The 72,089-nt window shown below is 35.5% G+C and overlaps 1 protein-coding gene across 1 annotated transcript; it reads right to left on the bottom strand.

The window, feature by feature from the left end:
• Positions 1 to 16,807: 16,807 nt before the first annotated feature.
• Positions 16,808 to 69,258, bottom strand: LOC145686094 (BTB/POZ domain-containing protein 7). The gene is made up of 9 exons (XM_081759034.1): positions 68,972 to 69,258; positions 58,898 to 59,086; positions 54,459 to 55,725; positions 45,992 to 46,067; positions 42,755 to 43,062; positions 41,818 to 41,989; positions 38,517 to 38,695; positions 34,890 to 35,075; positions 16,808 to 20,204 (listed from the first exon to the last, which is right to left on the bottom strand). The coding sequence occupies exons 2-9, from the start codon at positions 59,050 to 59,052 to the stop codon at positions 19,887 to 19,889; spliced, it is 2,661 nt and encodes an 886-aa protein (XP_081615160.1). The 5' UTR covers positions 59,053 to 59,086; positions 68,972 to 69,258; the 3' UTR covers positions 16,808 to 19,886.
• Between the last annotated feature and the right edge of the window lie 2,831 nt (positions 69,259 to 72,089).

Raw genomic sequence — 72,089 nt, 5'->3', positions numbered from 1 at the left:
TCACAACTCGCAACATACTACCAAAAGCGGATTTACTATTGTTTCCGGTTTCAATACTGATTTTTATATAGCAAAACTGAGAGAGATATTGAAAAGCGGTTTTTTGCAATTGATTCAACTTTCCAAGAATACGTTCCGCCTTCTCCATAAACCCTCTATTCAAATTAACGATTTCCCATTTAAACATTTATTGCCATAGAACAAAAATGGTAATCAGTGGCGTATTTAAGGGGGCTTAAGCCTCCAATTTTTATTTACTAGATTAAAGTAAATGAAATATCTTGCAGAATTTTCACATTTCCAGGAATAAAGTTGTAAAGCCCCGAAACAAAATCGTAAATACGCCGCTGATGGTAATATATATAGCGACAAACTGTTTTCTGCAATAGATTCAGAGCGTCAAGAGAACATACCATAACAACCCGAAACACTTTACCAAAATCGGAAATTAACAATTTACTACTATTTACAGTTTCAATCTGATTTCCATAGAACACAAACAGTATAGAGGTGCAGTATTTTGCAATCGATTCATTTTCTAAAGAGTAGGTTCTATCTCCTTCCTAAACCTTTTATTGAACGGATTGGTTAAAATTAACCATTTACGGTTTCAGTAATAGCGATAACGGTTTTCTACAATCGATTCAAGGTCTTAACGAGGACATACCATCACAACCTGCAACGCTCTATCGAAACTGGAAATGGTTGAAATTTACTAGTACTATCGGTTTCAACACTAATTTCGATAGAACAAAAATAGTAAAAGATATCGAGATACAGTTTTTGGCAATCAATTCAGCTCCCCAAGAGTGGTTCTATCTTTTCCCTTAATCATCTATTCAATCCGGAATTGGTTCAGATTAATGATTTCCGGTTTCAACCGTTATCGCCATAAAACAAAACAGTATGCATCACAAGTAATGGCTTTTTTTTATATGAATTTAGCGTTCGAGGTTCTATTTTTGATTTTCATCTATTGCAACCAGTAATTATAGGGTATTACTTGAAGTTTGAGTATTAAATTCCCATAGTAGGTTCACGCTATGAAACGAAACACACTTCTTATTAATTAAGAGCTTGCATGTCGAATTTTATACTTCCAATTTATGCGAATCTCCACATCGGGTATTTGCTTGAACATAATCAGAAATTTAAATATTATAGAAATTGCCACCGTCTCTTCTTTAGAAACGTAATTTTCGAAAACGTTGAAAAATTAATTTTTAATTAAGTGTGTATACTTAATTTCACACTTCCAACTTAAACGACCTCTTACGAGGGAAATTATCTAAATAAAGAAAGATAAATTTGAGTATTATAGAAATTGTTCCCCCTTTACACCTTCAGAAGCAGAATTTTCGAAAACGCCGAAACATAGTCCCTTACCTTAATTAAGAATTTATATATCAAACTTCACACCTCCAATTTAAATGAATCCTCACATTTGGCATTTTCTGAATAAATATTCAAAAAAAAATTAATATTAAAGGCACTGTCTATATTTTCCCCTTAGGAGCGGAATTTTCGGAAACAGAGACGTATTTCCTTATTTTTAATTAAGAACTTACGCACGGAATTTCACATCTCCAACCTAGGCGATTTCTTACCTTGGGCGTTTTCTGAATAAAATTTGATATGAAATGAATTTTTAAGTTTAACGTCCCTAGTTTGTAGGTTAAAGATGGCGGATGAAGGAATTGAATGATTGTGAAATTATTATTATTATTTGTGGTCTTCCAATCGGGATCGAACCTGGGACGACATACACCGAAGGAACACGCACTAGCCACTAGACCAGCGGGGAGGGCTTTTTCTGATAAAGAAGTTAGATGTTATAGAAGTGTTTCCCGTTTAAAAGTATATTCTTGAATACACTGAGATGTTCGGTAATGATTTTTTAAATACAGAATTTCAGCTCGATAGAATCAGGAATACGCCCGATATGTTGAGCGATTGAAACGTCCGACTGATGAGTTACGGTGTCTACTAATACTGGAAATACTTGAATTATACTGGAATTTAATTTTGATACTGGAAATATACTGGAATTTTGATTCACATACTGGAAAAAATATGAAATATCAGGGCTCATAGCGAGTCACTTTTTTTAAACTAAAAGTTACTTTTTTCAAGTTAGTCACTAAAAGTTACTTTTTTTCAAATTTGTCACTAAAAGTTACTTTTTGGGGAAGTAATGTCTTTTTCGTGTGATTTATGTTTTGCATTGGCAGTTTTCTAAGAAAAATATAAAAATAAATGGAAAAAGGCAGAAACTTGTTACTCATTATTCTTCTGAAAGCTTCAGTACTTGCTGACATATGTGAAATAGTCAGCTTTATTCTCACGTCAGCTTTTATTCTTTCTAAAGCACAGCACAGTGGATGGTTGGTGGATGCTTAAGCTCTCAAGGTGGGGTTTAGAACCCTTCTTTCTTCTATCATAGTAGTCTTTTAGTTTTCTCTCGTAATAGTTAATGCTCCGCCAACGTTGTGTGTGTGTGGTTCATCATGTTCGTCTTGTGTTATGCTTCTTGTATGGTCTTTTTAAGAGTAGGTGATAAATTTGAATATTTCTCGGCTTTGAGAACTCTCAATGCTAAGTTAAATATAATGTCTGGAATGAAGAAATTCGGAAATAGGCCAGAACTGGTTCCACTTACCCAGAAGCTTCTTGCATGTGCTAAATCTGCTTACCGTAACTACAAAGCATACTTAGAAAACCTAAGAAGGAAGCTCAAAAAGAAGTAAAGAAGAAAAGATGAAACAAAACAGAGAGGTGATGGAGAAATTCACAAAGGAAAAAAGGGGCATGATGAGAGTTTGGTCACTGTTTGGTGTTCTTTTAGTCACTTTTCAACTATTTACAAGAGACCAGACTGCTATGAGCCCTAAAATATACAAATATTATCATTCTTTATAATCTACCCTGGATATTTGAATTCCGAAAGTCCAGGGTAATAACAACAATCTTGCATTATAACTAGAATAGAATAATATACAATTATTTATACAAGTTGTAATATAAATTAATAATACATTTATATAATACAAATAATGTTCTTGACTTACTGTATCAGACCTCCGAGCAGGGTGTCTACTGGACTTGAAAGTCATGAGGTGGAGTTGTCGGTCAAGAGATCATGAAAGTAGTGAAATTGAGTTTCATGTCATGAAAAAAGTGATTTTATAGAACAATATTTATGTGATACAGTACAGTTACTGAATAATAAATTGTAATTTTGCCCAATGATCCGGCGTTAAGACCCTGCTCTCTCTCTTGGGGTTGCAGATAGTCACTGACTTCCTTGTTTCTACTAATACTGTTTTCAGTTTCCGGTTTTTTTTTTTTTTTTTTCTTTCTTTCTTTCTTCAATACCTCACGTATAATAACAATGGATGCATTGTATTATATACAATGCTTCAAGTACAGTATACAGGGCTGCAAATAGTCAGTGAAGTCAGTAAAAGTATGCCCAATAATGGGAAACTGAGGGCTAGTTTTAATACTTGGTATGGATGTGACACACATTGCTTGTGTTAAAGAATTCAGCGCTTTCATGAGCAGCTACATACACCTAACAGTAACACTCTTCTTTAATTTATTTTATTTTAAATTGTTTTTTGTTGCAGGTCGCATTACCTATTGATTTTTGAAGAAGTATTTTGTAAAGTCTATGAAGTGTTTGTTGAAAGGTTTTTTGTCGTACACAATGCAGTACAAATTTTTGTGTACGTACTTCTTTGTTTTTATATTGTATATCAAGAAGGAGGCAAAGGAATTGGCCTAAGCAGCTGTGATTTTCTCTGTGCTTTGATGATTGCACAGTATTACCTATTTATCTCGTTTCTTTGTCATTTAAAGATCGAATTTCAATTTTCACAGCTGCTTAGTGGGGAGAAAGTGGCCAATTTTAAAAGCAGTTAATTATTTGATTTGTTATTGTAGCCTATCCTCTTCATATTTTAAATGAGGATTGATGTCAGTACTGTCAGGTATTTAGTCAGCATTTCCACATTTTTAGTCAGTAAATTTTACCCTACAGCAAGTTTGCAGCCCTGAATATATTATGTATATAATATACTGCATCCATTGTTATTTATTTATTTACTTACATTAGTGTTGCACGTATCTGTTCAGTGCTAAGATAAGTGTAATGGGTATTACTCTTTGTGAATGGCAAGTTTTTATATTAGCAACATGGGATGTCTTCAGTTCGATCTCATGCCGAAAGCAAAATGCATATTAAAAGAGTAAATTCTTCAAGTTTGACCAAAAAACACCTGCTAAGGAAGCAACTACAGACTCTGTTCCTGTGAATGCTACTCCATCAACTACAACTCTGTTTCGGTGAAAACTGAACTTCGTGAAGTGCAAACTTCAGTTGTTAATAACGAACTTACTTGTGTTATTGATAACAGAATCACAACATTCAATATTTGTGTTATGCCTAGAAATACTCAACAATTTTATCATCAGGGATGAAGTTATTACTGCAGAAATATTGTGGGCTATTAATCAAGTTAAAACCCTTCTTCTGCTAGAAGTTTGGCATTTGTAGTGATCTTTTTAAAGTGATGTTTCTCGGCAAAATTGCGAAGCAGTTCAACATGCACAAGGATACCTAGTTACACATGGACTGTGCTCATACTTTCAAAAAGAAAATGAAATGAAATGAAATCTTTAAGTTTTACGTCCCACGGTTATGCCGGTTAGGCTAAAGGAGACGGTGATGATGAGAGATGAGTGAAATGGTGGAATGAAGAAAGTGGGAGGAAACGGGAGAACCCCGAGAAAACCTACGAGCACGGTGTTTGTCCACCACAAAGTTCACTTGGCGGGGGCTGGGATCGAACCCGGGACCCCAAGCACCAGAGGTGAACGCTCTACCACTGAGCCACCGCGCCCCCCACTTTCAAAAAGAATTTACAAACGTGGTTAAAGAGTGTCCTATCATATGTATTTCTTTTAATGAAAGTTTGAATTCGCTCAGAAGGATCAAATAGATATAGTTTTAGATTTTGGGACGAACAAGATATCTTATGTCCGCATTTTTAGGTCATGCTACGGCTGAGGACCTTCTGATGGCATTTTTAAAAACTTGAGAGACACTGGTTTGGATACGAAAAAGATGCTGCAAATATTAATGGACGGGTCGAATGTAAATCTGAAGTTTTTGAACGACCTAAAGAAGTAGTATGATTCACCTTCAGATCCGAAGCTGTTGGACTTTGGTAGTGCTTCTTGCATGCTATTCACGGTGCATATAAAACGGCAAATAACAACTTCAAATGGTACATTCACAGATTTTTGCGCTCTCTATATTACTACTTGCAGAACTACCCATGTAGACGTGTAGATTACAAACGCATAACAGAGTCACATCTCTTTCCTATAAAGTTTTGCTCTATCAAATAGGTCGAAAGCCCAAAGTTATTGAAAGAGCTATGGAAATACTGTCACATATTAAGAAGTATGTTGATGCTTTTGAGAAAAAAAAAAAAAAAAAAACTTAATGCATTAGAAAACATTGTAATTGTAAAACCTTTTGTAAGAAATGACCTGCTCCCAGCACAGTTGATATTTATGCGTTCTGTTTCTCTTGAACTAGAACAGTATCTCTCCAAATATCAGAGTAATGATCCTCTTTTGCCTTTTATGTTCACTGATCTGAGTTCACTATGCTTCGACACCTATTGGCAAGAATTGGCAATAAGGTTTTGGAATCGGCAACTTACTAGCGAGAAGCTTCCTTCAATTGATTTGAAGAAGACAGAAAACTGAAGACCTTCCGTGCTGTTGACATTGGATTTGCAGCCTAAGCAGCTTTAAAAGGTGAGGTAATAAAAGATGGGAAAGTTCTTCAGCTCTACGGAGACTACAGAAAATTCCTTGTTGATATATGCATGACGATTTTTGTCAAAAGCCCTCTTGCTTTCAAGTTTGTTAGAGGTGCCAGCTGCTTCACTCCTGCAATTATGACCAATTCGTCTAGTAAGACATACAGAGTGACTGCTGCATTAGAAGTTCTTGTTGAGACAAATCAATTATCTACCATGGAAGCTCGCACTGCAAAACGAGACTACTTAGATCTCTTACCAAAGGAAGAAGTAACGAAGTATCTCAACAACTTTGATCCCAAAACTGATCGATTGGACCATTCTAAGAACCGCCTATTTTCAACACAATGTTTCCAGAGAACTGATCTACTTTACACAAAAAAGTACTGGTTTTGTTTCACGCCAACGCTGCTATTGAAAGAGGTTTTTCCATAAACAAAGAATGCCTAGTAGAGAATCTTCATGAATATAGCTTGATTGTACAGCGTATGGCGTATGATGCAGTTTCTACAGTTGGTGGGGTATTAGCTATTAATGTTCCGAAGATGATGATCCATGCGTCCAAAAATGCATCAACATTGAGTAATGATAGATAAAATTCAAAAGAAAGTTAGCAGCAGAAGAAATAAAACAATTAGAATTGAAGAAACGATGTATTATGCAGAGTGCTAAGGAAGAAACAGAAGAACTGGAGAATGAGGTGAAGTGAAAAACCTGAAAAAGATACTGTCTTATATGCGTGTACCTTTTGAGTGTAAGATATAATCATTGTGAATTAATAATTCACAAATTTGTTATAAAATGTATATTGTAAACTATATAGCATAATACATAAAATTTTGCGTTACATATTTTATAAAGCATATAAAATACTGTATACGGGCTAATGTATTAAAGTTTTGTCTGTGTTGCATATAAAGTGGTTGATTTCATGTATGTATATGTCTGCCTTATGACTTATTACTTACAATAAACCTGGTGCAGAATCTACTGAAGAACTATTTACTTGCACAGTGTGTGTTATGATACTCTTTCTTTGGCTGTGTTTATTGGATGTAAGTGTTCACGAAGTGATCTATGTAGCCGAAAATGCATTGTCACTTAGGTGTGATATTAGATAGCACTATTCAAATATATTTTGTGTGTATTATATCATTGTGAATTAAAAATAAACAGTTTTATATATATATATATATATATATATATATATATATATATATATATATATATATATATATATATATGTGTGTGTGTGTGTGTGTAAAACTGGTAATTTGTCAACCATACTTTTTTTGTAATTGTTTTAATAGTCGTAGAAACATGACTGAGATCGCAAATTTTTCCAAAGCAAGAGTTGTATACATTTTGTAATTAGACATTTAAAGCAATGGGTGGAGTGGGGAACTGTGAGGGGAGTTGAGAGCCCCTTTAAAAAATGTTAAAAAAATATGTATTTTTTTTAAAAAAAAATTAAGGCTACCTAAGACTAATTAAAAATAAAATATTCTTTTCTTGGGAAAACAATTACAAACCTGAAATTATCAAGAGTGTGATTATTCCTAAAGGACTTTAAAAAAATCATTGTATTAGGTACTGGAATTTTGCTGATAGTTATACTGAATATACTGGAATTTTGGAAATGCAACTCAGTAGACACTTTGTGAGTGTAACTTTCAAAGAATATTAATAGTAATAAATAAAACTCGGCTCCAGGCACACATTTTTTGATTCCTCAACCAATGATTAGATTCCATAATGAAAGAAGTCTGCGATGTGAACTTCTTCCTTGAGATCATTTCATAGAGTTGAGCAGACGATCCATGTGATGGTTTCACCTTGATGAGGAAAAACAAGATATACGAGAACTGCTGGAAAAGTTTTTGCAAATTCCTGTAACGAATTGGCGCTACTGTTCCGATATTATAAAAATCAGAATAGACCTTCCCATGTTTAAATTATCTTTGATTGTTAGTTTAAGCCTATTCGTTTATTTTTCTCACAAACTGCTGTTCGGAATTCGTCAGCAGCTACTTTAGGCGACACAAATCCCTCACCACGCATATTACTTTTGATGTGTGAAAACAAAAAGAAGTTATTAGGTGTTAAATCAAATAAGTACGGACAATGAGTCATTAATTAACTCGACATTTTTACTAAAAAATCAACAATTTGGTGCACTAAGTGGGCACTGATGTTGTGGTGATGAATACTGTTGGGACGATTTAGGTTTGTTTTACCCACTTCATTGATAACCTTTGCCAAACAGATTGTCGATCACTGAGCATTTATAGTCCTCCAATTTTCTAAAACTATGGTTACTAGATGTCTGGTGTGACCGAAGAAAAAGCAATCATTTGCTTGGCAGCACTCCCCGGAACGAACAGCTCTTGTTGGTTTCGGCTCACTTTGAAACATCCACTCATACAGTAGATTGTTGTTCAGCTTCGGGTATTTATGAGTAGATCTTAAGTTTCGTCCCCTATAACGATCTAGTACACAACTTGACTTACCTCGGTTGAACTTTTTGAGCATTAGTTCACACCAATTGACACAAACCTGTTTTTGAGCTTCGGTCAAGTTTTGTGGGATTCAGCAGCTTGAAAGTTTCCGTGCATTCAGGTGACCATGGAACATCGTATGTATTATTTTCATGTCAATGTGCATGGATGTCTGAATCTAATAGTATGTCACATGTCGATCTTTCTCAATCATTTTATGCACAGCATAAACATTACTGGCAACAACAGATGTCGATGGACGACCTTCATGAAATTTACCATTGAGAAATTTCATGCAACTGCAACCACGCTGGAATTCGGAAAACCAATTGTATACGGTCCTATGGAATGATGCTTCATCCTCAAAAGCCAAATGAATTTGCTTGATGCATTGTTCTACTGGTGAGCTACATACGAAATCATTTTTAAAAAATCATCGCCCGAAAGTGTTCACGAGAAATTTTCATTTTTCATACAGTTACTGCTTCAAACTTCTGTGCAAAATAAAAGAACAGGCTTCAACAATCAAAGATACAGGGAGGTGCACAAAATGTCATACCATTTGTTTTGTTCATTACACGCGTATTTATCATCAAAATATTACAAAATTAATTGTGTGAGAATGGAAATTGAGTTCAATGTAGTATGTATTCAATGTGATCACCAGTTTGTTTCACACCTTCTTACAAGCGAACTTTTATATTTGTCACAACCTTCCTGCACAAGTCTTCCCAAATTGGACGGCACAACTCCATGATGAGAGCCCTGACTTGAGCTGCACTTGCAGGCTTCCTTGCGAAGACAGTTCTCTAGTAGAAAGAACAAGAACAAATCACATGGATTGATGTCAGGGCTATGAGGTGCCACTATCTCTCACCCTGGTGACGCTCAGGAAACCGATGTGACATTACCCGCCCATCAAACATGTTATACGGGTACTCAAGAACAACATTTGCGGGCTCCGTCTTGCATGAACCATTGAGTTTGTAATGGGAGACCTGTTGTCAAGAGTTCTGAAAAAAAAAAAAAAAAAAACTGTTTTCCAACATGTCCTTATATCGATCTTTGTTTACCATCTCATCAAAGAAAAATGCTCCGATAATTCCATGGGATGAAATTGCTGCCATACACTGACCTCCTCTATAATTTTCCCCTTTCGTGCAGAATGTGAGGATGTTCACTTGCCTAGAAATGAAGATTTTGCTTATTCACTACACCATTTAAATGAAAATACGCCTCGTCTGTAAACCACGTGTTGTGAAGAACGTGGTTGCACTAATCATGAAGCGATCTGATGTCTTCCTTGCTTGTCCTCTGCTGTTAATTTAGGGACAACTGTTATCTTGTAAGGGAGCATGTGAAGATCAGAACGCAGAAGTACGAAAGTGTGCATAGTTACGCAAAGTACGCATTTTGTACAAAAGTGTGCACGCAAACGTCTATGTGTCGCTACAAAACTCCGTGTTTCTGCAAAAATACAGTACAACTTTCACCTTCTGTATAACACTTAATCTGCTCTTATGCGCCATCTTGAAAACTGCTGTTTGGCGCCAAGTAAATATTCGATACTAACTTCTCGGGACATCTACCGGATTTTCCATAAACCAAAGTATACGAATACGAGTTTTAAATATTCTATCTATAATATTACATGTGTAATGAACAAAACAAATGGTACGACATTTTGTGCGCCACCCTGTAATTTAAACATAGAAAGGTTTATTCTTCCGAATCTTATAAGAGCGTAATACTAGTGCCACTATAAGTAGTGATTTGCAGAAACTTTTCCAGCAGCAACACTTTCTGCGGTAGAGGGATGATTTTGGAAACAGTCCTGGATCGTCCTGATTGTTTACGATTGTCGTAGCGGAGTTATTCTTAATCTGAAATGACAATCTGATGCAGGAAGCCTTCAGTGTTATTACGTACAAAGAATGTATGCACACCTCCATATGGCGATCTTTGTTGGTCAGTGTCAACTTCATGCCGCTTATAAGTCCAACTTGTTTACCTTACTAATTGCACAAAACAACTGAAAGATAGTAGTATAGTGTATGTCTAACTCGCTTGCAATTCCACGAATATTTTGCCGAGGATTCACTTCCATGATGTTCGTAAGGTGCTCATACGAATATCTTGTTGATCGGTCACCGTGCGACTCATTTTTCAGTGTGTCACTGACACGAAATTTCACAAATCAACGTATATGGAGTGTTAATTCACCACTTCTGGTCCAAATGAACATATTTGTCTAAACTGGTTAAAAAAAAATCACTCGCAATTTTTTTTTTTTCTTTCTTGAAACGACACATGTCAAGTTTTGGCCGAAAATTCAGTTAATACCATTACTATGTTTGCTATACGTAGACAAATAGTTTGTGAGGTAAGTGCACATGATGTCAAGCCTTTCCTTATCTTGTTATATTGGTATTAAAATTTTCGTTTTTAGGTGAAAGTACACATGTTGACATGTGCACTTTCTCCTTGAAACGTTGCACTGACGGGAAATTGCGCTGTAGACTGCCCACTGTTAAGTTTTAGCAAACATGTCCGAAGTAGTGTGTATGACTGCAGGTATGCAGGAAAACGTGGCAGAACCCCGTCCTTTATCTAAGCGAGAAAAGATTAAAAAGGCGAGATGAAAGGTGAAGCGTATACCAATTACAAAGGGAAACTTGTACCGCAAATAATATTAGGGAGAGACTGTCAGTGTCGCAGCCATTGCTTTCAACGTGTGAGTGCAAGTGACAGGGAAGATGCTCTTCGTCAGTTTCGCAATTTTTGCACTAAAGACGACCACGAAAGCAAGTCAAGACTAGGCGCCCTCATCATGGTGAAAATGAAAAACCGAAGGACAATACGTTTGTGTACAGTGTAAAGACAAGTAGCGGCAGAACCACTGTATATAAGAAAGCATTTATCAGCATTTTAGGTTTGTCTGCAGGTAGGCTACGTCGTATTTGTCACCTTGTCGCAGTGAACAAGCCCGCTATTGATAAGAGAGGGAAATCTACTCCTTCAAATGCAAAGCCAGATAAAATAATAGAAGCCATTATGTATCACATAAGTAGTTTCCCTACAAAGCAAGGTCATTACACCAACCAAAATGTGCAGTATTTAAGTGCAAAGCTTACTTTAAAATTAATGCATAAGTTGTTCCTTGAAAAACATACTAATATAAAGGTTTCATACAGTTTATATCGTACTGTCTTTAAGGAGAGATTTAAACTGCGTTTTGGTCGTCCTCAAGTGGACACTTGTTCTCGCTGTGAAGAACTCTCTGTAAAGATAAAGAGTAAAACGCTCAACGATAATGTAAAACGAACTGCAAGTGCTGAGCTGGAGGTGCACAAGAGACGTGCCAACAAATTCTACAGGAAAATGCTGAGGTTACAGAGCAGTGCCTTTAAGATAGTTCAGTGACAGCCATCTCATCTGACTTTATGCAAAACGTATATTTACCTTAAATATCCGTTCAAGATATTTTTTATCTGCGACAACTAACTGTGAATGTTTTCTCTGTAACTTTCTTGGGAACAGACAAAACTACCTTTTATACGGACCACGAAGGACAAGGACGCAAAGGACCTAATGAAGTTGTACCTTTTGTGTTAGATTTTATCAATAACAACGTTCCTACCACAGTAAAACATCTTCATGTTTTCTCAGATAGTTGTACAGGTCAAAACAGGAATCATACAGTGATCAGGTTTCTGTTAGTGTTAGTTCACCTAGGTCGATTTCAGTCAATAAATCAGTATTTTCCGCAGCGAGGACACTCATACTCATAATGATCGACTGTTTGCTATGGTTAAAAGAGTCTTGAAAAGAAATGATCGACTTTATGTACCAAAAGAGTATGCGGAGATAATAATCTGTTCGAACAAGGAGCGAAGTTTTGTTGTCAAAATGACTGATGTATCTGATATCATAGATTATAAGTCTTGGTGGCCTTCGTTATTCAAGAAAAATACTTTGTCTGTAGAATCAAGTAGGCCTGGTATTCCACGTGATGAAAAACAGTCCTTCCAAATTTCTCAGTTCTCGCATTTTGTATATTCAGCAAATGCACCCGACACTGTCGTTGCTAGTGCGTTCATCGACAGCTTGGTAAAGCATACATTTCGACTTGGACTTAGACACCCACTGCATGTTACCCTACCAATACGTTCAGTGCACCCAAAGACAAAACTTCCCATCAGTACTGAGAAAATAAACGATATCAAGAAGGTACTGCAATACATACCACACGAGTACCTTGAATTTTATGATGAACTTGTCAACTGGCCTGCAAAGTGACCTCCCAATAACATTGTATTGTAATGATGTACAATAAAGAGATTATGAGTTGAAGAATTTACATTAATCCTAGTTTGTTTGTAAAACAGCACATGTCAGGATGAAAAAAATACCACAGTGTTAACATAACATATTGGAAAAAAGTTATTATGCTTCTAATATACTTGAACCCGCACATTTTGTAATATTCGGTACTTTGCGAACCTCAGACTTTCAAAAATCGGCTGTAGAATAGTTTTTCTCATTTCTCTCAAAACTTAGTTTTCCTGACATGTGTCGTTTAAAAAAAAAAAAAAAATCAATTGTTTTTTTACCATGGTGTGGTTTCACATCACCCTGTTCAACAGCAAACTGTCTCCTAACTAACCGGGCATCCAACCTATTTCCTAAACATGTATGAGTTTTTTAAGTCATACCTATGACTTCTGTCCATCCATTAACTGCGCTGCAGAGGGTAGTTTCCACCCAGTCGTAAAATCGGACAATTCAATACTATCAACCCAATATATATATATATACACACATCCTTGAGGGAAAAAACTCACAATTCTTAGGTTAAAGAATTCATGGTATTAAAAAAACCCTGACGGGCCGCAGTGGTTCATTGTAAAGCGCTCATCTCATGCGTAGGATCCCAGGTCTCGCCAAGTTTGGTTTACGGTGGACAAACGCTGTATACATGGTTCGACCGTTTCTTCTCTTATTTCATTCTACCATTATTATCCATTTCATTATCACAGTCTCCCTTAGCTTCGGTGCCTAATCATGGGACTTTAAACTTAAAAAACAAAACAAACAAACAAAAAAAAAAAACATCCCTTGCTTCCGTACGTAGGTACGTAATTTTTTAGGTAACTATGGAAGCTCAACAGAAATTTTATGTGCATTTTATAATTATTATTAAAAGATGATTCTATTCAGTACGATTACATCTATTAGCATAAAGCTTCTCTGTTCTATCAATATTTTCATTACCATACTTGCTGAGTGATGTTCACGTAGTGAGTCTTTTTATCATTATACTAAGGACGTGATCCAGTAAAACCTCAAGAGTTACGATAAATTAATAAATTGGCATCTTGAAGACTAGATAAAGCAAGGTTCCTGCAACCTGGAAGGTCAGGGAAATTGAGCAACTGTTTCGAAAAAGAAAAGGAAAAAACCTAAAAAAATATTTTGTGTTTGTTGTAGAATGGTCTACTTAGATACATGTGATTTACACATTGTGTTTGGTGCAGTGAAAACTGGTATGGATTCTGTTGGCTGGAAGATACCTTTCATATTGCGATCCCTCTGAGACCTGTTCAATGACTCACCAGCCCGTAGAGGATTGTTCTTTGAAGTGACAGGGTGTTGTTTGTTTCCATTCAAATTTTGTGGTGTGAGTCGGTAGAAAATGTGAGCTGCCTTCAAAGAGCGCTGCGAATTTGGACCATGTGGTGGAGTTCCTGAATGCAGCAAAGCTACCAAAAATCGAAAACAGTTACATCATTGAATATGGCTGCCAGTCATCCATTTGTAAAGTGTAAACTGGCCTTTTGTAAGCTGCTTTCCGATGAGTGTCAGCCTTTTCCCCAAAAGTTCCAAACGCCAAAGCCAATGGCTCCTTATCTTCTTGACGGTATCTATCAGGTTCTGGAATTTTATATGATCCACTGTGTGAAATCAGATGTAATTAAAAGTGAGGACACATTATTCCATTGTATTGATACTAGCAAATCGGACAACCTGATAGCAAGCAAGAATATTGATATAAAATTTGCAGCAAATCGTTTCTTGCAGGCCTTGACAGTGAAAGAGAAGGCAAAACTTGAAAATCTCTGCACGAGTGTCATAGTATGTTATGCTTAGTGATAAGAAAACTGCAAGGAAGTTCTCTAAAGCATAAAGCCATACGAGCTTTGTCATCTTTAAGTTCTGACGTTATCCAGAGATCTCCTGTGACTAAACAGAAAAGACTCTCTACTCCTCAAAGTAACGCTCAACGCCAATATCTTTGATGATGTAGTAGCTAAAAATATCAAATACTCTTTATTCTGTGATCTCGTAGTAAAGCAGCTTGAAAAAATCCTGCAGTCGTGCGGTGAAGAAAAGGACATTTCCTTCAGGAACTTTCTCCTGGACAATGAGGATTTCAAACAGTTGTAGCATGTTGTAAAGATTTCCATGATTTTCTCTCACGACAATGCAACTGCCGAAGATGATTTTTCTATAAAGTCTTTGTTAGTAGAGAACATACTGGAGAACAGCTGTGGTACAGCATCAAGTGTACGACAGTATCCTAGAAACAGGTGGAGTCCAGAATGTCGAGATCACAAGGAAAATGCTAAGTTATCTTTAAATGCACGGAGACGGTATCAAAAATATCTGGACCAGAGAAAGGTACAGAGGAATGAACAAAAACAAAGCTGCGAAAAAGACATTGGATTCAAAACTCAAGGAATTAGAAGTAAACGTGTACGTCAAGAGAATGAGGAAGAACTATGTAATGGATGCAGCAATTAAGGAGCTGAAGAAGAAAAAGAGCTTCATTATACTGGAAATAATGGTGTTGATTAAAACTTTGTCAAGATGCTGAACCCGACTATGTTGAACATTTATTCTTTCTTGCATAGTTATGATATTGTAACATTTGTTGCCGTCCTTATTATAGTCAAAATTTAATATAGAATATGTATAACAATTATGTTGAGTATGTATAACAATAGTAATCAGTCATCACATAAAAACAAAACAAGTTGGGAGGAACGGTCGGCTGTAGGGAGAAGAGGAGGGTGGTTCCATATAATTTCCTGTAGTCAGGGAATTTCTATGGAGAGTCATGGAAAGTCAGGAAATCTTTTTGCTCAAAACCTGTAGGAACTCTGTAAAGATGACAATCTTTTATAATTATTCTTGTAATGTGTTCTCAAGTTGTAATGGATATTCGATTTTAGCACGTTTGTAAGTATATTTCTAAGTGGATACGAACCATATTGTAAATATTTGTCTCAATTGACTTCCAAGTAGGAAAGTCAATTTTAGTATAACCTTCTGTAACCCAATGTACGTATATAAGACGGAAAATATTTTACTAATACTCAAATTTATTTGGAAACTATTAGAAGAATTCCACTTCCGAACATTACTATACAGTGGTCACCCTTTAATGAAATTTCTTTTGTGAATAATTTCTCAATGGTAGTATCGCGTTTTCGATCAGAAAGTTACCAGCTTGCTTCTTTCCATGTCAACTATTTGACCAGAGAAAACAGTTATTTGTGAGGTGAATTTGTAACAAAAGAAAGTATGACGAGATATTGACGTTAAATTGCACTTGAAGTATGAATACAAGAACAGCCTCAGTCACTGGTTTAAAACAGACTAGCCAGCCCAAGAGAATTGAGAATTTTCAAGTACGTACAGAAACGTACCTGGTCTATTTCGAAGTCCATAAACAAACGTATCAGTGGCATAATTTGGAGCATAATTAAGTAAGATTTTAATTTTATGCATCCTGAAAAAGAATAGTTATACCAAGAACTTTTTGTATTGAAGGAACATAAATCAGTGATACGGCCATGAATTGAGCGTGGTAGTCTTCCCAAGAAGTTCGTTACAATTTTTAAGGAGTGGGTTATTTTTTCTCCCAAAAAGATTCCACAGGAAGGCAGAAACTTTCAGATATAACTCCAATTTAGCAGTACTCAGAAGTATCCACAAAGGTGTCAGAGCACACCGAAATCACATGACTGTAATTCTACTACTTCGGGATACAAGGTAAGTCTGTTCATATTTGAGTTTGCCACTATGTATCCTATAGCATCGACAAACAATTATTGCGAATGACTATACCTGACTTCATAAGGTAATTGATTGAATCAGATATATAAATAACAGTCTTCCATTTTTTTTTTTTAATTGTTTTTAGTTCAACTTTCGGAAAGAAATGTACAATAATATGAAGAAAAGAAAAAAAGGCACACAAATAAAACTTGACAGAACCGATTAAGTCTCTTCCTATACGACACATACTGCTGACCCTCAATATTAAACAAAATCACGTTCCAATCATATGAAACACATTTCACAACAATACACCAGATTTCATTGCCTTCGATACCGTCTTTCTGTCACTGGTTTTATATTTACACACACATATATATATACCTTCGCTTTAATTCAATTGTATAAATGTTTATATTCTTAAACGACAAACTAAAATAATAGACCAAAATTTAACAATTTCTTACCAAAATCTTTGGCAACATATTACAGGATGTTATATCCGTTAAGATTTGTATTAATTTCATTCCCCAAAAAACAACATCTGAATAAATACCAACCATCAACAAATATTTTTAAATAGCTATATATATTTATATATATGTATATGTTTATATTTTGCTCTTACCATCACAACTAATTTTTAATATCTGACGCAAGAGGTAAAATTTTGTATAGTGAGCAAAGACGAACAAAATACTTTTATTCCATTGAATTTAATGAATCAGGGATGGTAATAAATTCCTTAGCCAACCACATACAAATAGTATTATCGCATTGATCCATATCTTACGACAAACAAAGTACTTATCATTAGACATAAGATTTTTATGCAAATCCAACTCATTATCATTTGTTCAGGATAATTACGAATAACTGGAATGAAACGTACATTTCAAAGGTTGTGCATACAGATATGGTTATTAAATACATATTTGCTTTAATTATTTAGCATGGAACGTGGTACAAAATCCGAAGAAGTTCAAATGATGAACAATAAAAATAATAATATGAACTTCTGGTTTGATTAACACCAGTTGTTTAGTCACTGGGGCTGTGTGAACGACTATTTGGCCATTTTTCAAAGAATTATTATTAATATTATTCCTAAAGACACCGTTCTCTTGGATACAAAAAGTTACTTACCCTGACAAACTGGAAAAACGTTGGGTTTTACATTGATTTTCTAGAGCTCGTAAAAAATAAAAGAACATAATCTCACTTGAGGTACACTACAAATAATGACCTGCTGTGTGACAATTATGGATGCCACGTATTGCTTCCGTAGAAGCCCATGTTAATAACACTTGCGAGATCTTGAAAGGTATTATTCTAGTTTACAATATTTGGATAAATTAAGCACTTTTCTCTATTTTAAAAGAAATCTAGTTCTCCTTAAATCTGGTGAACTACACCAAAATTGATCTATCCGATTTGAAAGTAAACTCATTTAGGTAAGGATCTTTTCATCCAACTGAAGTGAACTATTCTTGCATTGACTTATTGCATTTTACTGGGCATCTTGGTATCATTACTTGTGCAAATTTAACACATCTTAACATTATCAACATAGTTGGCTGCATACTAGCAGCTTTAACTGCATAAGAATCCAATGTCTATTTATTAAACAGAGCAGGTATACTTCTTTTCTACATCCTCGTCAAGTTCACAATTCCGAAACGAAATGGAACAATTTTTTCACAACTATTGTTTCCTTATCCATTACAATACGTGCAACTACCAAAGTATATAAAACGTGGAATGCCATTCAATGTTTTAAACAGTGTGCAAAGAACTGCTGTACGGGTAACTTAATTAACATAGGATCTGTCTCAAGAATAACTTTTAAAAGTGCACAAAATAGTACATACAATGCAGTACAAGGAAAACTGTTAATGATAAAAACAACATCGTGCACATTCCTGTTCATTCTTGTACACTAATATTAACATCTTACTGATCATTACATGTATAGACTCAGCCCTACCCCTACACAGATCAATCTGATAAAATTAACTGCAGATTACCTTTCGACTAACAATGAATTTTTTAAATAGTTTTTTGTCCTCTGAATTCAGTTGGTTAATCTAACCTTTTTTAATAAGGACTCTCAGCGCTCCCTGGTTCCTGATGACTTTGATCTCTTTCAGTAAATATAATCTGTGAGATGTTATAAGGATGGATTTTATAAATACCCAGTACGTTCACGCGAATTCATCAGGCTTAATGCAGTTCGAAGAAAAATTCAGTCTTATTCTTCTTAGCAGTCCCTACAGAGCGTTTTTATTCCTCATTGTATCTACCCCACTCTAAACCTAAATAATGTACAAGTAATATATGTTTTATCTTAATTCGATAAATAATTACTTCGACATTAAACTCAATGAAGTAGAGAACACCAGGCGTACAGAAACGAATGAAATAATATATTCCACTTCTTGTACAAAGTTACCACAGCCTGCATGTATCAGCAACACTTATTCTACGTCGAAATACATGTCTTTGCAGGCATATACCGTATTTATTCGATTATAACACACTCCCTCTGTTAAACCAATTTGTGGTAAAAATCAAGAATGAAGTGAGATTCACTCGTAATTATTATTATTTCCATTCTACTACAGAAAGAGGTATTAGATGAGAGACGACTATACAGTGGGCACATTTGATAAGTAAAGTTCCGTAAGTTGTCATAAACATTGAAGCAATATTCGACTATACTGACTTGAAAGCTGTAGTCAAGCACCTTTGAAGGCCTGTTTTGCCGCAGGGACAGCGCTGCATTCGAATAAGTACGGTATTAGCATATCCTTTCTCACGAGTTCATCACATATATGCAATGAATACATGCATAGCAAACACTCTCTCGCACGCAATATCTACTAGTAATAACTCTTCCAAAAAAATACACTGCCATACATAAACTTACATACGTTCATAACAATATATACATACAAAACGCAAACATTCAGACTTCTCCCCCTCTCAGCCTCCTTCCAAACGAAAGAAAGAAACAAAAAGCTTGCAAGTGCAAACAGCGATGAATACTATTTTCATAAATATCAATCATTCCATTTCTTGGAAGAACATGGAAAAACCTTGAAGAGAGTTCGTATCACATATATATATATATATTTTTACCACCTCAGCCATTAATGAAAAGTTTACCCCTTCTAAAGAAATGCATGCACAGATTCTCACGCATACATACACATATTAACACACAAACATGCACCTTATACGTCATTCAAATTATAAAAAACTTAAAAAAACATTATTACGTAGTTTTCGCTTCGGAATCAATGAAAAATAATAGATATATCACAAGGCTTAAAAAGTACTAGTTACCCATCACTTATCGGCTAGCACGCCCCTTTTATAGGAGAAAAAAAAAAAAAAGAGATCCATTACACCATATTTTTAAAAGTCAGTGTATGAAACAGACGTACAAGCCAACACCGTAATTCACTTGTTACAACAGAGAGCACTATATAAATCGTGGTCCGGTATGATACGTTGTCCCACCTCGATGGTGGGAGTAAGATAGCCCACTGGGATGACTTGCATGATGTCCCAAATATCTATGATAACCGAGATGACTTTGCGATTGGAGTCCAGAATGAGCCTGACTGACGTGGCTTAAGTGAGCTGGAGGTGGTAGGTGACTAGAATGACTAGCACCATCGCCCAGATCCAACTCAAGTTCCTGTTCTTGGAGTTGCAATTGTCCAAAGGAAGCTGTGGCCATCGCTACGTCTGGCATGATATCAGACAAATGACCATCGTTGCATGAACTTGCTTCGGCCTGAAAAAGAATGAGAACCCTATCAATCTTTTGAGTGCCTTACTTGTCACTATAACATATTAATAAAAGTGTACACATCACACACTTCAAAAACGATTTATGCATTCTAATTTCGTTGATTTTCAGAGAATTATGGCACTTCAATTTTTTCCTCCACTACGGAACTACCTGTTTCGGAGATGAAACACTAACGTAAATTCAAGGTTGTTTTGTTTAAAACAAATTTTGTACACGTTTTAAACATTTTGTTTTAAACACGTGTAATTTTTAAGACTTGTTTTAAACATGTTTATTTTTATTTTATTTTATTTTCGTAAAAACATCTGCCAGAGAAAGAAAATTGTCAAGTGTTCCCCTTCAGAAGACTCCATGTGATATTTAGATTTCTCGTGGCCACAACAGGTCAATGTGGTGATCTACAATTTATTTTGTCTCCCTTTCTTGTCCCTCATTTTTAACGTATATTGTATTATTTAAATGATTTTCAGTTAACTTGCGAGAAAGTGTCGTAATCGAAGGTTGGACTACTTGTAGACCTGATATTAAAAAATAAATACAATAATTATCATGGAAACACATTTTTGTGTTGTGTTCAGAAAACGGACAAAAGGTTATTTCCTAAATTGCGATTCTGAAATTAAAATATCGCAGACATTGGCTGATAGAGTACAGTGCAGTTGGATCTCAGTCTCCGTACTACTTGGAATCGTTTAACATGAGTTCTACGGGAAGAGGAAAAGGACATCATTTGGAGCAAATTTATTAAAGTAACTCAAACTCTATCAGAGAAGAAAACGACCATACGAGCTCGTTGCAAAAGATGGAAGAAAGAAATGGTTGGTTTAGTTCAAAGAATGAAGAAGCATTATGAAAAATGCAATGATGTGAAAAAACTGGAAACCCAAACAAATGGTAAAAGTGTTGATCCGAAAATTGCTTCTGATGATTCTAACGTCAGTGATGTGGTTGAGATGCAACTGGAAACTTCAGGTAAGAATTAATTTTGTATCAACAATATCTTTTTCACTGTATTATGAACATTTTATTTCGTCCCTCTTCCCCATCTCAGTTCTAAATTTTCTTAAAAACTTAACTCCCTGGCATTGCTTGTATGAAGGGACCGAGCGAGAAAGCGCAAGGTATGGCAGTCACCCGCGTAACTAACCATTAAAGCGTGATATTTATTGTAACATCAGTGCCGAACGTCAGTGTCTGGGACAATTTGATCTCAATTTGTTCGTCTGTCCGTATGTATGCATCACGCTACAGGGCGCCATTTTCAGAAAGGTTCACTTTTGCTCAGCAAACGTAATATCTTCGTAGCCAAGAGTACGAAATAAACTAAACAAAAACCACGTGAAAGGGTGTGTACTAGAGTTTCATAGCACAACAGCTAGACAAGGGCGTTGATGGAATGGGGAAGGAGGTCTAATTTCCTCCTCCTTGCTCATAAATTTAAGATATTAACATTATATTATGTACACTGCAGCGTGGGAATGATTGACAACTCAAGCTCCGAATGCCATGGTCAATGATGCATAATTACATTAAATAAATGCAGGGTGTGTCCAAAAGAATACACCGACGGAAAACGTTATATTTTCACAACCACGAATTCGAGATGAAAGAAAGAAAACCTACATGACAAGATGCAATCTAGAATTTTATATAATTGCCGCTAGAGGGGCGTTCGTTTAGAGGTCATCCGCCTCTTACCCTGAATTTCAGATTTTGGGGGTAGTAATGTAGATTTAGAAACTTTTTGCTGAGCAAAGTCCAACATAAAAATATGTTTGGATTTTGATCTGTTATAATCCATTTCCATTGGCCGTAAGGAGCTATAGGCCTATATTGCTCTCTCATATATTTTTTGGCCCAAGGATTCCAAAGGTGACTCTACTTTCGAGTTTCGGGCCTGCTTAAAATTCTGGAAATTGGGTCTAAGCAAATTTCCAGATTTAATTATCTGTATGTTCTCCGTATTTATTCGGTGTAAGGATCTCAAGCTTGTTCTGCTGGATTTTACTTATCAAAAAAATTCTACAACTGCCTTACTTCCCCAAAAATCTGAAATCCAGAGTGGGGATGGGGGGCGGTTGCTCTCCTGTCCCACTGACGCCCCTGTCTAGCGGCTATCATTTGAATCCCACGCCCTTTCGCATGGTTTTAGTTACATTTGTTTTGGACTCTTGACAGCGAAGATATTACGTTTTGAAATAGAATTCATTTGCTGAGCAAAGCTGAACTTTTGAAAATGGATTTGGATCCATTGTGCTCTGAATGCCCCAAATATGACCTTTTTTCAATAAATTATTGACTCAAAAAACAACCAATTATACAAGCTTGCAGAAAATATTCTCAAGTTAGCACAACATGAAGTGTGCTTCAAACATTACTTTTCGAAAACTTATTATTTTAAAACAGGGTGGAAAAAAATCATGATTTTTTTTAAAAAAATCATTTTTGTTGATTTTTTTGATTTAAATCGATTTTTTTGATTTAAATCAAATCTTTCTCCTCGTATAATACAAGTCGCGAACTGAAGAAAAAGCATTAGGAATTAGTATTAAATGCTAATTATGCCATTTAAGTGAAAGTATTGGGGTTGAATTTTGAATTATCCCCAATCGTTAACCTATATCAATCGCAAACAATGTTTCTTAACCCTTTTAAATTATGGCTCTTTTTAAAGGTAAATTATAGACTTTCAATCAAGCAACTACAGCATCATCCCTATTTATCCTAGAATCATAGTACATACATCACTCACTCTCTTTAGAATAGAACAGCTTTTGAAACGGTAACATTCACATTTCCCTATCATGTCCCTGAAGCGGGAAATTTTGAGAGTAATCGGCATTTTTTAAACTTTTTTTTTGTTTTTAAATTTTGATCCCCTCTGGACTCTCCTGTGTTAATGCACAGATCTCAAAATCAACTGCGAAATACTAAGGGGTGTACTAAATGTGTGTACAAAATTTGAAGCTTCTTCCTTGAGTAGTAAGGGTGAGGAAACTATTTAACAATGAGCTAAGAACATTCCTACAATGCCCCAGATGACCCGGATGTAATATAACAATTTCCTCAGACATCCCTATTTATCCTAGGATCAGGGTTGGCAAAAACCATGATTTTTATTGAAAAAAAGAAAAAACCAAAAAGTTTTTTTTGGGGGTTTAAATCCGTTTTTTTTTTTTTTTTTTTTGTTTAAATAATTTGCTTTACGTACTTATACCACATATGGACAGAAACAAGTTTTTTTTCGCCTTGGTATTATTATGCAACAACCGGGTTATGCTAGAAGGGGTCACATAAGCCCAAAGTGAAATTCAAACAGCTTTTCGGCTTACATCCGAGAGAAATTATCCTTAGTTTGAACTCGGAACCGGGACTAATTGGCCACAAATGCGATACGTCTGCCGACTCACTCATAAAGAACTCCTGATTTAAAAAAAAAAAAAAAGTTGTACTAATCTTTACATACTTGTTAATATAATTGTCAAGAGTCATTTCAGAAGGAAAAAAGATAGTCAGTTGCACAAGTGAAACCATTATACAGAATTACATTTGGATATTTCAAAGTAGTGCAGAGTACAGAAGAACTAATTTAATCCAAGTTAGTTAACAACGACTTTTATTAGTCCAAGTTAAAGAAATACAACGGCGTAATTTGCATATCAGTAAGAAAAGTGAATAAAGATACGAATTATTTGAGTCCTCTTTGGCTCTGACCCATTTATACATAAATAGTTACAAAAGATACTTCTGATTTCAATAAATGCCTTTCGTGGGGTTTGTATACCCCCACCTCCCAAGTACGGAATTTCAATGTATTTTATCAGTAGTAAACATTATTAAAACGAAACAATATTTAGAATTTCTTCGTTTGCAATTGCATAACAATAATAACAAACTATAAAAAATCACAAAAGAAACATTCATAAACTTATATATTTTTTTTAAAAAAAGATGCTTTTGCAGTATAATATCTTTGAGTAATGAATGGGGAATTTAGGTCTGAATATAATACGAATAATATACGGGAGTGAAGCGTGATAACCCACAAATGTGTGTTCATCAAGCTTTTACGAACTCACTTTTACGAACATTTTTCGTTTTTTGGTTTAAACCAGCATACCTTGCCTAGGATCATGATTTGTACATTATTCACATCATAATAAAACAAATTTTCAAACGGTACCCTTCAAATGTCTCCGTCATGTATTTGGGGCGGGTTAATCACGAAAAAAGGAATTTTTTGTTAAAAATATAATTTAAAAAAATACCTCTGTGGATCCCTCCCCCTGTTTTAAGGCAGAGATCTGAAAAATATTGAGGGGTACATTGAGTAAATGTGCAAAATTTCAATCTTGTAGGTGCAAAAGTAAGCCAGCGAAAAATAATATTCCCCAAATATCCCAGATTTCCGTATAAAACAGGATCTCAGGTAACAGTTTCCTGAGACATCCCTATCTATCCTAGGAGCATAGTACGTACATACTTTTCTTCAGAATAGAACAGCCTTTCAAACGGTACCATTCATATGTCTCTATCTGAGGCGGAAAAATCACGAAAAAAGCTATTTTTGTTAAAAAATATCCTTTTTAAAAACATTTTTGCCCCTCTGTTTCCACGCAGAGATCTGAAAATTATTAAGGGGTGCACTGAACGAGTGTGCACAATTTGTCTTCTGAATGCAAAATGTAACCCGCCAAAAAATAATACGCATAACAAAATATACCTTTTTAAATTTATGACGTCATCACACACTATGCCTCAACGCAAAAGGCGTGAAAGCGTATGTAACGTGTTCTAAAATGCCTCCAGTCTTGAAGAAAACGAAGTAAAAAGCCTTATTGGTACTTTTTTAATCGAATAATGAAGATTCTACCCTATTACCTAAAAATAGGTGATATAGTTTAAAAGGTTAAGCATTAAGGAAAAAAAGTACAGCAATGTTTATCAAAATGACACTTTTTTTTCCACAAAAGTTACTGATATTTGGCAGGGGCCTATTTTTAAAAACTCAGAACTAGCTTATGCGGCATGAAATACATAAATTTCGCCTAAAGTTATAAAATTAAAAAAAAAAAAATGGAGAGAGGATAGGACCCCTCTAAATACACCTTATTATCTGGGAATAAACAAACAGACACGCACAAAAAAGAATTTTCGTCTTAAAAGTTGATGGTGATTTCCCCGTTGGAATAGTTAACGATTTTAAAACCCAAACACAATGTTACGAAAAGAAGAAAGCAGGATTGCTCCGTTCCCTGTTCAAAACGGGATTTTCCCTAATCATCCTCTGCATGACACTTGTTTTCATACTATACTGTACCTTTGAGTCTCATTGTATTATGATTATTAACTTCCATAATCAAAAGAACAGAACAGAAACTGGATTTTACTTATTTTCACTTTAAACTAATTTATTTCGAAATTCGATTTAAATCAACGATTTTTATTTAAAAAATCAAGTGATTTAAATCTTGATTTAAATCGTGATTTAAATCAGACTGATTTAAATCAATCCACCCTGTTTTAAAATAATTTTATTAGGATCAGTGTTCTGAAATAGTAATCAAATTTTGCAACAAAAATCTCACCCGCCTCCACGAAACGTGAGCTTAACCCCTAAAAGCATAACTAGAAAACTTATGCGTGCATAGAATCGGTAACTCCGAAATGACTTGCTTTTGGGCTAAAATAACCACACAACCGTATTTCTGGTAAAATTCTAGCCTTAAAACACGAACATGACTCCCTTTACATTTGAAATTTCGAATAGCAATCAAAGATGTAATCCATGATGCTTGATAGCACTATCTGATGTGTCAGACCACTTCCAAGTTTCATCATTCTTCCTCAACCCATTGTCAATACAGAAGGATGGTAAGGATTTTTGTTTTGCCCGCATATTTATTTATTTATTGAACAAATTCCCAGATACAGCATAACTTTGCCATTTTACACAGGGACATGCTAACAAAAGAAAGAAAAAAACAAGACAACAATAACAACATAGAAAAAAAGAGTGTAAAAGTAAAACTATTCCGTCAAAGCTCGTTTAATTGCTCTTTCAAACACTGGGTAGCTCGAAAAAATGTCCACATCAGTTGTTACTTGATTATAACAGTTTGGTATTCTATAAAAAAGAGACCTCTGTATAACAGCCAACCTAGGACGGGCAAGATAGAATAGATGGGTATTCCGGGTGATGCGGGGACACGTAAGGATAGTTCCTGAAGTAATATTTCCGATCTTAAGCTTCCATTAACTATTTTATGTAGATATTTCAGGTCAGAGATAATTCTGCGTACTTCAGGAGTCTGAATATTAAGATGTCGCAATAGCTCCTTCTTAGATAGTATTCGAAGTGCAGGAACACGAAAACGGACTATAGCGATGAAGAAATTGAGAACAGAATCAAGTCTGGAGAGATGTGTAGGTGCTGCCATGGCCCATATGGGAGAGCAGTATTCGATCTTGGGCGCTATTAAAGTCTTATAAAAAGTTGCTAATGAAGAAACAGTGCGTAGTTCGGTGAATCGATAAAGTCCCAACATGCGCATGAATTCTTTAGTATTGAGGAGATGTGATCAGAGAATGTGAGTTTTGAATCAAAGATGACACCAAGATCATTATGACTAGCAGAATGTGTGATAGGAGAATTGTTGATATGGTATGTGGAGGGAACAGGAGACTTTTTCAAAGTAATAGTAATACTGTCACATTTCTTACTGTTGAGTTTCAAGTGCCACATTTCACACCAGCCTGTAAGGTAATTTATGTCTTCCTGTAGAGCAATTGTGTCATGGAGACACGATATTTCTCTGTATAACTTACAATCGTCAGCGAAAAGCAGAAGGCCACTAGGTTGAGCTGATAAGTGCGTGTAGAGATCATCCATATACAGGACAAACAGTAGAGGCCCAAGTACACTCCCCTGAGGCACCCCTGAGATCACGGGTTGGGGGTTAGAAGTCGCCCCTGAAAGAACAACTCCTGTTTACGATCCTTCAAGTAGCTTGTGATTAGAGAGAGAAATTTGCCATGTACATTAAATCTATTGAAGAGTTTATGAAGAAGATGAATGTGACTGACAGAATCAAAGGCTTTCGAGAGATCAAAGTAGATAACATCTAATTGAGTATTATTATTCACACATTTGACTGCACAGGAAAGAAGAGTACTGAAGTTTGAGAGACTTGAGCTTTTCGGTAGAAAGCCGTGCTGAGAACTATGGATGTAAGGTGAGGTGAATTTAAGTAGCCTGTCTTTAATTATTTTTTCGCAGATAATTGATATTACAGAAAGAAGAGATATTGGCCTATAGGAGGATACATGATCTTTAAGTCCTGATTTATATATTGGGGTCACGTTTCCAGCTGGTGGGATAATACCCTTCCTTGAAGCATCTATTGAATAAGATAGATAGAGGAACCGCAATAACTGAAGCAGTTTTGTTGAGAAAGAGAAAACTAATTTTATCAGGTCCAAGTGATCTATGTGGAGATAACGATAGCAAGAGAGCCAGAACTTCGCCCGGGGTGGTAGAGAGAATGGATAAGGTGTCCGAACAGATGGGGTGAAGAGGGGGGAGATGGGTTGTAGAGGAAAGGGAAGTAAATGTTTTGCAGAAGTAGTTATTGAAGAGGTCTGGTCTTTGATCATCACTCGCTTCAGTGTTTTCATCTTGAACTGTTGCCGGTATGCCCGGAGATTTTGTTCTAGATTTAATTACAGACCAAAAGACTTTAGGGTTACTAACAGTAAAATCACCAATTGAGTCCATGTATTCAAAATATTTACGCCGCTGTACCTTCTTGGCAAGACTTCTAATTCTAGCAAAGTTTTTGTATGTGTAGTCATTCGGATGTGATTTCCATAGAGTCTAGGCAAGCTTTTTGTTTTTAAGAAGTTCACGAAGTTCATTGTCGTACCAGACCGGAAACCTGTTCGATTTTGATGCTTTCACCGGCACAAAGTCCTTTATGGCTGAGTGGACAACGGATGTAAATAAGTCCACAGCGTCGTCAACAGTTCCTACCTCTAACAAACACCAAGGAAACAGTTCAACAGCCCGGCAGATGTCACCCCAGGGGGCTTTCTTCCAAAGAAGTTGTGACCTACTTTTGAGGGGCTGGTTTGTAGTAGTGGAGGGGAGGAAATCGAAAGAAACATCCAAGGAATCGTGATCCGAGGGAAAAAGATTTCTGCATGGGACAACACAACGAGGTTCTAAGTTAGAGAGAATATAGTCAAGATTGCTATTATTGCGGGTATTATGCATATTATGTTGACCTAGACCAAGTCCATGAATAAAATTGTCCATGAAATAACTGTCGTTTCCATCTTTAGCGACGCCATGCTTGCTGTCCTGCCACGTGATGGAAAGGTTGAAATCACCCAATAGGATGACGTCACTGTGTGACAACGCATGTAACAGTGAGTCATGGCAAGCTTCTAAGATGTGCTGGGGGGTGTTCTTGTGCGGCCTATAGAAGCACCCAATAAACACAGAACGACGCTTTGGAATAAATACTTCCACCCAAATAAGTTCACAATCCCGTTCGAGATCCAGTCTTCTCTTGCTCTTCCACTTATTATTTACACAAATCATCACTCCACCTCCACGAGTTGTGCGGTCTTTACGATAAATGGTGAAATTATTAGAAAAGCTAATTTCACAGTCGTTCACTGATTCATTCAGCCACGATTCGGTCACTGCGAAACAATCCAGTTCCCTTATCTCACCTAGGTTCAATGAGCACTCAAGTAATTTGTTTTTGATAAGATTGTGAGAAATCTTTATAGTAGGTAAATTTTAAAATCTACCTAAAAAGCTTATTACGACCAAGAAAGTACTTACGGGAGTTACTGGCAAGAGGGTGTAATAAAAGGGGGTCGTGATATTAAATAAGTTGAGAATTACTAATCTATACTGAAATATTTTGTATCCAACACAGTGTAGTCTTAACGAGAATAAAATAAATGAAAAGATCGGTTGCAAGAGCAAAAAAGTTTTACGAAATACGTTATAACACGATTTTGAAATATGTTTAAAATCATGTTTTAAACTGTTCAAAATGTCTAAAACATGTTTTGTGTGTGTGTGTTTTAAAAACATGTCTAAAACATTTTGAACATCTTTTTCAAGGTTGAAACACTTTTTTTTTTAACAACCCTCCTTAAATTGTAGCGAACTGTTCCTATCCACATGTACTTCCTACAAAGTGCAAAATATGCTATAAATTTAAAAACATGGCTTAAAAAAAATAAAAATAAAATAAAAACAAACAAAAAAAAAAAAACCCTCTTGGTAAGATGTTCAAGACTTCACGTATGTATTTCGGTGTACAGTTTTTCAAATATAATTCTTTTTTACGTTTAAAAGAGAAATCACACTAAAATGATTACATTTTAAAATGCTGATAACAATATTAACGAAAGTACTAATTCTATGCTTTTGCTTTATATAAGTTGTACCACACAAAATCTTAGAAAGTATCTGATTCAGAACTAAATATCCACATTACAATGTCTTAATACCCAAACCAGACAATACGTATTTTTTCAATAGCATGTATCCTAATCGATTAAGAATACATTCTGCATCGACTGTATACAAGCCAGTTACCATATGAGTGAAAATCGGAATTAGGGATAAATTTGGTCCCCCATTTTCATTCCGTGCGTCTGAATATGCATGATCCATACTAATTTTACATACAGTATGTTGAAAAATAGATCTATGTTGAAGTCGCAATATATATGTTTTATGTTGATTAAAATAATAAAATTCCATGATTGCATCACGACGGTCCCTGTTCCCATCCATAGATTATATTCAAAAATTGTTGATGAAGTTTCTTAACGCAGCCGAATCGGCGCAATTTTATTTCACGGAATAGCTATGACACTGCAGCGCTCAACGAAATAATAGTGTGTGATGCATGTCGTTTTGAAATTTATGACGAAAAATATTAAACTCCCATGTGTGTTCCGTAACGTCGAATAATGAAGGTCTCTGTATGTCTTTGTGTACGTGATTTAGACGTGAACGTTTCGTTTGGAAACTGGTAGTACTACTCTAGTCGTGTGAGAGAAAGGGGAGAGAAACGGCAGTACGTAAGTTCAGTTTATACACTTATTTTTATGGATTGTTGCAATATATTAACAAATAATCAGTAAAATTATGAAAATTAAAGCTAACAGTGGTCCCTGTGACACAATTTTACTTTACATGCAATTATAGCATAGTTATCTCCTTAAAACAGACATTGTACTGTTTTCGAAAACCCACTATATTATAGTCGTTGTGTCTTTCAATTTGCAGCTGTTCCTAATTTGCTGAAACAAAATTATGCCGGTTCACCGCAATCGCTGTTATCGTAGTGAACAAAAAACAATTGATGAGAAAAGCAAAAATATTCAACGCCAGGTTCCAAAATTTCTGTTGAATTGACTGGCAATACACAAGAGACTAATATTTGGTGAGGAAAATACTAACCATTTAACTATTAGGAAAAAAATTTGAAAGTTTAGCAACAAACCTACGGTACATTAGTACCTTAAAGGATATTTAAACGCTTAAAACTTATGAAGGATGCTTGGTTCAAATTAGACTATCGAAGCGCAATTGCCAACTATATATATATTATTGGATTTCTGAAAGACATGAACTCCAAAGTACCTAAGAAAAAAAATTGAAGAGAGATTTTTTTTTAAATCACTCTGTGGAAACTCTTTGTATTCACTGTTTGTAGTCTACCTAGGTATGTTCAGAATTTCAATTCAGTATTTGTCCATTATTTCAATGTTCAGTATTTGCATTCAATGTTTCGTACTATTAATACGAGGGTCATTCGGAAAGTAAAGAACGTTTTTGTATAAACACTTTAATAACTGATATACAAAGGCGAAATTTGTGTTACATACTATGTGATACTTAAGTTACCTTTCGACATAGTCGCCGTGTAAATTTAAACACTTGTCATACCGTGGTACAAGTTTTTCTATGCCTTCGGCATACACAGTTGCCGCCAAACTGTTGAACCAAGTTCACCACTGACAATTTCGTACAACAAAGTTCTTGAAATTTCAGGAAAGAATTCGTGCAGCCCATCAATAGTGAATCGCCTATCCTCTTGAATTTTCCGCTCACAACAGAAGGCCGGCCCGAGCGTTCCTCATCGTGCACATTCGTCCGTCCGTCATTAAACATAATGCACCACTTACGAACTCATGCTTCATTCATTACATTTCCATACGCCTCAGGGATTTGTCTATAAATTTCTATCGGACGCACTTTCCGTGCATTCAAAAATCTTATCACACTACGAACCTCACACTTGGCGGGATCAGTAATTGTATCGCACATTTTACAGTCGCACAGCGAAGCAATAACGGACCGTAGCGGATCGCAGCTGGTGCCAGACTGAGGCTAAAGCATGCCCAGGTCAATAACTCAGCGGCAGCGGGGGTGGGGGAACACGCGCACGCGCTAGCGCAAAACGTTCTTTACTTTCCGAATGACCCTCGTATATTCAATATTTGTAGTACCTGCGTATACAAACTTTAAAAATACACTGTAATTACCTTTTTCATTACAAATTACGAATGTTGTCGTTCAATATCACGATAATCTTTCACATATAACAACAGTCCTCTTACGTAATCCCCGTTCTCTTTAACAACAATATTTTTTTAATATTACTTTATTTTATCGAGTTTTTGGCTAAGGGAGTATATTATTCTTTGTATCTGTACAAGGCGACCACAAACACTGTTATAAAAACAACGAAACGAGAATCTGACAAAAATGTGGGGGGATGGGATTTAGATTTCTGGGCTTTCGGCATCTAAGGCCATTTAGCCCTTCACGTTTTGAGGGATGACGTCCCTCGGCGAGCACACAATCCGGGGAAAGGAAAGGAAGAAAGGATTGGGAAAGGAAGGAAGCGGCCTGGGACCTATAAGTTAGGTACCACCCCGGCATTTGCCTGGTGGGAATGAGGAAAACCCAGGAAAACCTCATTCAAGGTGGCTGGCCTGAAAAAGCGTTTTACACTTCTTCGACCGAGTGCCCCCACCGGGAACTGACAAAAATGTATACAATAAAATTAGGTATGAAGTCTAGTATTTTATACTTCATCACCATTTTTCTTAAAGAAGTTAATTTGGAATTCAATTCATTCCATTCTATTTCTAAGAATATATATATATATCGTAACAACTTTCAGTGAATACAAAAACGGGACCACTGCAATGGAATGCCTTGTTCATACTACGTTAATTTGTTTTCTAGAAAATTTTAACGTAACTGTCCTGTATAGCAACGATAAAAATCAATATTAGAAATACAAACCTACATAAAGAATATTTGGTAAATTCCTTATTGTCACTTTCAATTTTTTTCACTGTGCTCATAAATTGTTCTCAATTAAGCTTTTCACTCTTATATCAGGGTGTCTACTGGAATACCAGAAAGTAAATTCATGACTTTTTCATGACTTTTCATGACCTTTTTGTTCAAATTTTCATGACCGTGGCGATAAAAATTTACCATTAGTAATAATAAACCCCTACCATCAGTGGTGCATCGGAACTATGCGGGTTGCTAGTCTTAAATATCACTTATTGTGAACCTTAAAGAAAGAATCTAAAATTCTGCCGCCTTGTGCTCGAGCACAGAATAGCACTTACCTAAATACGGCCCTGCTCTTACCAGTTAATCACTCTATACTGTATTTGAAGTTTTAATTCTGAGTATAATTATCCATCTAGCAGAAATTTGTCTAAAATTAAGCACTGAGAGAACTGCCCAAAGACAAAACAAATTATAAAAGAAATTCGTTTAAAAAAAATAGATCATCAAATTTAAAATCTGCAAACTCAAACGAATAATATTATTTGCATAAGTCTAAAGGCCCAAAAATACACAATTTACATTTCTTAGAAGTAAAGAAATAGCAGATCAGAAAGTTGGACAGTAAAAAGTTGTTACTATATTACAGAGACTAGAAGATGAAATGGGGAGCAGCTAGGAAGACAGTAAAGTACCAGTTAGCCAGCACTAACTGGTGGGGGAAGTCCTCACAATTACTGACCTGATACAACTGTTTCAGTACATGCAGTATGAGGTATAAAAGTATGAAGTATAAAAATATACTCTGAGATTTCAGATTTTCATGACCAGTTGGGTAAATAAAGGACTTTTTCATGACTTTCATGACCACTAAGCAAAATATATGACTTTTTCATGACTTTCATGACTTTCATGACCAGTAGACACCCTGTATATACTTCAAAAACCAAAACAACAATCATACAAATTATTATCCCTTAATACGAACGCTCGAGTAACGCCTTACTTCGTTGCACAATACAAGGTTAAGGCTGTAATGTTAACGGGGAATTTAATACGCATAAAATATACAAGAAAAAAAAATATAAAACATGTGAGGTTGAGCGAAAGAAAGCAATACAAAAAGAAAAAGCAACTGACCTATCTATTTGATTTCATTCTAAATAGCTTTCCCTAAAGTCGACCTACCTACATTGCTTTGCATCAGAAAACGATACATTCAACCCATTTTAAAAAAGATCGTTAGACAATCAAAACACACACACACACACACACACAAAACCTAATTATTTGATTCTTTATACACTTGGCTTCATTTTTTATACTATTGATTACCCTAACCCCTCCCTCTCACTGAACTGCGATCTGTTATCGAAATCAAACAATCTATTGTCGAAACTCCCTCTATACAGTCAGAAACAATATTAACTATAGGTTAGAAGCATAAGAAATGATAGCTCCAACCTACACTTAATATTGTTTCTGACTGTACAATATAACACATACAAAATAAACTTTTTCTGATTTTTCTCGCGAGAAATTGATTTTTGCATACGAACATCACTTTTACAGCCGTTTTGGAGGAATCACGACTCTCGATTTTCGTTAGGGAGCAGGGTGGCTTAGTGGTAGGACGCTTACCTCTGGTTTGATTCCCGGCCAAGTAAGTTTGTAGTGGACAACCTCGTGTCCATCGGTCACTCCTGTTTGTCCTCACATTCTCATTCTGCCAATTCTTCCATCGGCATTCACCTTTCTTAATCATCTGTCTCCCTTAGCCTAAAGGGAATAATCGGGGACGTTAAACTAAAAGATTTCATTTTTATTTCGAGTTTCGTTCATATTAATTAAATCTTTGAGTTTTACGTCTCACGCGTATGCCGGCTAGAGTAAAGGAGGCAGTGATGATGAGAAATGAATGAAATGGGTAATGAAGAAAGTGAGAGGAAACGAGAGAACCCCGAGGAAACACACTCAAGCTGTGTTTGTCCAACTCAAAGTTCACTTGGCGCGAGTTCGTTCAAATTAATTAAGTACACTTGTTCGAGAGCGTAGGAAAAAGGATTACGAAAGCTTTGGTTTTGATCTGCTGGAAAAAAGTGGTTGCACATAATGACAGATACCAAAAACCTTGCTTTTTCAGTATGAGTAAGACGTATAAATCACTCAGAATCCACTGTTTACTTATTATTTCGATATTACAACACTATCGAATTGTTTGGTTGACTTGGAATTAAAAATTCTATATTTTTCGGTTTGAGTGTATCTAAACTTCATTTTACCTTCAACTGTTCTTTATAAGAGTATTTCCTTACCTCAACAGCCCTATACTGTTCTCCTTCAGTGACGACAGCTGGTAATTCTGCTCTTGAATAGTTAGCATGTCGTGGTACCGTTATATTTCTACCAAAACATGGAGGGGCAGTATTTGGTTTACCAACTGGTTCGTCGACTCCCATATCCGTGTCTTCTTCTTCTTCTGTGCAGTAACAAGATGCGTTCTGCAACAGCAATATTATATATATAAGTATTATGACATGAAATAAAATGTTACTTTAATTGCGTTACACCCTATACCTCAATTATAACTATAATTATTTTGTAATAAATATTATATAGGATGTAACAAAGTCCCTTGCCATAGGCTAACTTTGTTATGAGCAAATCAGTTTTGGCTTACAACGGTAACCGGTCCACTGTCAATCATAGTATTACAATAGAAGCAATAATTGAACGGAAAGCAGCAAAAATTATGCCGTGAAAAAAAAAAAAAAAAGAATACTACAAATCTCGGTGTCAGTCGTTAGTATCGTGGGCTGTAGGGGCGGATGGGGGTAGAAGTGATGAAATTTGTATCAAGTTGGAAATCAGTTCGGAAAAAAGTATACATAATGTGTTGAAAAACAACGCAGTTATTGATACGTATTACTGCAGTCATTACCTCCTCTTGGTACGTACTAGTACTAATAGGATTACTTGTACTAACATCAAAAGTTTCGTACTCTTACTACGAGTATTACTATCTCGTACTGGAATGTCGCTAAGCAAGAAATAGTGTACTGAAATCCAAGGCACGTATTCTGTAACTATCATCTTTAAATCGTTAAAGACCCGTCCGTCATGAGTTTATGATCTTTTTATTAGCGGTCCCTACAGGACCCTACTGTTATTGTCCTGTCTATCATATCTCCCCTGTGTGTCATACCTCCGCTTTCTTGGGAATGGTGAAATAGAAACATGCTATTTACAACACTCCACTCCGAAAAGTATGCTTATCAGCCAAATTTTAGACCGCTGATCCCAAGGAGTCACTTTGGGTCAAAAATGCCATTTGTTACTAATTTCTGTGGGAATTGCCTCAGTTCGTATCCGATACAAACTCAAACTATTAGCTTGTGTTTTTCTACCATTGTAACACACTCAAGAATAAAAATATCAGCACTAGTCTCGGTGGCCACAGCAAAAAAAGCATCTGGCTGCATCATGGAAGACTCAGGTTCGATTTCCTGAGTGTGAGTTCATGAAGTACGTAAATTTATCAACAGTAACATGTACAGTCTGTCCAGTAAACTTTGTAAGCAACAGTATCAGATGCAGTTTAACCGCATTATATATTTCGCATCTGACACGATTTTCACAATCAACTTTCAACTCGTTACGAATTTCATCCCCTCTATCCTCTTCCGCAGCTGTACACCACGACACTAAAGACTGGAACCAAGATTTGTTGTATTCGTATTTCTTCCCTACGGCATAATTTTTGCTTCTTTTCCTTCAATCATTGCATAAAATAATGATTCAATTGTAACACTATGACTGGCAACGTTGCTTTTTCGATTATCAATGAGACGATTACCAGTGTAGGGCCAGAACTGCTAGTCCGATTTGAAAAGTTCCAACATTTTAGATTAAAAACATATTTCCAGCAACTCTGTTCTCTTTACATTTTTTTGCATCACCACTCATAACAAAGTTGACCTATGACAAGAGACTTTTGAAATGAAATGAAATCTTTCAGTTTTACGTCCCACGTTATACCGGAGACGGTGATGACGAGAAATGAATGGAATGAATAGTGGGAAGAAACGGGAGAACCCTGAGCAAACCCACGCAATGGTGTTTGTCCACAACCAAGTCCACTTTGCGAACCAGGGTCTCCATACACCAGAGGTGAACGCTCTACCACTGAGCTATTGAGCCCTGGCAAGGGACTTGGCCCTGTATGTATATATATATATACGTGTGTGTGCACGCGCTTATTTAGCGTTCCTTCAGATTTATATCGAAACTAGCATATATTACCCGCTTCGCTGGTGGGTTGAAATAAACAATTTAAATGCACATCTTTGTATGTCACTGTTTATCTCAGCGACCCCAAAAAATGTGGATTCAGCACTAATATCGGTCATTTTCGATCATTTTTAAATATCTCTTCCTCCCCTCCCCCAAGTTGCGGGTTTGAATTTGGATTTAAACGGGATCGAAAGTATCAATGTTCATCTAAGGAGCCCACAAAACTATAAATTCGACACTGATAGTGGCTATTTTCGATCATTTTTATGTATCACTTTCTCCCCCTCTCCCAAATGGCGAGGATGATTTTGGATTTAAACCGGATCGGAAACGTCATTGTTCACCTGAATGATCGCGAAAATTATGGATTAGATACTAATATTGGTCATTTTCGATCATTATTATATATAGCTCCCCCTCCCCCTCTTCGGTGCTGCGGCACACGGCATCAGAATTGTCACTGTTAATCTCAGCTACTCCTAAAACTATGGATTTGACACTAATATTAGTAATTTTCAATCATTTTTAAATGTTTATCCCCCTCCCTACGTTGTACCTTCCACCTCTCCAACTATCAGAGCTGAACTTGAATTGAAACAGCATAAGAAGTGTCACTGTTTCTTTCATCGACCCCGAAAAATATTGATTCAACACTAATATGGAACATTTTTTATCATTTTAAAATTTCTCCCCCCCCCCCCTTCGTTGCATCGTCAAAGTGAATAGCATAAAATAATCCCTGCCCCTAAACTCATGTATGTTGAAAATTCGATTGAGATCGGTCGGGTGGTTCAAAAGTGATGAAGTCACAAAGACAGTCATTTTTATTTTAATTTTTTGTTTACATATATCTCCCCCTCCCCTTCCCCTGCGTTGGCTCGTCAAAGTGAAACGATATAAAACACCCGAGGCCCGACCCTCATATATGTTGAAAATTTGATCGACATTGGTTGGGTGATTCAAAAGTTATTAGGTTTTATAAGTTTTTATTTATACGTCCCCCTCCCCTCCTACCCAAGAATCTACCGTTAAAGTGAAATTACAAAAATATTTCCAGATCCGAACCCCCCCCCCCAAGAATCTACCGTTAAAGTGAAATTACAAAAATATTTCCAGATCCGAACAGCATGTATCTTGAAAATTTGATTGAGATCGGTTGGATAGTTCAAGAGTTATTAAGTTACAAAAATTGTAACTTTCAGTCTTACAAAAATTAATTTTTATATATCTCCCCCTCCTTCACCCCTACGTTGCTCCGTCAAATTTAAATCATAAAAACTATCCCTGGCCTGAACCTCATCCATGTTACAAATTTGATCGAGATCGGTTGGGCGGTTCAGGAGATTTGGAGTCACAAATATAGTGATTTTCAATTATATTCTCAAATATATATATATATATATATATATGTGGAAAATTCTCAAATACTGACTTAATTTAGATTCAGTTGCATATAAACACGTACTTAAAAATAACATGTCATCTGACTGGAAAAGAAATAAAGAAATTTAACGTTACGTATTAGAATTTAAACAATGAAGTTCAATATATAACACTAGATTATTCAACTAGCAGTCAATTTCTTAGTACGCAAGCATAAACGTGTAATTGTCATATATGTACATACATAGAATGAACATTTTACTCACTTCTAACAAATCAGCCACTGCATCAGGAAGATTAAATTCTCGAACAACACGTAAACGAATTTGGCGATTTATTTCGTGACGCGATGACAAAGGCAACCCTATGGCTCTCTGACAGCTCGGTGACTGTCGTAATTTTTGTTCCCGTTTTAGCATTCCAGCCATTGTCGCAGAATCTGGAACTGAGAAACAAACGTACGCCATCAACAATAATATATACATTCAAGAATTATAATTTAATATTTGCATAACAAATATAATTAAAATGGCATGCGAGAAATAAGAACAACTTTTATAAGAGTTACGTGTAATTTCATAACATCTGATACACCTGAGATTTCTAAACTTGAGTATGAAATTAATGCAGTGGTCGAAACTGATAGTGTCAAAGACTCAGATGGAATAAGGGAAATTTCATAAAGCATTGTAGGTATGCACAGAATCATACTCACAGAAGCACAGAATGCCATGTTTTTTGCTGTTCTGTATATTTTTAGTATATATGCCCACCATGGGCAGGAATGCAATCTTGGATCCTTGAATGTATTGAGGCAATTTGTGCTTAGATATCTTCTTCTTCTGAGTTGCCATAACATAATACACCTACCTACAATACAAGGTGAGTTTGGGATGATGAGCAAAGCTAAGAGCACCTCAGTTTACCACAAGCCTTATTATGGTGGGTATATTATGCCTTGTGAGCCTACTTCTACTCATCGGAAGAGGAAATAAATAATCTGACACGCGGAAGACTGAAATCCTGCTACCAGTCAATCGCTAATCAGAACGATTTGCGGTGGGCTACTACTCATTCCTCAGGACAAAAGTTCCGCCATTTCTAAGGTAGTTCCCAACACTTTCCTAAGAAGAGTAATGAGATACGTCTATTCCACGATGGGCCAAAGACCATCTCCCAGTTATAACTAACAGTGAAGAGAACTCTTCTAGTAATTAGGAGCCTATCAGCACATACAGTGTTGCACTAGAGCGTTTACGGAAAATTCACTTGTACGGTGTACGGAGGCGTCCGAAGTACCGAATCCCACGGTATGATCACAGTCCGGCACTGTCCAATACAAATGAGAGCTTCCTAAAACTAGGAAGCGGCTCAATTCTCTTCAGGCTGCCTCATGTTACGCCAGAGCTATCGCGTGCCTTACCAGCGTAAATGGCATAGCAATTCGCTCATTTGGCAGTGGGACGAATCTCTTCACTCCAACAGGGGTACCCACAGTATCCCCGGTTACCGCGTGAGTAAGCCATGTTTGTGACACTTTGCAAAGCCTATTTTGTGTGGCTGAAATATGTAGACGAGTATTATCTTGTTTCACTATAACATTCCGGACTATACTATTAAGGGTATATAAGATATACTGTGCATATACTGTTGGGCAGTCACTTTGCCTTCAACAACTATAATTCACTCTGCTGGTGTAACTGATTATCCCTCAATTCGTGACACCAGAGAATTGATGTGTATAGCGCTCTAAAATCACAGTAGGATTAGTCCTTTCTCCAACGCGCTATCAAAAATGTTGGTGATTATCACTTTCTCTTGAATAGGATCTAGAATCTTACCAGACACAACTCTATGATATTAATGTGTTCATTTATGTATAGTAATGCATCAGACTAGCAGTTGTCGGTATTGAAATTGGATTAATCAAACACTGCATTTGAGAGGCAAGACAGCACATCCCTTGAAGCAATTTTTCACAATTGTTTAAATAATGACTAATTCCACCAACCGCTACCTCAATCTGTGCTGTAGTCGCCCGACTGCCAACAACCCTCACTCAAAACAACTTAGCGATCTTTACGTAACATTGCTGTTCTGCATATACCTATACCAATCAAGAATACTGAAGATTACTTGCATCTATAATGTGAAGAACACTGTACTTCAACCAGTCACGGTTGATTTTATGAAACGGTGCTCCATCTTTTGAACATGCCAATTATACAACCACTCTTGAAGTCAAACAGTTGAATGTAGATTTCTCTCTCTCTCTCTCTCTCTCTCTATATATATATATATATATATATATATATTTAATACAGCTGGTCACGAGAGTTCACTCGAGGCTATACGGTTATTGTACGCGCCTTTGGCATGACAGACTCGTACTGTGTTCAAGTCCCTGTGGAAGCTCATGTGGTTCGAATCTTAATGAACAAACAAAGGTTTTTCTTACCTATTCGTTTTCACGATTTTCACATTAAACAACGTTGTAATTTTGAATAATAAATGGTCTCATAATTTCCATTCTACTGCACCTTCATTCAATTACTACTTTTATAACGAAATTTCTTTCATATAAAAAACTTCACTAAATTTTGTGCACAGCTGTCTGGGACACCTACTTTCCACCAGTTTATATTATATCTAAAAGGTTATCCAGTAGCCACAAGATTAGTACACATGCCTACTGTGTTGTTGGCCCCAGATTCAATCCTCAGCAACGGTACACCTTGTTCAGATTCCGTACTATACTGGGTTCTCGCTACTCTAAAGGAACATTACACTTCAATAATGAACCGGAAAACAGATCATTTTTAAGGGTTTAATGCAACGAAGTACATGCCATACATTTCTGAAAATGTAATTCCAAATACTAGCTCTTACTAATTTAAATCAGTTCTATTACGTTGTATAGCACATGTCCGTTTTGTAGATGAAACAAAATAATAGCTTTCCAACAGCCACTGTTATGATTCTACAAGGAGACATATTTCTTTGATGAAATATATCGTAGTTTGTCCTGTCACTGTGTCCCTCACATATTGGCTACTAGTTCGTATTTTCTAACTACACCACTCAATAAATTTTGATCGAGGGTGTGTAAATTCTTTAACTTGACGATTTTTACATTCATTTGAGCATGGTAGGACAGGATTGGATAACAAAAGTACCATATATACTTAGCTCTACTTTTGCAAAATTTCCCTTGCAAATACAATAATATACTTAGTTCTAGTTTTGCAAAAAGAAAAATAATAAATAAAATAAAATAAAAAAATACAATAGTATATTTCCCGTATAATTAGAATGAGAAAGCTGTGGAAATATTGAACCAACATTCTTGTAAGTACCTATAGCTATGGTTAAGCTTCCTGGCATTTATTTAATCTTAATTTGACAAGTTTGAATAGAATTAAGGAATATAGGAAGAGCATGTCAAAATCTTGGCTTTAATGAACCATACACTAACGAAAAGCGATTTTAAGCATAATATAGAGTTTACCCCTTTCTTTGGAGAAACCTTCGGTAAAAATTCAAATTCAAAACACGATCACTAAGTACCTGGTAAGGCAGCAGAAAGTACATCCACTCCAGCAGCACCTATTGGACGTGGCTTTTCTTCGACCATATACAAAGTATCCGGAATATCTGCAATATCTCTTAAATGAGTAATTCTCGCTCTGCGTAAACGAAGAAGTTCTACTTCCTGAACTAATTGGTCATCTAGAAGAGCCTGTGAAAGTAAAATAGAAAGACGTATTATAAATAAGTTTCTGGAGAAATCAATTACAAGTGCTCGATATAGTTTCATTGATCGAGGCTTTATCCTACCCAGTACATGTTATGATGATTCTATGAAAAAATCTGGGAAGTCAAACACCACTGAAGCGATATCTTCCGTGTGATTCTTTCCGCAATTTTCTCAAATAAAAGTTGAGAACGTATTTATTTTTAAAATGGACCATACAGGACATCACAGGGACACTTTAAGACTATTTTGATATTTTGCAAGTATTCATGTATGATCAAGAAAAAAAGATCACGTGTTTTAAAATGTATTAATGTTAAATGACTGATAAAAAAAATCAAATTTGAACTGTCTATGCATTAATGCACTAAGAGTAACTGAATATAGGTATAAATAATGGCACTTTCAGAAGCAAATTTTTAAACTTGCTTGGACTCTTAATTACTAATTTCACCATTATAAACGAGCACAATTTATTGAAAATTTCCTGCTTTATGTCTCAGGTAGAGACGGATGATCAACCAAAGTGAATGATTATGAAATAAGTGCTGGACTGAAAATGTGAGAAGAAATGGAAGAATCCCGAGAAAACCAACGGAGATGATGATGTCCACAGACCCGCTTGGTCTAGGATTAACCACAAATTCTTAGTACCAGAAGTTATTATCGTATGACCTGTATCAGCAATTCAAGAATACTATACATATACAAGAGATAAAATAGAAAAAGAAAATCCATGAAGTTACTCACCTTGGCCTCTTCATAATATGGCATAAAAAGCCTTGGTCGTACAAAAAATCCGTTGTTCTTCCCTCGAACCCATGCATTAACGCGCAGATTCTCTCGTTCATCACCTATCATGTGACTTGGAGGAGTACTGACTAAACCTCTTCTTATTGCATTATTTAGAATCTCACTATTTGGAGGAAGTACATGGTCTATTCTTACAAGAGGCAATAGCTCGGACAAAATTTCTCGTAATTCAACATCACTTAAATCTCGTTTCTTTACACCTTTCCGTGAAACAGAATGCGCTGTGTGACTGAGCAAATTCGGTTCTGAAAAAAAGACAAATGAAAGACAGAGTCAAGTAAGGACAATTATTTCTTTTTTTTAAAAAAAAAACTTTTTAAAAAAACCTTTTTTTTAAAAAAAAAACCAAATACTGGTATCCTTTTCCCAATGTTTGTAGTGGAATTAAAATAATTCATAAATTCTGACAACTGATTTCGCACATGAGATATGATGTGCTCCTTTGCTGAACTAGGCATCAAGTGCTGAAATAACACTTAGAAGAAATAGTAACATTATTTGAAATAAAATAATAACACGTTGTCTAAATAGTATTGAGCTTTTGGAGGTCAGAGTTGAGCATACATTTATTGTGATCGGAAAATACCGTTATGAAATCACATATATACCATTTTGCTCGACCTTCTGCCATTTTTCCGGTCACATAAAAATCCTTTTGCTTTAGAACTTATATGGTTTCTGGCCAACAAATTATGATACGTGGTTTGCACAAGTCTCTTTTGAAACTAACTTAACACCATTCAGGGAATTCTGCAAAAACCGTAACAAATGATAACAGGATGGTGTCAAGTTCGGACTACACACGGATGCACTAAAACTTCCCAGCGAAGTTCTCGCAATTTTTGACAGGTCGTTAAAAGATGTACGCGGTCTGGCGTTGTCACTGTGGTATACGACATTCTATCTGCTGACCAGTTTCGGCTTTTGCTTTTCAATTGCTAGATGCACTCGCGCTAAGTGCCGACAGCACAGGTCTGGGTCTTTCGTTCTGTCCAGCGACAGCAGCTCGTGATGAACTATGCCCTTCCAACCTCACCAAAAGCACAACATAATGGATGTCAGCGTGGGCTCTGACACAGACTGTGATGCTTCTCCTTGCTTCGACCACGTTTTCGAACGTGGTTGTCGTACGTTATTCACTTCTTATCACTCGTGACCAACCGTTTCAGAAATGGCTCGAGTTCGTTGTTTCAGTACAGATTCGCAGATAAAAATTCGATCGAATAAATATTTTTGAATCAGATTATATGGCACCCAAAAGTCAACCTTCTTTTTGTGGCCACCATTTTCCAAAAAATAGATTAACACTGTTTGGGGATGGATGTTTAGATCATTGACGAAGTTACGACTGGTTAGATACAGGTGCTCGACTTCTGCCGGAGTCCATTTTTGCTGTGATTACTCGCCCGCTGCGAGGAGCATCCTAGACATGGAAATTTCCAAAAGAAAAGCGACTGAACCATCTTATGGCTATTGGTTTTGATAATATATCTGGCCCATAAATAGTACAAATTTCTTCACGGATCGCGCAGCATTTTCGTCTTTATCGAATAAAATTGTAAAATATATACAAGAACACATACTTACAAACCTTAAAGTAACACGATAAAAATGATAATGCAACAACTCGATACTTAGGTTACGAACTATTCCATCAAGATACTTCACTATAAGTAAAGCATTCATTAGTGGAAAGAGGTGAAGTTCACTAGCATAAATTTAAACAGGAATTCTTAAATATTCGTTATCATTTTGTTTATTGTCTGGCACTTTTCCTTCTGCAAAAGTTAATTTTAATTAGTACTTTTATGTATTTCCTGACGAATAATGCTGATTAACTGCTTTCACAAGGAAGAGAAATCCAATAATTTCTGCAATATGAAAAATCCTTGCCGTCAAAAGTGATCGGCCAATCATTAATACTAAATCAAGCAACTAATCATGCTTAAGTTTCTGTTGGGAATTTAAAAGTGTAAAGTTTGTGAGAAAATTTATGAATCTGGCGAAAAAATGACTATGTAAAAGCAGCTTTTGTAGTATTTGTGTGTGAATTGTGTGAGATAAATAAGACAGAGAAGTTAGGACCATAGAAGGACAGTGTACCAGATATAATTAGAGTGGATAAATGCATTTATACGAGGTGTGTTTAAAAAGTATCGAACCTTATTTTTCGCGTAAACCAATGAAACACGAGTGACTTTCTTCAGTATAGATGTAGAGGGGATACTCATGTGCAGTCGTGATTTTTTTTCCCGCTCGCGGAAAGAGTCAGTCACTGACAGTCGGCTAATGAGTGAAGACGTGCAGTGAGTTGTCGTCGGATTTCAGCTTTTGTAAAATGACAGAGAAACCTGAGAAGCGATATTGCCTCAAATTTCGCCAAAAGCTTGGCAATACCCAAGCGGAAACCATTCGATCGGATTGGTACATTCAATTTTGAACCTGAATTTGGGCATGAGAAGAGTGTCCGTGAAACCTGATTTAGGCTTTCATCGCCAAACACAACATTCATGTGTGTCGTCAGGCTCCTTACTCACCCGACATGTCTCTGTGTGATTTTTCATTATTTTCCAAGCTGAAAATGCCACTAAAAGGGACCCGATTTGATTCAGAAGAAGACATTAGTGGAATGCAACGGCTGCTCACCATTCCAAAAACTACGTTCCAGAAGTGTTTCCAACAATGGCGGTAGCGCTGGGAGAAGTGTGTGCATTACCAAGGAGAATACCTTGAAGTCTTGAACGGGATTAGTGTTTCGGATTTCCAAATCAATACATGTATTTCTGCCAACCAGAGGTTTGATACTTTATGAATACACCTTGTATATTTAGATGAGAGTATAAGCTTAGAGAATATAATGACCATGTTACGAGAGTGAGTTTTTAATATGTATGTTTCGGAAATCTGATATGTTGGTGTAGATTCCATGAAAAGTGTGATTTGGAAATAAATAATGTGGAACACAGTGGATTCTTATTATTTGGTTTATTTATACTTCGGGGAAGTCGTTTTCAGGAGAATTTAATATATATAAAGAAGTGTCAAGATGTGTTATACTTTAAGCTCGGCTTTCAGTCTCGACCTGGTTAAAATTAGGCCAACTGGTGATCGACGATGTACACTACTTGTAAACAATCTCATTATTATCTTCTATCAAATAGCTACAAAGCTTACCTCTGTCCTCCATCTGTCGTACCAGTTCATTCTCTCCCCACTTAAGAACGGCTTGTAGAACTTCTAATTCACTTGCCTTAAAAAAGAAAAATACCAATGTAGTCTCACTACTTCTTGAAAATGTACACTCATATTTTTCGATTAAAGAAATATATCCTTCCTTTTGTTCCAATCATTATATTAATACTGTTAATCAGGGTGGAAAAAAATCATGATTTTTTTAAAAAAAATCATTTTTGTTGATTTTTTTGATTTAAATCGATTTTTTTGATTTAAATCAAATCTTTCTCCTCGTAAATTACAAGTCGCGAACTGAAGAAAAAGCCTTAGGAATTAGTATTAAATGCTAATTATGCCATTTAAGTGAAAGTACAGTGGACTCTTTTTAATCCGAAGTCTAAGGGGACACGAAAAAACTTCGAATTATCCAAAATTCGAATTATCCAACAACATTCATTTTCGAACATATAACAACAAACAAACCAAAGTACTGTGCATCAGAAACATATTCATATGGTGTAGACTTCATCTTTAAAGCAGCTTATTATTTGCGTGATCGAATACCGCAAACTAACAAACAACATTGACTCCACGTAATTCAAACTACGTGTACAATGGAAAATATATTTACATACAACACTACAACATACATTGAATAGCCCAAACAATTAAACACCAGTAACAATTTGAATATTCTGTTCTCACTTTTAAGAAGTCGTAAACCTGATTTGCTTAAATTTGATTGTTTTTGTACGGTCAATAAATCTTGAAATTCATGTATTGCGTGGAATACGATATTAATAACATTTGGTTGACTTTATCAATAATTCACCTTAAATTTTCAATCAATTCTGAAACAAGATGAGATTGGCACACGTTCTCTATCTTTACTTCTTCCCCAACTCACCTTCATCTTTATCATTACATAGATTTTATATTTATCTTTTGTATTACTCTTTCCTATGGCTGCATCTGGATAACTGGAAACATGTTAAAACTGTATTTCTCTGTTTACATCTGTCCAACTGTATTTACTTCGAATTATCCAAAACATAGGTTCAAAAGTTCGATTTATCCACGATTTTTTACTATTGTTTTCAATACAGTTTTCAAGGGGAATGGACTTCTGTTCGAATTATCCAAGTTCGAATTAACGAGACTCCACTGTATTAGGGTTGAATTTTGAATTAATCCCCAATTGTTAACCTATATCAATCCCAAACAATGTTTCTTAACCCTTTTAAATTATGGCTTTTTTTAAAGGTAAATTATAGACTTTCAGTCAAGCAGCTATAATATCATCCCTATTTATCCTAGGATCATGGTTCATACCTCATTCTCTTCAGAATAGAACAGCCTTTGAAACTGTAACATTCACATTTCCCTATGATGTCCCTGAAGCGGGCAATTTTGAGAGAAAATGGGATTTTTCTGATTTTTTTTTTTTTTTTTTTTTAAGTTTGATATCCTCTGGACTCTTTCGTGTTAACGCACATATCTCAAAATCAACCGGGAAATATTAAGGGAGTACTAAATATGTGTATAAAATTTCAAGCTGTCTTAAATAGTAAGGGCGGGGAAAATATTTAACAATGAGCTAAGAACATCCCCACAATGCCCCAGATAACCCGCATGTAATGTAAACATTTCCTCAGACATCCCTATTTATCCTAGGGTCGTGGTTTCTACATTATTCTCTTCATATAAAAGAAGATTTCCAATCGTACCATTCAAATCTCCATCGTGTATCTGGGGCGGGAAAATCACGGAAAAAGGGATTTTCTGTTAAAAATATCCTTTTTTACTTTTTTACCCCTCTGGACCAATCGTTTTAAGGTAAAGATCTGAAACAGTGAAAAATACTAAGGGGTGCATTGAATAAATGTGCAAAATTTCAATCTTCTAGGTGCAAAAGTAAGCCCGCGAAAAATATTATCCCCCAAATACCCCAGATTACCGTATAAAACAGGATCTCAGGTAACCGTTTCCTGAAACATCCCTATTTATCCTAGGATCATGGTTCGTACATCATTTCCTTCAGAACAGAACAGCCTTTCAAACATTACAATTCATATGTCTCCATCTGAATTTCGAAAAAAGCTATTTTGTTAAAAATACTTTTTTTTTTTACATTTTCCCCTCTGCATCCCCTGTTTTCACGCAGATCTGAAAACATCTGAAAAATACTAAGGTGTGCACTGAAGGACTGCAAAATTTCAGTCTTTTGAATACAAAATGTAAGCCTGCCCTCCCCCCCCCCAAAAAAAAAAGAATAATAGGCATCTGTGTCTCGACGCAGAAAGGCGTGAAAACATATGTAACATGTTCTACAATGCCTCCAGTCTTGAAAAAAAAGGAAATAAAAAGGTTTATTTGATACTTTTTTAATCGAATAATGAAGATTAGATTTTTAATAGAATAAAAATAGGTAATATAATTTAAAAGGTTTAAGGAAAAAGTATAGCAAAGTTTATCAAAATGACATCTTTTTCACAAAAGTTACTGATATTTGGTAGGGGCGTATTTTTTTAAAAAAAATGGAACTACTTTGAGGCACGAAATACATAAATTTCGCGTAGTTATATTTTTTTTTTAAAAAATCGGAGGGGGGATAGGACCCCTCTAAATACGCCCTATTATATGGGAACAATCAAGCAGACGCGCACACAAAAGAATTTTCGTCTTAAATGTCGATGGTGGAATAGTTAACGATTTAAAGACCCAAACCCATTGTTATGAAGAGAAGAAAGCAGGACTGCTCCGTTACCCGTTCAAAACGGGATTTTCCCTAATCATCCTCTGCTTGACACTTGTTTTTATACTATGCTGTACATTTGAGTCTCATTGTATTATGATTATTAACTTCCGTAACCGAAATAACAGAACAGAAACGGGATTTTACTTATTTTCACTTTAAATTATTTTGTTTCGGAATTTGATTTAAATCAACGATTTTTATTTAAAAAATCAACTGATTTAAATCTTGATTTAAATCGTGATTTAAATCAGCCTGATTTAAATCAATCCACCCTGCTGTTAATATTTATTCTCTTCCTATTTCTTCCTTTCCCAATATGACGAAACATGACAAAAACTTATTATTACATGAATTATAATGTTGTATTACACTGTGGTAACTAGTTAATTTGTCGTTCCTTCCTTTCACAAATTACTTACCACAAAAACAGTATGAACATTGTAACAACACTATATATATTTCTATTATATTTATATTTATAAAAGCTGTAACATCACGCTTCATTATATGGGGAGGGAAAGAAATACAAAGAAGAATTGAATGAAATATGAAATTTAACGTCCAAGAGTTAGATCTTTCAAGTTAAAAGAGGCGGATAAGTGCTGAAAGGGAATTATTACAAATGTGGTGCAGTGACAATGTTGGAACACACCAGAAGAAAAAACTCATGGGCACGATGTTTCCCCAAACTAATATGCTCTGGAGTTGAACCAGGGACCACTCGCACCACAGGTTTAACGCTCTACTACTGAATCGCCGTGCGCTCCAGTAAGGAAGAAATATTACAAGGAAGAGCGGAACCTAAGAAGCCGTCCAGTCGTTGATAGAGATAGAACTAACGGAAGAAACTGATCTATAAAATGCGAAAAGAGGATTTAAAAAATGAAGTTATTACTTAAAGAAGACTTCTGTAATATGCTTCCTTTCTTAATAGTTTTCTTCTAGTGTGAACTCACCTTAATGTGGAATTTTCAAATATTTTACAAGCAATAAAGAATTGTTATTAGCTGCACATTCTACCATGCGTTCCAAAAGTCGCGCACATCCAAATTCAATTGTCTACTTGAAAAGTTCCATCGGGCACCATGAATATTAACAACAGACCTAGACGATACTGAGATGTGCATTGTGCACACAACGCTTGCATTAGTTCTTTATGTATTCCTTGGTGAAATGTTTTTCCAAGAGCAAAGTGTTTCGTTGTTGAACATTATTTTGCCAGTGGATATTCTTATGCACGTGTTCCAGACGTTTTTCGTAGGAAATATCCTGATGCAGTGCCTAACAATTCAATCATTACGAGATTATCGTCCGTTTTAGAAAATGTGGATTTGTTGTAGACAAGAAGAAAACCCGGAGATCGCCTTCCATTTTCTTTGAAATTAAGTAAACAATGTTGTGTACTAAGATATCATTAAACAGTTCATTGCGCTTCTTGACGGGGATGAACATAATTGCTGATTAAAATAGGACAGTGCCACATTTCACACATCTAACGACACCATGCATTTCTTGCATGGTTTTTTGGCGAGCGTATCATCTCTATAGGATTATGGCACCCAAGTTCACCCGATCTGACGTCACCTGATTTCTTCCTATGAGGTTACCTTAAAAGTAAGGTCTATAACAACAGGTCACACACACTGGAGGAACTAAAGAGGAACGTAACAAAAGGAATTAACAACATTAGTGTACACGTGCTGCACAAAGTGGCCTCAAACATAGTAAAAACTTGCATTACTGAACAGGGCAGCAATTTTGAGCATATGTTAAAAAATATATATTAACAAGAGTTCATGTGTTGTGAAAATATATATAATTATACATCAAATACTATTAAGTAGTATTACTTAATGTCTCTGGTTTTTATCATCATTTTGATGTGTGCGACTTTTGGATCACCCTTTACTATAATAATTAAATTTATTCAATAATTTGTTCGTATTTTGTTATTAGTTTTGTCATATTTATTACCAATATGATGGACAAGCCTAGACGTATGTAGAAAAGTATTTTTTTTTCCAGCTTTGTAAATATTATTGTCAGTTTTAAGTTTAGTTTGTGTAGAAACATAGGATATTTTGTGATTTTACATTATTTTGCAATGTTTTAGCTACAAAACCCGTCTGGAGGGTAATACTGAATTTCAAAATAGATATTTTTATTCAACTTAATTGTTTTTAATTGCAAAGTTTCTAAAAGTAGTCATTTTATTTAATCAGAAAACTTGTTTAGCTTGGATGAAATTTCTCTTTGTCAACTTGTTTCTACGTTAGGTCTCGGATTTTCCCCACTTTTCCAGTTGGATAGAATCTTTTTGTTTTCTAGATAGCTGGTGGTTTTCTAGATAGATAATCTGAGACAGAACGGATCGTGTATCGGAGAGCCCGATACACTTCAAGTTCAAAAAAACTTAAAAATAAGACTGTTTAAGTCAAGTTAATCTTATCAGTTCGTCACATAACGTAAATAAATCCAGAGGAATAGTGATTAAACAGTGGAAATCACGTATGGCAGTGATTTGTGTGCTTTCGACAGATTGGACTGTGTAATTCCTTCTACTGTGACACGATGTTAAACGCCATATACAGCGGAGGATAAACACTATGAATCCTGTACTAGGTAGTAGCATACTTTGTATATAATAACAAAAGGAGTATTCTGCCCAAATTTCATTTCTATCTATAGCAGTATGGCCTGGGTAATGAGTCATTCACTTCTATTCCTTTCTATAATAATATAGACTAGCTGAATTCTTCAAGTACGATGTACACATACAATAGTTAAAAACTAGAATAGTGACCATTCTAAAGTAAAAATAACTACAACATACAGTATGCATGCATGAGATCACTAACAGACGACTTTTCCTAGTAACTTTCGGTTCATGCCAGGAATCCGCCTACTATGTATCATATACAACAGAACGATGCAAGAGGAAGTAGAAGTACTTTGGGTGCTAATGCTATGGGTAGTTCTACGCAAGGAAGTTCCCATGAACATAGGTCCGATTCTTAACGGTTTGCCAGGTTGTTAACCAATTTGGACACACTCTACAGAAAAGTACTTTTTACTCGACATGTAACTGCCGTTTTGCGCAGCGCTACAGCGCGTAGGAAAGGTATATTGCATGGTATGCAAATTGTAGAAACATTTCCAAAACTGTCTCAAAAATTGTCCTTTTTCAAGTAATTTGTGGGACTTGGATGGCAATATTGTCGTTTAGGCAGGCAGGCAGGCAGGCCCACACACCCACCCACCCATACATACACACACACACACAAAAAGTACAGTGTAACCTATTGTATGCCATATGCTAAAAATGGATGAAAAATTTCAAGTCATTAGCTTTTATAGTGAATAACAAAAAAATTATTAACATTAATGACTGGAAAAAAAAATCGTCCACTACAAATCCTGAAAACCAAATATGTAGAAATAAGAAAATGTAGTGAAATGTAATTCGAATGTAATTAAAATTTGTAATCGACTACTAACACTAATAATAACGACGACGAATGCTGATGTTTAATCGGTACGACCAAAGTGTACTTTACAAAGTTTACAGTAGCATTAAATTTTATCTAATTTAAATGGCAACTAAGTGCATTTTCAAATGCTAATCCTGAGGAGAAAGAAGTATTTTTTTTAATTACTTTAAAAATTTCCCTCCCTTTCCATAGTGAATGGCTGACAACACTGGCACTGACAATGCAAAGAACTGGCAATGTATGTCGATAGATGACAGCACTTGTTCATGCAGTAGTAGGTTACAACAAGTTCAGACAGTGCTGACTCATACAATAAGTGGCGACAGAGGGCAATACTCACTCTCCTTTAACAGCGACCAGCAGTGTGTTGGAATAGTTGTCATGACTGTTGACTTGTGAGGTAAAACAGTGTAAAGAAAATGCCGCACACATTTACACATGAAGAATACGCGAACATAATTTTCGTACATGGCTATTCTAATGAAGGTGCAAACGCAGCTGCTCAGGAATACAGAAGACGATATCCTAAGCGCAGAACACCAGATCGGAAAGTCTTCGCAAACGTGTTTCGTGTCTTACGTGAAAGGAGTTCATTTCCTAGTATGATGGTGTCATCAGATCGTGGTGTGATGCAATCAGTTGAAGTACAAGACAGACTGCGTCACATCTTCATGTTCCATCACAGAGTAGTGTCTGGCGAACATGTCTGGATGGGCTGTATCCATTCCACCGTCAACAAGTTCAACATCCTCAACCGGCGATGAAATACAATGATTGCAATTTTGTCATTGATTATCCCGTAACAGAGTGTTGCTATAGTATATTTTGTTTACCGACGAGTCCACGTTTACTCGAGACGGTATCAATAACACACGTACCTCAACATTGGTCAGTGAATAACTCGCATTCTACTGTCGAAACCAATCTCCAATAACGTTTCTCTGTTAACGTGTGGTAACTCTTGGTAAATGACATGCTGATTGGCCCTACCATTTTCGCAGAACAAATTAAAACCACCCGTTATTTACATTTCTTAGAAAATGACCTACCTGTACAAGACGCATGTGTTTACAGCATGACGGCGCACCAACCGATAGTAGTAGGATTGTCATAGACTATCTTAATCACGTCTACCCCAGCAAGTTCGTTAGGCGAGATTCTCGTTCACTGGCCTGCACGTTCACCCGCTTGAATTTTTGAGTATGGGATGGTTAAAGGAGGAGATATATACGAAACCAAAGTCGATGCAAGGGGTGAACTTGTCGCTCGTACCAATAATGCCTGTGTTCACTTGAAGGATAACCACGATGCATTAAGACGTTCCACCCAAGTACCCTGAACAGAGTTAACAAATACATTGAGATTGGTGGTGGTATCTTTGAACATTTGCTGTGAAACGTGTGATACGTCAAGGGGAAACAGAAATTTTCGAGATTATTTCTTTCCCTGCGAAATTAAATGGTGTGTATTTTGTAATTACTATTTACTGTTTAGATGAAACAGACTTTTCCAAACATTTTTTGTTTAATTCTTTTCCATTAACTTCAATGAAATTCTTGTGTGCCATTTTTCTCTGTTTTATGATTATTATCTTTCTTTAATAAAGCATGCCTTCTGTTTTCAATTTTAATCACTTTTGTATTTGTTCCTCTTACTATCAATTGGTTTCCAGGATTTCTAGTGGACGATGATTTCTTACCAGCAATTTTATTTCCTTATTATTATTTTATTTATTTATTTTTTTTTGGGGGGGGGGGGGTTGTTTGTTTTTTGTTTTGTCATCATTCACTACGAAAGCTAACGGCTTGAAACTTTTCATTAAGCTCTGCTTGTTTTGTTTACTTCGGTGATAGTGTTGCCATCCTATTATTCTCACTAATTATTTAAAAAAAAACTGTAACAAAAATTTAATTTCACCATCACTCACTTTCATTAACCACCAAGTCTCCTTTAGGCTAACGTGGGACGTTACACTAAAAACAAAACAAAACGTTTCTGGACTCTTTAATTATTGAAATAGGTTACATTTATCTCGCTCTCCTTAGTACTAGACATGCGAACTGTATTGCGTACGTTAATTTAATTAATATTTCAAGCAGAGTAACTGTATATTTCAATAACATTTTAAAGATAATTCAGCCTACAGTACTCAGTCATTAAAAGCATGTAATCGAAGGTTAATGATCACTCTACTATATAAAGAAAAATATAATATTACCTGTAAAAAGTCACTTTGTAAAGCTTCAATAAGATGTTCCTTATCCAACGAATGAAGTACTGACGACTGCGCTACTGCCTGAAACTCTTCTCGTAGAAAATGCAGCGCCTGACGATGTACCCACGCTGACCCATGCGGTTGATGGCCCCATCGAAGAACTGTAGGCAAACTTTCCAGAGACAACCACTCCAAAATGAGATCTTCACAGCCTTGAGCCAATATGTCCAATTCTAAAAACCGGCCGATTTGGTATAACTCCATGGCTTCCTCAATTGGAGTAGGTCGCGCACGTCCTGTGTGAGTTAAAGCTTGCACTTCACCCAGACTTCCAGCACTCCCACTCCCCCTGAGAATAAGGTTCAAATCCACAGTATCAAGATAAATAGCGTGAAGCAACACTCTTGCATAGCGTTTAGGGATCACTGATTCATCAAGCACAATTTTAGCAGGTATATGAAATGCACGTTCAGTATATTCTTCCCCAGATCGTGTCCGACGTTGTATTAAATTACGGAAGAAAGGAGATCGTGCACTTAAAATTGCTTTGTGACATGGAAGTTCAAGTTTCGGATGGAAACCATATTCAGAATTACTCCCGTCCGATCTTCCCGAACATCCCGGGGCACCAGTACATCCTCCCGCTGCTCTCTGATACTCATGATCAGAGGTAAAAATAAGCACTGCATCAGCATAATCCCCAGTTTCTAGTAAGTACCGCAAGTCATGTTCTAAAGGATTCGGGGTACCAAATTCATCACTAAGTTGAACTAGAAGATCTAAGTTACTAAACGCAGCTTCATGCGAACATATATCACCAGTGTATAAATACCGTAAAAGCGCAGAGAATAACTGCACATCAACACCAGGAGTTCGAAGATCTAAGCATATTTGAGCTCCATATCCTGGACACTTAGAAAGAAGCTCCCGAAAATACGGGCAACGAGCACTAAGAATAGCTCTATGAACAGGGAAACAAGCACCTTGGAAAAGTAAATCAACATCTGTACAGTACTTGAAATCATAGAGATCGGAAAGATCTTGTTTATAGGTACTTGCTGGGGGTCGAGCTAATTCAGCTTGAACAACCAGATCCTTAAGCGCTGCTAAAGCTTCGTACTCTTCGACGAGAGCTCCTAATTCAAATGGACTCCAGTCACTAACAAATTCACGAAGCACACGAGCATGATCATATGCCTTCGAAGAGCGACGTCTTCGAATCAACTTCTTCCTAAGTGTCGCAAAACCAGTAACCTTCTTCTTCCTCTCCCTGAGAGAAAAAAAAAAATAATGTTACTTACATGTATTACTTTTAGCTACTCATATTTTTAAACAGTATTACGAACAGCTTACTTGAGAAATACACTTTCAATTTGTATTTCGATCTAAATTAAGTATTTTGGCTAACACATGTGCGTGTCCACTACAATTTTAATTTGTTTCTCTTAAAATATGTTTTATTCGTTTACTTACAACAGCACAATAAAGATTTTACTTTATGTCTTAACATTACATCTAAGTTCCTTTTCAACTTACAATAAACGGAAGGAAATAAATAATGTAAGTATTGTTCGTATTTTATGATTTTGTACCCATTTCGTAATACTGTATGTGTGTACGCAGTTTGATATTTCCATTCCGTAGTACATTACATATAATGATTTCACTACGGTATTTCAAAGTTTTCAAAAATTTTGTTTCTTTAATTTCAAAAGGCTAGGGAAAGAACAAACTGTTTTGTGTTTGTAAACGGAATCTTTCGTGTTCCACATTAACATACGTACTTTCCAGCACTAATTTATATAAAAGAGCAAATATTGTTACGTATGGCGCGTTGTTAAGCTATATTTTGCTCGATATTTCAAAAATTTGACTGTTTTTTCTACTTCCTGAACCGATACATATTCACGGCTAACATGTTACCTGGAAACATGAATATGTAGCAATCAAAGAAGTAATCAGGGGAAAAGGATGCTACAAGAAGTAAACATCTAAATAAATAAGAATTAATATTTACTGGAAAAACGATTACACACCACTTACTTATTAATTGTATCTTCAGAAAGGTTATTCCAATGTTCCAAATTCTATTCCAGTGAATATATTAAACTTAGCAACTTAACACATTTTAATGGTGCAATTGTCATTTTTCAGTAAAACTGGAAATTCAACAGTTTTCTCGAGCACTTCAATACCTGAAGTGCTAGCAGAAATTATATTTTAGAGAACCTCAAACCCTTCACACCAGAAGTGAATACTTTATCAATAAGGTACTACGTTTTGCTAACTTACTAGTGGAAGCTTTGTTTCTAGGTAAGTATGCCTATACTAATCCGTATTTTCTTTATTGCATTTTCTAGCAAAATTTTGAAGATTGTGTAAGTAAAAGCATAACAAAATTTCGAATAAAATAAAAAATGTAACGCAGATTCAACAAGCCTTCAGTAATTAACAGGACATTATTACTTAATACTGCCGACAACTTATGCAGACTATGATTTAGACGTCATGGTGCTGCAGCTCGTAGAGCGCCAGGGTCTGTAAACAGCAGATTGGTTCCAGCGTTGTTATTCTGGCTTCCGAGACTTTTGCTAGTGCGTTAATTAGGAATTAAACTTTTGACAATTTAAAACTCATAAGTATGGCGCCGAACTGGACTTGTTACTGCTCTTTTCCCTCCCTGTCTGATAAAGAATTCAGTGAAAGTTTGCTCTTTTCTTAATTGTACGACAGTATTAGATTATTCTCTCCTAAAAACTCTCGAAATTATCATTCTGAACTGAAAACTACAGAACTTCCTTTGTAAGTTGCAAGAAAATTATTGAAAGATAAATTAGTATCGACATGGTTATTACTCGTATCGTCAATTTTTGTGATTATGTGCTTCCTTTTCCTACAACATAAGTGAATTTACAATAATTGAAAATTCAGTACAATTTTTGCCCACAAATTGACAAAGTTCACAATCTTAGTGTTAATATTTAATGGTTATAACTTACTTTTTCAAGACCATGCTAAAGAGTAGTGTAAAAATATTCAACAGTTTTTTGTTTTTCGTTACTTTGTCATAGAAAATTATACGAACTTAAAGTTAGTTTAAAGGGACAAGTTTTGCCGATAGATATCACTATAGTCTTCGTATCTCTCACATGTATTTTTTATCTTTCACAAAAATTCACGATTTTTCTCACAAATTTCAACCTACAGACTTCAAATTTTTAGAGAAGGAACTTCATAACCTATCGAAGGCAACAATCCGTGCCGATTTTTTATTTAAAGTTTTCTTCATTGTTGAAATGGCTTGATTGTTGGAATGGATACCCAAACCTTTAACAATGGAACTGTTTCAACAATGAAGAAAATTCTAAGTAAAAATTCAGCACGGATTGTTGGCTTTGATAGGTTACGAAGTTCCTTCTCTAAAAATTTGAAGTCTAGGTTGAAATTTGTGAGAGAAATCGTGAGTTTTTGTGAAAGATAAAAAATACACTTGAGAGATACGAAGACTGTAGTGATATCTATCGGTAAAACTTGTCCCTTTAAATCATCCTTAATATTTAAGCGTAACATGACCTTTTTAAATACTAATGAATCATATAAATGTTCACAGTTTTCTGGAATTTCGTCATTGTTTTCAACCAATTTTCCACGGAATGATGTTACATTAGTTCTTCTAGAATAGTTCTACAGACAGGAAGATCCATAACGAGTTGTGTAAAGATTTTTTTTAAGGAGTTCCTGATGAAAGCAGCAGATTACTGAAATTATTTAGTAACTAAATACCCTAACTGGGGACACAAGGTAAGAATTGTGTATAGTAGCGACAGCTTTGTTACAGATTAAAACGATATGCATAGCAGTAATTTATAAATATGTTCTGAGTTTGCGATTGTAATCAGTGAAGTCTGAATCGGAATTGACGGAGACAAGAATGTATGCAAAATCTGATCTAAACAGAGAAAGCAAGTTTAACAGTGCAAAAATTTGGTTTTATAGTGAGACGAAAATAATACGCTCCTAATTATGACAAATGTAAACTTACTACTACTGACATTTATTCACATAATTCAATATGTAAAATTAACACTGCGAAATCAAACACTGACTACTATCGTTAATACCAGTGACTACTAACGTTGATTTTCATACAAATGTTGATGCCACTGTTTGATACTACCATTATAGTTTAGTTCTAATTACGACGGCGCTGTTCATGTCTCAACGCGTCACAAATGTGGTTTAAAAAACAAAATCCGACATAACGAATAATAAAACGATCATGGGCTATCCTCAGACTCAACTGATTTTAAAACTTCGTTTAATCCACAAATGTCACATATCCTTAATTAAAGTGAATTAACCACACGCTGTATGTAAATCCTCACACCAATTCTTCATATAGCGATATATTAGGCATATTTCTTTATCTATAATAAACTTACCGAACCACAACAGCCAGCTGATCATTGGTTCCTGATGGCGTGATAGTACGTGCATCATATCTGAAACCAGCAGGTAACCTAGAAGCCTGAGCCATGGAAGTAGATCGAGGAGGGGCCGGGGACTCTCCAGGAAGCGAAGAGGCAGTGGCACCCATCCTATCTCTTCTACTTCACCTTTCCCCTAACATCCTACAAAACAAATTCACATGTTTTAGAATAACAACAAGTGTATATAGTACAATTCCATCTAAATGTTATATCTTGTTATTTATTCTGCAATTAGAAATAAATATATAAGTGAATTATTTGCTATCGGAATATTTTAAATTCACACTTCAATTAATATGTTCCAAATTCCACTATAAGTGGGAACTTTACACAACTGGTAGTAAATTAAAGACATACAATTAATGGAGCAAAAGTGAAGGCCAATCTTAACAAGTATATTTTCGTTTGTTTACTTGATAAACCAAAGAAAGTACTTCTCGCAAAAGGGATTCAGACATTCAACATAGGAATAAACTGATATTATTAGTAAATTTTAGCAAGGTACATTCATACTTAGTGTTCTCTTCTGTAGAGATGTTTGCATAACACAATTTTTTTTCACTAATTTCTAGTTTCTATAAACGCCTAGATAGTATTATCAGGTATCTTATGGCTTATGAGTGAATAGGTTATACGCGAAGCACGACTTGAATTTTGCTCATTTGAAATTCCAAAAACTGCGCAAATTTCGGACCATTAAAAGAAATATATCTCTACCCCTAATTAAAGGGATGTGGCTGGTACCATTCAAAACCTCTTTTTGTAAGCGTTTCTTTTACATGGTACAAGTTAAAAATGCAAATACAAATTTTTTAACAAAAAAAAAAAAAAATGGCTACTTACCAATGAATCCTCCCTTGGAAAACCTAAGAACTTTTTAGACGTTTCGGAACTCTCAGCTGGTTCCTTCCTCAGTGGCAAGGGAAAGGGATTAAAACAGATAGGAGATAAAAGGTATAAAACAAGGAATACATACCACTAAATAAATAAATGTAATGTAAAGAGTCAATCCTGAGATGAACGAGCAAAGCGAAGTACAAAAAAAGTCTAAAAATTTCTTAGGTTTTCCAAGGGAGGATTCATTGGTAAGTAGCCAATTTTTTGTTAATTTAAATCATCCTCTCATGCGCCCATATAAATCTATTTTTTTAGTTCGAATTTCTCGAAGAAATATAATCCTACATTTGGAAAATACATAACTGATGTAAATTTGACTTTTATAAAGTTAAATATTAAGTTTGGGATCCTGATGAACAGAATTAAAAATAATAAAATTCTACTATTCTAAAATTCGACCTTTGGAATCCTGATCATCGGAATTGAAAATAATAAAAAATCTACTATTTCGACAATCTTAAAACAGGAAGAAAGAAAAAAAAAAAAAACTTGCTCATGACAGATTTTCCAATGGCTAGATGCTGACAAGAGCACACTGGACTCTTGAGAAGCCAAGATCAGAGTATATAGAAGTTCCTCTATTAAAACTGATCTACATCACAACTTAAAAATCAAGCCGGACGCTTGTTCCTCAACCATATGACCGAAATTTGTTTCCGAGTCATTTCATTGGTATACTACTAAGATACAGTTCACTATATTTACTTATAGAAGCTTTAGGACAAATATTCATACGTAAAGTTGCTTACCTTGTGCCTCTGTGTTCGTTACTTTAATTGACTATTTCTTTCCTTTCGAGGAACGTCATCAGCACCATTTTTAATATTGTATCACCGAATCCTTACTTTTGCATCTCCTATTGTAAGATTTGTTTCTTTAAAGAACAATTAGTGCAAACAATTTAGTGCCTTAATTTCGATCTTTGATTCTTTATTCCCGTCAATTCACAATTTTACAAACACGCCATTCACATTATTCGGAATTCCACAACATGTCTTTAATTTATGCTTTATATTGTTGTCCCTCAATTTATTTTTGGTTGTTGTATACATTAATTCCACTGACAGATTTAACACTTCGCAAATTTTGTTAATTTTAGCTCTAAGGTGGTTGAACACTTATTTTGGCTTGGGCAGTTCGTCAATGAAATTTCTTCTGAAAACTAGTACTACATTTTTGTTGACACTAAGTGTGAATTTGTAAAATATTTTCAATTAACAATTCTGCACCCTGTTAGGATGGGAAGTCCATTATCTCCTCTACTTGTCAAATGGATCATTTCGAAAACAAACTTCTTAGTAAATATAAATACAAATTCTTTAGATACTTTCGGTTTGGATTATAGGGGAGAAAAAAGCTTCAGACTTTTTCGTTCACAAAGAATCGACACATTCGCATAATATCGAAAACATATTTGGAAAAAGTCCTTTTTAAAAGCCTTCAGGTATTTAACAGCAGAAACAGGAACTTCGAAATGGTGGGAAGAAAAAATGGTCTTTTCTCTCTCTCTCTCTCTCACTCTCTCTCTCGCTGCTGTAGCTCAACTGATTTCAGAGTTAGCAACCTAACTACAAATCATGGCACAACACACCTTGATATAACTTAACACATGTGTAACCTATTGTTCTATATTGTACTGCATGATCCCTTAAATCCCAAATAGCCCTATTATTTCGAAGTTGCCTTTATTATCGAGAACGACTACTTGGTTTTTCTGACAAAAATCAAATTCCTTGACATTCCCTGATTTTCCAAGTCTTTGGGAACCCTGCTAATATACATAACTAGTTGTTCCTCCCAAGCCTTCGACCCGTTGTACACTATAAGTCGTGTTTAATTAAAAACTCTTAATTCTTTATTTTTTATTTATTTAATTTGCCGAGCAACCACCCCATACCTTATTAATGCAATTATTCAAGGACATCATTATACACAGCACTGTGTTGATATATTCAATAACAAGCAATAACGACAGTTATTAGTGCGACGCACAGACTGACTGCGAGTTGTTTTTTTATAATTAGGATTTCATCAATAACAAACCATAGCGTCTTCACTTTTAGTCTACATAATCAAAGTTTTTGGTGTATTTCTTGTTGATGGTTTGAGTCGTAAGTCCACTGGTGCATTATATGAATTGTGTATGTTTTTACATGCAAGCATAACACAAAAATTACAAACTGTATTAGCATTTCTCTTTTCAGAGTACATCATTAAGTGTCTCAATTCTACATAATTTAATGCCTTCTATTAGTGGTCTGCAATGATTTTTGCTTCAAAATAAAATAAAATTAAAAACAAGAAAAAGAAAACAAGGTGGGCCTGCGTAAATTCCTAAGCCAGAAAGGAATCGCTCATTCTTGAAATATTACCACGAATTTCAATATTGGAATGCTCGAATATTGAAATTTTGCGTTAGTTCAACTTATGTTCCATAGGTTTATGTGACAGAAGTCTGAAGAAAGTAAAACCACGCACAAATTTTTACAAATTAGTGTGATTCGGTCTTCACACACAGCAAGCTGTATGTCTCGCGCTCTTAAATCTGATTAAGGCTGATATTTAGTATTTCCCCCAATCTTGCACATATAAGATCTCCACTGTTACTTACTTCATAAAATACAGTTGAGCAAGCGAAGGTTGTTAGAACTCCCGCAGGGTCCGTTTTCTTCTATCTTTATTACAATTTGTACTAGGTTCTGGAGCTATGAAACGAGTTGGGGGAGATACTACATGCCATCCCTAATCAATAAGAAACCTTCAGATACTCATCGAAGAAGACTTTTAACGAAAACGAAAAATGTAGTTTGGTCGTAATATAAGCCACGTTTAATATTACTAAATTCGAAAACGTAAGATGGGCTATGTTTTGGTGAATCACATCTGTGACTTAGGTTTGACAGTCCATAGGATTGACAACTCGTTATCGGATGTAGGCGAGGTTAAAAAGACATACTGAGCATTCCTAAATTTTGAAGATTTTGGTTTTTATCCCTTCTCCGTGATCTTGTCTTGACGCATCACTTATTTTCAATTATAAAGAAACCTATCAAAGACCGTTTTGAATAGTTTCATGGCTAATACGATAAAATGCGTAATTTAAGACTGTACAACAAATATTACACTACGTTAGCTGGGGCCGCTGGCGTTGCCTTGTAATCCAGCTCTCTTGAAGGCGAGATAATGTGATGAGGAACGACCTATATTATGAGAGTTGATCTCGCATTATGGCCTGTGCACAGGGTTGGCAGAAACCATGGTTTTTATTGAAAAAAAAACTGTTATTTTGTTTAAACTTTTTTTTTGTTTGTTTAAACCAGTTTTTTTTTGTTTGTTTGTTTGTTTGTTTGTTTAAATGATTTGCTCTGTGTATGTATATCACATATGGACAAAAATAAGTTTGTTTCACGTTGGTATTATTATGCAACAACTGGATTATGCTGGAAGGGCTCACATAAGCTTAAAGCGGAGTCCAAACCGTTTCTCCACTTGCATCCGAAACAAATTGTCCTCCATTTGAACTCGCAACCGGGACTAATTGGCCATAAATGCGATACATCTGCCGACCCACTCATGAAGGAATCTTGATACATTCTACTGATCTTTACATACGTGTTAATATAATTGTCAAGAGTCATTTGAGAAGGACAAAAAGATAAACAGTTGCACAAGTGATGCCATTATACAGAATTACATATGGACAATTTCAAAATACTGCAGAGTACAAAAGAACTAATTAAGTCCAAGCTATTTACTACGACTCTTATTAGTCCAAGTTAAAGAAATACAACGACTTAATTTGCATATCAGTAAAAAAAGTGAATAAAGATAAGAATTATTTGAGTCCGCTTTGGCTCTGATCCATTTATACATAAATAGATACCAAAGATACTTCTGATTTCAGTAAATGTCTCTCGTTGGGTTTTATGAACCCCCCTCAAAAAAAAGTACGGTATTTCGATGTACTTTATCAATAGTAAACAACATTAAAACGAAACAATATTTAGAATTTTTCTTCGATTGCAATTACATAACAATAATAATAAACTATAAAAATCACAAAAGAAACATTCATAAACTTATATATATATATATTGCTTTCGTAGTATAATCCCTTCGAGTAATGAATGGGGAATTTAGGTCTGAATATAATACGAATAATATGCGGAAGTGACACGCGATAATCCACAAATGTGTTTATAGAGATTTTACGAACACTTACACTTTTACGAACATTTTTCGATTTTTTTGGTTTAAACCTTTTTTTTTTTTTTTTTTAAGAAAAAAAAAACAACTGGTTTAAACCAGCCAACCCTGCCTGTGCACCCGCCAACCACATCAGATTCAAGCCTCGATCGTAGTTAGAGCTCACGTTAATAGCAGGCCCCGTCCTTCATAACTTCGGTGTTACCTAAGGACGCGAAACAGTTAAAACCATTCACTTTATTATTTCGGTACTAGGCCTCCCAGCAGAACATTGAAAAAATATAGGACAGTTTGGTTAATAAAATAGGACAGTTTGGTCAATAAAATAGAACAGTTTGGTTTATACAATAGAATATTATGCTCTGAAGCACAGTAAAAAAAATATAAATGTATTCTAAGAAAAGGCCACTCTTCACCCCAATGGGCAACTATTTGTTATTGAAAAAAGTAAAAACACTAAAAAAATGCAGTTCCAATATTGTTAGAATTCAGAACATATTCGCACTACCTCAGAAGAAAAAGAAATAGTTAACAACTCTTATTTATAGAATTATCACGGCATTTAACACTTTTTTACATGTCGTTATTCATACATAATTTTGAATATGTAAATTCAATTAATGTACATAAATATATTAATTATTTCTCTACCTTCAGGGTTGACAAAAACCTTGTTTTTTATTGAAAAAAAAAACAAAAAACAGGTTTTTTGGTTTAAACCAGATTTTCTGGTTTAAATAATTTACTCTATGTATTTATATTAGATATGGACAGAAATTAGTTTGTTTCGCCTCGGTGTTATTATGCGACAACAAGGTTATACTGGAAGGGGTCACATAAGCTTAAAGCGGAATCCAAACCGCTTCTCGGCTTCATCCAAGAAAAATTGTCCATTTCGACACGAAACCGGTACAAATTGGTCACAAATGCGATTGCCGACTCACTCACGAAGAACTCCTGATAAAAATACGTTGTACTGATCTTTACATAGGCGTACTTGTTAATATAATTGTCAAGAGTCATTTCAAAAGGACAAAAAGATAAACAGTTACACAAGTAGAATTATATATAAATCGGGAAACTCCCGCCTTAGCCATTGGGAAATTCCTGTTATTACTTTAAATGTATTTGTATGTAAAATTTTATCATAATCACTACGCTAAAACTGAAATATTAAATTACAAATTTGGTATGTAGATATCCTTCAATAAAACCAAAACAAAGTCAAATCCAAGTTGATGTTGCAAGCTACGTAGGCAGTTGATAAATTTTGCCAATTTCTATCAATAAGAGGCAAGCTTGGCTTCTTTATAAAATAACAGTCATTCATTCAAGTAGAATTATAAAATTTGATTTCATTTCGTAGTTTAGGCTTAACATCTTTATGAAATACCAAGGTTATCACGGAGAAGACTTTCGCTTAAAGGGACACTTCAAATCGCTACTTGGTTTACATTTGAAAGATGGGCTGTGGTTCGACCGAGAATTGAACACGGGACCCCTTGATTAAAAGGTGAAAAGTAGATAAATGTAATGCGGATGGTTTGATATGTGGAAACGTCACCATTAAATTCAAACGATTTAAAGCATTTTTAGGTTGTTTTTTTTTTTTTTTTTTGGTTTAAACCAGTTGGTTTTTTGAAAAAAACAGCTGGTTTAAATCATCTTGGTTTAAACCAGCCAACCCTGTCTACCTTCCTACTATCCTTCTACTTCTTTTATTTATAGATGAACTTTATTTTGACATTATTTTTCATTATTTCATATATTTCTAATGAAAAAAGAAGATTGATAACTTATTTCTCTGTAATGAAATATTTGAATCTAATTAACCATTGAATTATTTGATCAACGTATTTCCTAATGAAATAAGTAATGTAAGAGAATTTCATTCATCATAGCTCTGCAAATTATATATTCACTTCTAGCACTGTTACACAACATAAATTTCAGGACATTTCCAGTTCATACACAATTTAGAGGATTTTCACAACTTTTCTGCTTTTCATGACTTTACCAGGACGCTTCCACGACACACTTATTTCGAGGTTTAAGGACGCGTGGGAACCTTGCATATTATGTACAGTAATATTGGAAGCTGTTGGGATATGTTGGTGAATACCAACACACCTCAACGTCTGCCAATGTCTGATGCACACACACTGCTGAAAGGAAATGCTAACACAACTTGCGTTATAAGAAACGAGCATGGCAAGGTTCCTCAGTTAACCTTCATCGGGGAAGAATAAGCACACAGGAAACAAAAAACAGAAAAAGAGTGGACATGGAAGAATAGGAAAAAGCAAATTAAAAAAAAAAATAACAGTGAGGATTAGTGACTAGTCCCTCAGAAAAAATGCTAAGACACATATTTAGCACATTGCTAATACGTAGTAATTTAAATAATCACTGGAACTGCCCTTAGCTTGTATTTTTAATAATTCAGCCACTGAAAAATATAGGAAATATAGGACAAGATTAAAATATAGGATAGCTGGGAGCCCTGCGGTACAAATGATGTTTTCTAATTTAAAACTATTTAATCTTTTTGGATTATTAAATGTAATTTGTTATTGAGTCACAGAAACGTTAATCTGCAAAGGATACAACTAAAAATTTAAAAGTTAAGCGAGGGAAAAAATATCATTTTAGCAGTACAATGATTTGAACTACCGTGTGCGTTTTACGCTGGGGCCACGCTAGCTACCTCAATGGCAGAGCGCTTATTTCTGGTCCGAAGAAATCCCTGGTTCGATCCCAGGCCATGTTTAATTGTGGTGGACATCATATCGGTGGGTTCTTCTGTTTCCACCTACATTGTTATTCCACCAATTCTTTCATAATCATTCGTCCCCTTTAGCCTCACAAACGTAATCATAGGACGTTAAACCAAAAGATTTCATTTAATAAAAGAGTTTATTGGGGAACGATGGCTGGCTTACTGACACAGCGCTCACCGCTGGTGTGAGAAATCCCTGGCCACGTTAAATTGTTGTGGACATCACGCCGTAGATTTCTCTCAGATATTCGTTCCCTGCTACATTGTCACTCCACGAATTCTTTCATAATCATTCGTCTCCTTTGTCTTAGAAAGGATGAAAGTTAAATTAACACCTTGACTGCCACCATATCTGTTGACCATTATCACCTCTGCGCCACGGGCAACAGTCCGTCAGTAATACTTTGTTTTAGCCGCATAAATGTATAATACTCTTTGTGTATGGTTTTGCATATACGCAGCATGGACATTTAATTTCGACTTCTACGCCATATGTATGTAATTGCAAACATCTATAGAACGAACGCGACAAAAGTGCAATATATTGTTAGTGTATGGAAAAATTATACACGCGGCGCTACACGGGGGAGCCGTGTGTATGGAATTCCATACACATGGCAGTTCACGTCTTAAAGATTTCATTTTTTTCTGAAAGTGTTTATTAAGAATTACTTCGTAAAAAGTGTTACAAAAATGTAATCTCAATAATAAGTCCATGTGTAAAGCTTGGATATTGTTCGTAATTGATCAATGTTTTCTAATTCAAGAGAAAAAAGCTATATGTGTAGAGTTAACAAAAATTTGTCAAAGACAACTTTAGATTGACGATCATAGGAAGATGATGAAAAAGTCGGTTTTATGGAAGTTAGTTATAACATTTTGATGGATTGGCTTGATCAATTCTAAGAGCGAATTTGTTTGTGAGGCGATAATTTTCCTAAGCGTTACGGTACGTAAACATTTCAATAATTAACGATTTGAATTATTTAAATAACAATGCTTGCGCTTCTCATTTGAATAATATTAACTCTGTAAAAGACCTGACTTTGCCATATAACAAATGTGTCTCATATTTGAGGAATATTACGAGACGTATACGTGTATCATGAAATGAAAACTACGACTGAGTTCTTGCATATGTAGTACGGTACTCGCATTCTAACTCTCAACCTAGACCTTCACTTCATACTTCTTAGTTTTCCATATATCCTCTGGAAATACTGAGAGAAGGAACTGGCTACGATTTGCTTTATTTTGTGCCCCTGTCTAGTTATACAAGGTAAACATACTTGAACCTGTCTTTGGATGAAACATTAAGGCGAAAAGGGCAACCTACTTACGCTAAGAGTTCGAAACTCCTAACACCATTTATATATTTTCAAAAACGACTTACCACATACCAGACTTTCGCCAATACGTTTCTCCCTATAGCTTACAAATTTATTTATAGAAATAAATAGTATTTTGTACGAAATTTTATGATCTTTCGCAGTTACATCTTGAAAAAAAGACAAAATTAAACCACGTAATAACAATAATGCCCAATGTTTTCTAATCAGGAGTAAACTACCATCACGCTTGCAATAAATTAAGTCAAGTTAAGCATGTCATTCTCCTGGTCATTCAATTATTTTCAATTGAATTCCTCAAAAACAAATTAAAAAAAAAAAAAAAACTATAGTTACAAACATACACACTGACATTAGCATTTGTTGCGCATGTGTACATATTTATTTTTCATATTGCTCTAGCTACATTTGAAAATCAACCAATTTTTGAGAGCTTATATGAAGCACACAATCATAAAACCCAAAGATCTCTTAAGAAATCGAATCACTTGTTAAATTCCAAGGTCCAACGACCGAAGTACACCCATTACTTACGTAGCTCTGCTTTACATTTCTACTTCTACGTATATTTTACTGTAATTACTAACACCATAACCAAGGTTAGATAGATATGCACAAGAGCGTAATGGCATTTCAGTAAATGGTTTAAAACTGATACACCCATTTGCTGAAGTGCCAAGCATTCAGTATTTTGGAAAACTTCATTATTTGCCTATGTGTGATTACCTAAGAGTAAATATGTACTTACATAACATTAACTACTGTGTAAGTTTTCTTTGCCTTAATATGTCTTACCTTAATTTCCTTTGCGCGTGTTTATGACTAGCTAAGTCAAATATAAACGGACGAACACACAATCATATTCATCACAAACATAAACAATCCCCACTCACGGCCATGTTGACTTTTCTTAATCTACTCACAACCAGATTCAAGTAGTCTACGTTTAACAAGTTGAAAACATTAAAAATAACACGCTTTCTTCTTAGAAATAAATTAATCGGAAAATATTTATTTTATTGTGATTATAATTTACTTTGGAATCATGAAATTTAACATTTTCTTTTTTCAATAGTATAGACTGCACTTAACATCAGTAAATAGAAATAGAGGAATTCCGCCATTATGGATCCTTAAAGACAAAAGCCATCATAGAAGAAGGAGCCAGGGTGATAAGAACAAAGTGATCGGTGTCCAACATGGAAGTAGGAGGGGAGAAATAGAACAGGTGAATAGTTTTCGATACCTGGATAGTATTATTAGCGATGATATGAAGTGCGAATGTGAAATAAACGCAAAGATAAGAATGGTGACAGGAGCCTTTAGGAGGAAGAAAAGGTTATTTTGTGGGTTCTTAAATAAACAATTGAGAAAAAGACTTCGTGCGGAGTATTGTACTGTATGAAGTAGAAATATGAACATTACGCAAAATTATATAAAGCGACTGAAAGCTTTCGAAATGTGGGTGTAGAGAAGAATCTAGATAATTAGTTAGGTCGAACGGAAACGACTGAGAGGATGAAACGGACGATAACAAAACAGAAAAATCCCACGTGAAGACGAAGACGTTGCCGGAAGACCAGGGCATGGAAGCTTCTTAGTTGTAGTAAGTGACCTGTCAATATTGGCGGAATACCTATGATGATGATGATATTGTTTTGATTATCTTCGAATCCCTTCCCCCCCAAAAAAAAACGTCAGTATACGGAAGATTTTACACGGGAATCAGGCAAACAATGAAAATAATTGAAATATAAGATTAAAATGTTTGCAAAATAAGCACGAAAGAAAACAATCGATTAGTGCACATATACTTGCACTGGATTTTTTCTACGATTTACACCAAAGGCCCCATTTCTGAAAGATTTGCATCCACACAACATAAAATTTGTGTTTTGATAAGATGCATAATAATTATAATTGATTATTGCAAATTTTGCGTTGCGCAATGCTCACCAATTTTCACGAAGGCTGTTACGGAATAAGGTCCCAAATTAACCATCTCATTTTGTCAAAGCACAAATTTCAAAATGTTGCACATCGAAGTAAAATGTACGAGTTTCATTTAATCCTAAACATTTGTGCTTGATGTTCACTTTTACACCTGAAAAATAATAGTGAATGTAAATTCTACATCACTAGAAACTAGTTTTTACTTCCAAGAACTCACCCTCTGTAGGCTACACTATAGGTTAGCATTTTTCGCACGACCGATGGGCTATGCTTGTCATTGAACTTAACGTAGCCTGCCCTTCGTTTTACATTTTTGCATTTGCAGCATGTCTCCTCTGCACTTATTGTAACAACTTTGTTCAAATTTGAGCAGCTAGATAATACGCTGTGGAGCACTACTATATTCTCAGGCCCACACACCATGGCCATTGAGTTTAAATTATTGATTGATTGTTCAATTTTCACTGATTGTTCTTAAGTGACTTACGAAATTCAACTAAAACTTTATTTTCCAGAGTATCTAGTTTATTGTTTATGTTGACAGTGAGGCTAGCTATACACTGTAGGATAGATCCTAGGAAATCTCTTACGAGTTTACCTAGAGTCAAAATCTCAACGTGTATGGCATCAGATCGCATGTCATTTCCTATATTCTGAACGATCCTATGGAATCTCTCCTGTTTAGAGCACGCTTTATTTCGGAAAGAACATTTGTAAGATTTCGATTTAAGCGACATCAGGTGGGAGAAAATGAAAACATATTTAAAGACAAAAGATGTTTTATTGAGGTAATTGTGTCTAATTATGCACAAATATCATTTTTACAAGGAAGTATATTTTGCCCAAAACGCGATATAGTGCACAGGGCCGGATCTAGGGAGGGGGTCAATTCGGAGCATTTGCCCCGGAGCGCAGCTGGTTGAGAGTATGTAGGGGACGCAAAATTGGAAAGAAGGAGGACAGATATACGTCTTTGCCCCAGGCGCAATATTTCGTAGATCCGGCCCTGATAGTGCATAATATTATTTTGAATGCTGTAATGGCGTGAGGCGTCATTTTACCGCGATGCGTTATGGATTAACACTAGTCAATGTTAATCGTTATGACAAGGAAAATCTCTACGTGTACGGAACGCAAAGACAAGATTTCCTATAAGATCTCTTATAACATTTTCATTAAGAAATCTCGTAATAGATATCCTAGGATCTATCTTCTAGTGTATAGCTGGCCTGAGTTATATTACATTTCACACAGGCGATTGAAGATACGCCGCGGGCAGCAAATGTCACGGAAAACTGAGCAAGGCAAATTCTGGGAAAAAAGAAAGAAAATTTATTATTGAGATTGAATCACTGAAAACCGAATTAAGTTGAATCAACTCTTTCTGAAGCTTCTTGATATTTTGGTTGATAATGAGCTTAATTTTAAAAATATAATTGAAATGATAATACATTATTATACCGAAGAAAACAGAGAAAGGATTTTCCTTCCCATAGCTAACAATAATCTGACTCAAGGGATACGGTGGCTCTGTGATGGAACATTTACCTCAAGCGCGTGGGGTCCCTGGTTCGATTCCAGCTCCCGCCAAGTCAGCTTTGACGTGGACAAATATCGTGTGCGTGGGTTTTCTCAGCGTTCTCCCGTTTCCTCCCACTTTCGTCATTCCGCCATTATCATCCATATTATGATCATCACTGTATTCCTTAGCCTCGGTACGTAATCGTGGAACGTTAAACCTGTTTTTTTTTAAACGACTCAGGATAATTGTAAGAAAGTTCCTTGAAAGAAAAGAAAAGAAAGACAATAATAGACTATAGGCTAAAAAGGGGCCCGCTCCAAGGTTGGACGACGACAAGCTTGGACACACTCTCAACCAGCTGCGCCCCGGGGCAAATGCTCCGAATTGACCCCCTCCCTAGATCCGGCCCTGTGCACTATATCTTGGCCAACCATGTCG

The sequence above is a fragment of the Thermobia domestica genome, chromosome 5, assembly GCF_964235325.1.
Source record: "Thermobia domestica chromosome 5, izTheDome1.hap1.1, whole genome shotgun sequence".
Lineage (NCBI taxonomy): Eukaryota > Metazoa > Arthropoda > Insecta > Zygentoma > Lepismatidae > Thermobia > Thermobia domestica.
The sequence above is the reverse complement of the archived record's forward strand: the minus strand, read 5'-3'. Positions and strand labels throughout refer to the sequence as shown.

Bases quoted from the DNA above. Each gene is read 5' to 3' on its own strand.
- LOC145686094 (XM_081759034.1), bottom strand. From the start codon at position 59,052: ATGGGTGCCACTGCCTCTTCGCTTCCTGGAGAGTCCCCGGCCCCTCCT. The intron at 43,063-45,991 runs GTAAGCTTTGTA...TCTTTTTTTCAG, and splicing joins ACGACAGATGGAGGACAGAG to AACCGAATTTGCTCAGTCAC. The intron at 20,205-34,889 runs GTAAGGAAATAC...ATTCTTTTTCAG, and splicing joins AACAGTATAGGGCTGTTGAG to GCCGAAGCAAGTTCATGCAA.